The following is a 70,531-nucleotide window of genomic DNA, read 5'->3' as shown; positions in this document are numbered from 1 at the left end:
TAACTTAAGCTGAAGTCGTTAGTTGTTAAATACGTCAGCAATAGGTTTTAAGGGGTGGCTAAGTCTAAGGCAGCAGTCTTGGCCGAAATTTTAGCTCGAGGCGATATTGGGTATCTTTAGCCGATTCCCAAATTTAGGCCCCGAGGGCCCAGAACTAGGCACCCCTTGCGTGCTTAGGGCGTGCTTAGGGCTACTTACCCTCGGCTTAGGTTAAAGCGGCGGCTGCTTAGGTCTAAAGACGGAAATAGATCTTAGTGAGGGGAGTTTTTGTTAAAGACTATAGCGGTAAGAAGGAGTGCATTTGATATAGACTTTGTAGAAGAATCTAAAGAGGATACCTCCGCTACTAAAGGTCTAAAAGGGAAAAGGAAAAGCTTACCTTATAGCCGAAAAAGGGCAGGGACAAATTTAATTAAAGAAGAGACGTCTTTTTCTAAAAGATCGAAGAACCTTAAATGCCTGGCATACAATATAAGGGGGCATACTCTTCCTAACTGTTAGTACCTATTTGAGTGTAAAAGGCCTAAGGGATTTAAAGCCGTAGGTATATATATAAAAAGGGTACTTATAAAGGTAAAGCAGGATAAGAATCTAGCTGCCTAAGTAAAATAACTTAAGCTTAAGGAAACTAATAAAGCTTAATAATAATAGGACGAAAGTTAGAAGACAGTTAAGATTAAAGGAGAAGCTAATGCAATATTCCTAAAATCGTACTACACCGGTTAACTCTATCCACTAAAGCTATTAACTATTCTTAACTTAGGAACTACTCTCTATATCTTTAATAACCTCTCTCATTTCTATAACTTTAGGAAAGCTTTAAGATACAAATACATTATCGCCGGTAGCTTAGAAGTGCCTATACTAGGCTATAGTAATATTACTATCTAAGTTACAAAACTAGATAAGAGTAAGGGAATCCTATATCTTAAGGACGTTGCCTTTTATACGGACTTTAATATAAACCTAGTATCGTTCCGTCTACTTTGAAAACAAAAATACTACTAAAACAATAAAGGAGACAACAATCTTCTGGTTTGGAAGAACGATACAATCCTATATTAAATGGAAGAACGTTACGGACAATAGACTATTAAATACGTTTAATTAGGAAGCTTAAAATCCGCATTTAATATTAGCCGTCTGCCGCGCCGTTAACGGAAGCGGATATCGTTAAGAGACGCTTATCCAGATTTAAAAGGTAATATATGTTTATAGTATCTGCGTCTAGGTCATCTAGGACCTATAAGCCTTTACTATTTAGGTCTTAACGCCCTAGGAGTTAAGCTTTAAGGCCTAAAGATAATAGAATATTAATACTATAGTCTTGCCAAAATCAAGCGTTAGGTCTTAAGAAGGTTCTTAAAACAGAAAATTAATAAACCCTATTTTAACCTCTATATCAACTAGACAGACCTTAAGGAAGCGTATACTGGTTTTGTACGAGTTATACTTATCTACAATACCTTCTTAGGAAGAACCTTCCTATATTTTATAATAACGCATAGTAAGGAGAAGGAGAACCCTTAAATGGCTACGGACTTAAGGGATTACATTTAAGCCTTCGGCGCCATATACCTAAGCTTAGAACGGTACCGCCGAACGCTTAAAAGGTGTAATTATTAAAAGAGTACAAGCAATAAGAATTGCTGCTAATCTACCTTATAACCTATAGAACGAGATAGTCAACTATATAGTCTACCTTTAAGATCAAACGCCACGGGAAAGCAACGGTTGGAAATCGCTATATAAGAGGTTCTATACCTTCCTAGCAAATAAGAGATTAAGAAAGCCATAACTGGCGTACCTAAAAGCCTACGGCTGTAGGGCGTACACGATAACGTTAGACGCTTAGCTAAAGAAGAAAAGGCTAAGCAAGTTAGATTTGTAAGCCCATATTAGCTACCTTATTGGATATAACTCTACCAATATTTACAGGATCTAGATCCCATATAAGGGTATTGTCATCTCTACTAGGGACGTTATCTTTGATAAAAAGACGTTCTTTAATAGTAAGCGAACGGATATCTTAAAGAACCTACACGCTGAATTAGACACGCTAATTAAGAAGATTTAACTCCCTAATACCCTAACCAAAAATAAGGTTCTTCTGGAAGATAATAAAGAAGTATTTAAACCGTTAATTTAAGAGGAAGATAACGTTAATAAGCTAGTTTAAGCCTTTAATAAGTTAGTAGATCTTAAGCTTGCAAGAGCTCTTAAAGATACGTATTATACGCCACCTCCAACAAAAGAAGACGAAGAATCTCTATGTGCCTTTTACGTCAAGTATCTTACGAAGTTAGATATATAAGATACTAATTAAGACGTTGCTTATCAAGCAGGAGATACGTTTATTACTTAGGGGGTATTTAATAACTCGGTTAAAGACTCGTTTGAGGAAGCCTGTAATCGTAGGTTTAAAGACTTTATTACTGAAAGGATTACTTCAGCCTATTATGGCGCCTTCTTAGCAGGAAGGAAGTTTAACCTTAATAGTCGACTTAATAACAATAAGCTAAAATTAGGCAGAATACGTAATGTTAGACTATATAGGAAGAACTTACCTCCGCCACCTCAGTCGATCCGCGACCTTAATACGCATCCTCTTCGAGATTAGTTCCAAGAGGCTTAACGAATCTATCTTTAATCTTATTATTAAATAAGGTCGTTTTAAGAAACAGATAAAAAGTACGTAAAGGGATAGCAGGTTCTTAGCTTAATGTAGATCTTCGTCTATAAGACGGACAAGCACGGATTCCTTCAGAAATGTAAGGCACGTGTAGTAGTATACGGAAATCAATAGGCCCCAGGAGACCTACCTATAAGAGCTACTATATTAGCTAGTACAACCTTCTAAACCCTTATGGCAATCACCGCAAAATTTGACCTAGAGACGATATAGATAGATGCAGTTAATGCATTTATTCATTGCAATCTTAACGAGGTTGTTTATATAAAGCTACCGCCAGGGTTTAATAAAGGAAAGATGGACAAAGTACTGCGCTTAAGAAAAGCCCTTTACGGACTACGACGATCCCCTCTATTATAGTAGAAGAATCTTACAAGCTCGTTAAACGAATTGGGTTTTAAAGAGGTCCCTTAAAAGCCGTGCGTTATGCTAAAAGGAGGAATAGTCGTCTTCTTCTACGTCGACGATATTGTCTTTTGCTACCAAAAGATAGATAAAAAGAAAGCTTAAGAAGCAATTAAGGAGCTAAGTAAGGAATACTAGATAAGTACCCTTAGCGAGCTAAAATGGTTTCTAGGAATTTATATACTACGTAATTATAGTTAGAGGCTTTTATAGCTATCCTAGAAAGTATATATTAAGAAGATAGCTAATTAGTATAAGATAGATCTTAAAGGGCGTCTTCTAGATACTCCTATGGCAGAATTAAAACTCCTCCCTACTAATTACCGATCAATCCGTCCGACGCTTTTATCCCTTAATATCCATCCTAAATCCCTACTAAAAGAAGAAGCAGCTTCTATAATATTATATCAGAAGAAAATGGGTTTAGTACTTTACGCAGCCACTATAACACATCCGGATATTGCTTTCGCAGTATTACGGCTAGTAAGGTTTAATTAAGACCCTAGCTAGGAGTATTATTAAGCGGTAGATAAAGTTATCTAATACCTATATAGTATGAGGGGCAGAGTAATCTGCTATGGAGGAGATACAGAAGGAATAAATAAAGGGAGAGATATAAGCGATAAAGGTTGAGATGACGGAGACGGTAGAGGTAAAGCGCAATCATTTATCTATGCTAGCGATATATTATTCGCGGACAACTCCGTTAATAGAAAGAGCTTATAAGAATATATTATAAAGCTATTTAGAGGACCGATTGTATGGAGAGCAAATAAGCAGGGTATGGTTATAATGTTAAGTATAGAGGCTAAGTTATTAGCCCTATTACAGATAGTAAAGGAAGCTATTTTTATCAGCAGGCTATTTAAAGTAATAACGTTAAGGCTAAATAAGCCCTTGATTATTAAATATAACAACACCTAAATGCTCCAACTAATTATAAAAAACACGGCAAAGCTGATTATAAAGCTCTAATACGTTAACATCTATTAACACTAGCTACGTTAGGAATACGCAATGAGACGAGTATAATTTTAATGGATAGCGACGAAGGAGATAATTGCTAATAGACTTACGAAGGCCCTGCCTAAGCAGAGGTTTTAAAGCTTTATTAATATAATCGGAATGGTGGATATTAAGGATATTAGCGACTTAGTTAATTAAGGCATGAGCACGGTATAAGGGACGTGCAAGCCTATATAATTAGATTGTCTATAAACGAGAATCTAAAGCTAGAGAAAGGAAAGGAGAAAAAAAGCAGCGCCGGTCGAAGTAGGGTTCTTTTATATAGTCCTCTAGTCACGTGACCTTAAAGTTCTACCAAGTTCTGCTAGTTAAGTTCTGCTAAGTTCTGCCAGTTAAGTTTTGTTAAGTTCTGCCAGTGCCGTAATAAGCTACCGCTTTCTGCCAGTGCCGTAATATTACCCCCCCCTCCGTAAAAGCCTGCCCTTAGGCTTTATATATCCGTATTATGCCTATAGGGCGTTTTTATCTTTATACTCTTCCGGTAGCTTATTATCTTTATTATATTAATATTCTATCCATTCGTCTAGGTACTTTAGCGGTTTTGGTTTATTAGGGTAACGGCTATAGAATTCTTAAAGCTTATAGGGACTGCCAATAAAGTTCTATATAGGGTACTAGGTAGGATCTAGGTTATAGCCTTTCCAACTAACGCGGTACTTTAGCGTTTTCCTTACTAGCTTATAGGCTAGTATCTCTTTAATTTCCCATTTATTATCGCTACTAACTTAAATTAGTAGGGGGGGTTCGTTCTTTTGTCTAGGTAATAGGTTATTCGTAGCCTTCTGTAGCTTATTTAGTAAAAAAAAATAAGGTAAACCTTAATTGAATCTGGGAGCTCTACTTTATATAAATTGCCTATTTTCTTAAGGACCTTATATGGTCCTGCTATCTAATAATCAAGCTTACGGCTAGGCCGTTCCGTTTTTTAGTTCTTTATTATAACCTAAACTATATTACCTACGGTAAAGTCGGGCTCGCGCCTATACTTGTTTACCTGCTGTTTTATTAATTTCTAGGCCTTTTCTAGGTTTATATGGGCTACCGTCCAGGCTTTCTCTAAGCGCTTGGCGTACTACTAGGCTTCCTTATAAGACAGTTTCTTGCGTACAGTCTATAGTCCTTTTGGCCTATCCCAGTCAAAGCTTATTTAGGGTAGATACCCTATTTCTAGTTAAATAGGTGTAAATCCCGTAGAGTTATAGGGTAGGGTCGCCTAGGCGTAGTTTATTAGAGGTAGTAGTTTGCCCTAGTTATCTTAGAAGTAGTTAATAAAGGGCTAGAGTCTCTAGTCTAAGTATTAATTTATAATCTCTATCTAACTATCTGTCTAGGGGTGGTACGCCGTAGAAAGCTTTAGCCTAATTCTTAGGATCCGGGTAAACTTGTTTTAGAAAGCCGATATAAACTATAGTCCGCGGTCTAATATAATAGTGTTTAGTGGTCTGTAAATTTGGTAGATATAATAGATATATAGTTAGGCCGCCTCTTTAGCATCGATATTCTTATAATAGGGGATTAAGAAAGGGCGTTTACTAAATTAGTTAACTAAGATTATAACCATATTATACCCGTTACGGTCTACTGGTAGTTTATAAAAGTCTATAGAGATATACTGCTAGGGGCGCTCTAGTATTGGGAGTGGCTTTAATAGTCCTAGGGTCTTATCTTGTAAAATTATAGACCTATAATAGTTGTTGCAGTTCCTTATATAACGGTTAATATCTATAACTATTTCGGGCTAGTAATAACGGTTACTAATAATCTTACAGGTCTTATTTTTTCTAGGGTAGGCCGTAAAGACCTAGGTATATGCTTTGGTAATAAGCCGGGTTTATAAATTCTTTTCTTTTACTACTACTAGCCGTTCCTAGTGCTTAAGTAGTCCATTTTTAAGGGACTATAGGCTAGTAACATCCTTTGCCTTTTCGCGGTATTTCTATAGAGAAGGGTCCGTACGGTTTATTTATAGTAGTTTATTAATAAGGTTGAATTCTATAGGGTTAATAAAACATATCTCAGCGCTTAAAGATTTAGTACTTAGTTCTTCCTATATCTAAGAGTTAAGGTGCTCTAGTTACAGTAGCGTCTGGGTCTGTAATAAGACCTTTACAGCTATCTAGTTATCTAGGTTCTATTCGCGCCTTATAAAAGCGTCCGTACGGTTAATAGCGCCTGGCCTATATATAATTAGGAAGTTAAACTAAGATAGGATATCTGCCTAGCGCGCCTACCGGGCCGTAAGGGCTTTTATTATTATAAAATATTCTAAGGCCTTATAATCTAAAACTACTTAGATAGGATTAGGGGTCTCTTCTAGCTATGCTTACTAGTGCTAAAAGCTATAGATAATAGCTAACATTTCTTTATTATAAATTGGGTAGTTTAGCTTAGTATTTACTATAGTCTTTAAGTAGTAAGCAATAGGGTGCTATTTCCTGTCCGTCTGCTTCTAGAAATAAACGCCAGCAATAATACTATTTAAGGCATCTGTTTTTAGCATTAAGGGCCATTTTAAGTTAAAATAGGTAAGTAAAGGAGCGGAGACTAGCCGTTTCTTAAGTTTATTAAAAGCCTGCCTATATACGGTGTTAAAGTAAAAGGGCTAATCCTTTATTATAAGGCGGCTAAGGGGCTAAGTAATTCTGCTATAGTTTTTAATAAAGCGTTAGTAGAAGTTACAGAAGCCTAGGAATAACTATATCCCTTTTATAGTCTATAGTGGTTCCCATTAATTAATTACGGCTATCTTTTTTAGGTCTACCTTAATTCCGTCTATACTAATAATAAACCCTAAGTACTTTATTTACTTTATACTAAACTCTAACTTCTTAATATTGGCCTAGAGGCTAGTATTATAGAGCTGTTATAGGACATTATAGACGTACTCCTTATATTCTAACTTATTTTTAAAGTAAATTATAATATTATCTAGGTAGGCTATATAGAAGTCGTTAAGGTAGTTAAAAAGTACATTATTTATATATTGTTGGTATATAGTAGGTCCGTTAATTAGTTTAAAGGGAAGTACTTTATATTTATATAATCCGTATTAAGTCCGAAATATAGTAAAGTCTATAGATCTAGGGTCTATTCTAATTTAGTAGAAGGCCTAGCGGATATTAAGCTTTATAAATACCTTAGCTCTATTTATTTAGGCCAGCGTCTTATCTAGTAAGGGTAGCGGATAACGGTCTTTACGGGTTATATTATTAAGCTTATAGTAGTTAATATAAAAACAAAGTCCTCTATTTAGCTTTTTTATAAAGAAAATAGGGGAGGTAAATAGGGCCTAACTAGGCTTAATAAACCCCTTTACTAGGTTATCCATAATATACTACTTAATAGCCTATAATTTGGTAATAGATTATTTATAAAGGGGGGTATAGCTAAGGACGTTTTCCTTATCTGGTTTAATTTTAATCTTATAGTTATACGGTTAGTGGGGTAGGAGTATATTAGATACTGCCTTAGAGAATACGTCCTTAAACTCTTAGTACTAATAAGGTAGTTTCCATTCTACTAGCTCCTTATCCGTAAGTTTATCCTCCTCTTAGGCTAGGGTTTTTTTTTCTTTAATTATTTAATTAATTTTATATAAGCTAGTTATAAAGGCAACGGTATTTAGCTAAACTAAGTTCTAGTAGAATTCTATAGCGCTAATATAGTAGATATTAACTAGTAGGAGGTCCGTAGGTTTCTTTACAGATATTTATTAGGCCGTATTTTATAGTATAGGGTTTATAGTCTTCCTTAGCTCGCGTTCCATTTTCCATAAGTTATCCTTTTAGTCTATTAGTTTAGTATACCGTCTAATGTTTTTAGCCTTCTATTATAGCTATATAGGGCCTAGGTTCTCTACTGGGGACTTAGGTAGGTTACTGTTGACTTCCTAAGTCTATAGTGCGGGTGGCGTAATATAGGTAGCCTAGGGGCAGCGTAGTATACGGATCCGTTGCGGGTTAAGCTATATATCCTTCTTAAAGGCCTAGTCTCTATATATAGTATTAGCCTAGTAAATAGTATTAATCTAGGGTTATACTAGGTTTTCTATTATAATGCTAATTTCTTTTATAAAAGAAGGGGTTAGGGGTAGGGTTTTAGGCTAGATAAGCCGTTTACTTTATATGTTAAGCTATAAGCCTAAATAGGCTAGCTATTTCCTCTTTAAGATTATATTATAGCTTTTAAGGTCTATAATTAGAAAGGGGATATTATACTACCTTCGCCTATTAATACAGAGGTATATTTACAAAATACTTATAATAGGTTGCCCTACCTATCCGTTATACCCGTAAATAGGAATTAGTTTAGGCAGGTCTTCTATAGGTACGTTAAAAAAGTTAGCTAGCTTTATAGCATACTAGGTATTAATTAGGGTAAAGGTATTTACTCTAAAGTTAGCTAAGGTAGAGGTTAAAACTTAATATATATTGCGGAATAAAGTATAAGGGATAGTATAGCTTCTTCTACTAACTAGCCAACCCAGATTAATATATAATATATTAATCTCTTTTAACCTTAAAGAGGAGTCTTTCTTTAGGGTTCCTCTTTTTTTAACTCTATACTATCCTCCTAGATTAATAAAACCTTATCCGCTTTTACCTTTATTAGGTAGTTCTTTATAGGGTAGCCCTTTTAACCATACAAAAAGCAAGCCCCTTAATCGCTAAGGGCCTATATATAGGGGTCGCTGTAGGTAGGCTAAGTAAGCACTTGGCCCGCGGTAGGGCTAGCTATACGGCTAGTCGCTAGGTTAGCGGCCGGCGTAGTAGGTATTATAGGTTGTACTAGGGTATTGCGGGCCGTTTTTACATTACTTATAGCTTAATTTAGGGGATTCCTAGCCTTTATCTAGTTAGCTTATGCCTTAATTTAATAAAGGCCTTAGTTAATAGCTAGGTAATAGTCTATAAGTTCTTTTAACGTCTATATAGTAGTAAAAGCTAGTAGTACAGCCCGCTATAGGTCTAGGGTAAGCTTATTAAAGAGGTTTAGAAGTAGGTCTTTTTGGGAAATCTAGGCTTATCCGGCTAGGTATAAAAAGCAGGTCTAGAAGGCTAAAAAGGTCTCCGTTATTTTTATATTTAGACTTTTATAGCTAAGGCGGGCGTTTTATACCCTAAAAGGGTCCTTATAAATAGAAGATAGGTAGTTAATTATTTCTTCTTTAGAGAGAAAGGGCTTTATTAAGTCCTAGGCGTATTACGGACGTAGATATATCTATACGTTTTCGCCGGTACGGCCGAAAATATAGGCTATTTTGGCTTAAGTAGTAGGGAAGTAGTCCGTATTAACTTTAAGCTTGTCCTATAATTAAAGCTTCTAATTATTAAATATAGGGTTGGCTCTGTCTGTAAGCAATAGGGGGTTTATAACCTTCGCGGACCGCGATAATCCTAATACTATACATTGGGCTAGGGCCTTAAGGACTATAGTAAGTCTGTTTAATAGGTCCTTATTAGATATAGGGGTGCTTCTAGTTTTAAGCAGTTCTTATAGCCGTTTAATTTTAGCATTAGTTGCTGCGAGCTCTACTTAAGGGGTTAAAATATTAATTATTTCTTTATCTAAGGCGTTTACGGGTTCTACAGCTGCTTTACCTACTACTGTATTTTGTGGTATAGTGCTAGGGTATTAGGTAATTCCGGGTAATTTCTTTAGGGGTTCTAGTCTGTGTATATCTTATAGGTCCTTTTCTTAGGGTTCTGTTCTTTTCCTTTAGGTTCTATCTTTGTAGTCCTAGTAATGTCCTTAGGGTCCTATTTTATATCCTTGTCCTATTTATAGTCCTATAAATATATTTAAGTTCCTTTTTAAGAAAAAAGGGTAGTTTAAGCTTTAGATATTAGCGACTTAGTCAATTAAGGCATAAGCACGGTATAAGGGACGTGCAAGCCTATATAATTAGATTGTCTATAAACAAGAATCTAAAGCTAAAGAAAGAAAAGGAGAAGAAGAGCAGCGCCGGTCGAAGTAGGGTTCTTTTATGCGGTCCTCTAGTCACGTGACCTTAAAGTTCTGCTAAGTTCTGCCAGTCAAGTTCTGCTAAGTTCTGCTAGTTAAGTTCTACCAAGTTCTGCCAGTGCTGTAATAAGCTGCCGCTTTCTGCCAGTGCCGTAATAAAGGAGCGGCTAAATAAGGAGAAGCAACTAGAGGACCTAAGGGACAGTATCAGAGCAAGACGGAAGGATTTAGACAAGATTACGGTTTAATTAACTCATTAACGGACACGAGAAGGTGGTTAGCTTTAACCTCAAAGAGCTCAAAGCTAAGGGGGTGTGTTAGATAATCCGTATTCTCTAAAGGCGTAGACCGTGCACAAGTTACGTGCACGAGTCACGTACATTGTAAACCTCTTTATTTAAGCCCGAGGGCCCTAGGTCACATAAGGACCAGATATTATCAATATCATCAATTAATCAACCCATTTTATTAATGAACTGCTTTATATGCACTTCGTAACAGATACACCTGCTTTGAGTAGGCAGCCCACAATCCTAGCTATTTAGCTCCAACTCCCCTACCCCAAGAGTGCTTTATAGATCGCAGTCCCTACATATCTAGCACTGGCGGATAAAGAAGTTCAATTATTTCAGTGCCCCCGTATCTTGCAGCCCGCTAGAGCACAGAATAAACGTCTTGGTCAGATGACCCTAAACGGTTTACTGTCGCCCCACTATCTCAATACCGGCTTGATCAACGGGAAAGTGTAGTGCGGAATCATTAGGTAATAAAGAATAAGGAATGAAATTTATATCTGCCCCAGTTTTAATGAGAATTCGAGCTAGCTAGACTCTACCGTTCTCTGAAGCGTATTGCAAGGCGGTATATACCTCGTGGAGGTGATAATAAGGACTATAGTCATTGGAGTCAAAGCCGGCATATAATAAACACTCCACAATGCGCACGTCATTAGCCACTACCGCGCAGCGAAATAATATATTTTCAGTTTAGGGATTCAAAGGTCGGACTTTCCATGGATAATCAACGAGCTGCGTATTCCCTTCACTTTGCAGCCATTTCAAGATTCTTTGCCGACGTTGGCTCTTGGCTTCAGAAAGGTATTCGATAAGAAGTAAATTGTAAGTTTGGCAAACTATATGTTTGAAAATCTAGCGGTCGATTCTAACGCTATATAAGCATCTTTAGGAATGATCTTAGGCATAATAGCCCACAGGACTTGACCTAGAGCCTTGCTGCTCCCAGTGGTCTTAAGAATATTTTTATTCATTTATAACGAATGATATGCATTAAATATTTTTTTTCCCTTATGAATATATATATAGCTTTTGTAAATATTGAGGTAGATTATATAGTATTAATGCTACGCCGGTCGTTCCTAAAAATACATAGGAACTTAATATTTTGGATTCCTACGTAGATACCCCTATCGTTTTCAAAGTTCTACTTAACCCCCCCCAACACCACCAGTATCGCAATACTATGGCTCCCCTATAGTTAGAGTTTATCACATATAGTTATAGTAGTAGTTCTAGTACTTGATCTGAACTATCTAAGCTTAATAGTAACTAATTTAATGACGCCGATACTGACGAAGACTATAACGCATCATCCTCTAACCAATCCTCCGGTTCTCTCCTACCTAGCTTAAAGAAATGAAAGATTCGCGTAAACATGCGGAACGTTAATCCCCCAACGTAAATTTTGACCCGAGTTTATAAGTAATAAGCCAATTAATTTTAGAGCTTTATTGTCACGGCACTGACCTATCGCGTACTGTCTCGTACTATTTCCTACCGTTGGCTGGCCCACCACTAGCGCCTTGGCGGCTGGCCCTACCATTTATGTACGATACCCCCTTTTCACCTTCTTCTCCTCTTTATACTATAACGTAGTTATTTAGTCTACTTTATTGTAGCACTGTGACAGTTTGTGGTATCTCCTCTTGCGCCCTGTCGCGATCTTTGTTTTTCCTAGCCTATTGCCCCGTCTTCCTAGTATAATCGCGATCCGGCGTAACTAATAACACCAAAATATAGTCCTAGACAACCTCAGCACAGTCCTAGTATAGCCTTAGTACCGACCTAGTATAGTCCTAGAACAATCCTTAGTTTTTACCTAGTGCCCAAATAGGCGATACTAACGACGCCGAAATGGCCGAAACCTAGAACCCCCGCGACGTTTTTATAGACCTCTTTACAGAAATATACCCCAATATCGCGTAGATAATCCGCCGCTCCCTACTATACCCTAAGGCCTTTAAGCCTAGCAAAGCTTACCTTACCCTTATTAACCATACTAATAAGTTCCTTAGTAACATTAAAGTAGGATTATAGTGTATGTATAATATAAACACTGCTAATAAGAAAGCTAACGAAAACCTTAGTGCCCTTATTGCTTCCTAGATAGGAACTATTAATTCCTAGGCAGAGACTATCGCCGTTTTAAAATAATTAACCCCTATAACAACGGTAGTAACCTAGCAGAAAAAACAGAGGTCTAAAGACCCGCCAGTGTTTAGCGGAAAAGGTAACCCATTAGAACGATAAGCCAATTTTAAGACCTAGCACATTAAAATTAAGGGAGTCTTTAACCGCGACTAGGACTACTTTAACACAACCCAATCCTAGATCCTTTATATCTCAGACATGCTAGAGAATAAGGCCTATAAGTTTATTAAGTAGGGCTTAGAGCTTATATATAAGAACCCAAACAATATGTCTATATAGAAATGGCCCGCTAAGGAAGATATGCTTAAAGACCTTGCTGCCTACTATAAGGTCCTTAATATAACCTAGGTCGCAAAGAATAAGCTTAACCATTTCCCCTAGGGTGAGCGTAATTACTAGTCCTGGAAGGGAGAGTTTAATAAGTTAATGGTCTGTGCTAAGAAGACAGATAAATAGAAGGTGGACCTACTCCGGAAGTTTATCTCTCTAAAGATGGAAGAGTTGGTACTTAGACTTGCCTATAAAATTAATAATAGTAACTATATAGGTTGGAGTAAGTAGATAGATGTGTTTGCTAAGAACCTCGTGAACTATATATACTAAGCCAACCTTAAAAAGAATACTAACTACCGCCTACCTGCTTAAGTCCCTGCCCCTATATTAACCTTAACTCTAGTAGTAACCGAAGAACCTATAGATCTTAATAGAATCTTAGACACGGAGCATAAGCGCCGCTTTAATAATAGATTGTGCCTTGCTTATGGCCTACCCGGCCACTAGAAGAACGCTTATAACCCTACTAAGATAGCAAACCTAGTCTTAATACTAGCCTGTTAAATAACACGAACTAATAACCGCGGACGTAGCGATTGCGGAGCCCACTATGGCCGCGGCAGATAACCCCCCCCCCTTTAACCCTACGGCCTAGTTACTCTAAATAATGCCCTATAGGGGAGCCCTAACCATTAATAGCGCCTAGTATTGGCGACTCCGCGCTAACGAATACGAACCTAGCTACGTTGTTAAACTTAGCAAATACGGCCACGTTGTTGGCGAGGTGTTGTCTTCCTATACCCTAACCGAGACTAACACTGTTAGCCAGATAGACACCGGACCGTCCTACTAAGACAGCCCTGTACCCTAGTCGTTAAAAGGCAGACCCTTAAACTAAGTTGCGCCTAAGGGTCCAAACCGTATAAGGAGGAAGACGAGAAGATTAGGTCCCTATTACTAGACTAATTAGTCCTTTCTATTAGTAAGCTACTACTTAATCTTAGATTAGCAAATAGTAATAAGAAATTAATCCTTATTTAAACCTAACTCTCCTTATTGCGTAATTTATACCCCTAAGTTTATATTAATATAGTAAGCCTAGTAGACTCTAGTAGTACTATAATGGCATTCACCGACGAAGAGTCTATCGTAAGAAAGTATAACGTCACGATTAAGAAGTTGTTAGCACTTAGGCCACTACACCTCGCAGATAGTATCCTAACTTCGCTTATTATAGACTACTTTACCGCCCAAATATCAATTGGCCTCTATACTAAAGCTATGCTCTTTTTTATTACTAAACTCTTATCTACTACCCCAATTATCCTAGGTATGCCTTGGCTTCAGAAGCATGAGCCCTACCCCAGCTTTAGGGAGCTTAAGATTTGCTTTAACTTAGATTACTGCTCTAGGTACTGCCTCCTATAGGGGATAACCGACGGTAGCAGGGACGCCCTATATGGATACTTGGCACTACTAAGCCTAGTGCCTAGGACTATATACAAAGCCCTAATAGTAGAAGACGTTCCTGATAAAGGGAAGCCTATATAGCTGCAAAGCAACAAGATAGCGGAAGACTGGACTACTCTAGCGCTTAAGACTAAAACGACGGGCTAGCTAGCCTTATTAAGACTAAGAAAGAAGGCCTACTTCGCGCCGCTACTACTAAGAGTCTAACACTAACCCAGACACCCTTTAAACCCTGGCCGCCTAGCCTAACACCTGGAACTAAGCTATATACTATATGCGCATACTACAGCTCGTGTTATAGTAAGGACTAGCTATGGAACCACTAAGACCCGGATAATAAAAACCGCGCCACTATAACGCCTAACCTTATACCTACTCCCTGCACGCCTTATATAAGGCCGCTGCCTAAGAACCGCTCCTAAGAGCTAACTAAGACAAGCTAGCCCTGCCGCAATATTGGGAGAAGACTAAACACGCCCTAATTTAGATAATATTATAAACGTATATGCCGTAAACTTTGCCTAGTTTTATAAATAAAAAAGCGTAAAGGTAATAAGGATCTATATAGCGGAGTTAGTAGAACTAGTTAAATAAGAAAAGTACTAATAGCTACTTAAAGAGCTACCTATAGGCTTAATAGAGGTGCCGAACCTATTAGAAGAATTCTTTCGCCGGCTAGTGGAAGGTAACTATATAATAAAAAAAGCCTATAAGGCGCTGCCCCCCCATTTCTATAACTTCCTTAAGATAAATCTAAAAACTAAGCCTAAGCTTTTACGCCAGAAGATAGTCGATACTAATGTTAAGAAATTCCTAAAAGGTAAACTAGGATTAACCTATAACGATATTTTACAACGCCTACTAAAGGAGTTTCGTAAATATATTAAGCACTTCCTCCCTAAGAATATAGATAAGCTACCCCCCTACCGACCATAGGACTATAAAATTAAGATTATCCCTAGAAATTAGACCCTATACTATAAAAATAGACCACTCTTACCTGCTAAACTTAGGTGTATAAAAAAGTGGATTAATAAGATACTAGATAAGGGTTTTATCCACGAATTAACCTTACTAGCTACTATATCACTCCTCCTTACTGCTAAGCCCGGCGGTAGTATACGAATCTACTATAACTACTAAGGCCTAAATACAGTTACTATTAAGAATTAGTACCCATTGCCACTAATCCACGAGATACTTAACACACTTTATGGTGCCAAGTACTTTACTAAACTTAACGTAATTACTGCGTTTAACTAGATCCGGATTATAGAGGGCTATAAGTGGCTTATAGCATTTATTACCCGGTTCGGACTCTATAAGATATTAGTTATACTATTTAGCCTCTATAACGCACCTGCCACGTTTTAGAACTATATTAACTATATTTTACATAACGCCCTTAATAACTACTGCACCGCCTACCTTAATGACGTCCTTATCTTTTCTAAAACACGCGCTAAATATACTAAGTATGTAAATAAAACTATCTAGAAACTTAGTAACGCTAGACTTTAGATTAATATTAATAAGTCTAAGTTCTATTCTACTAAAATAAAATACCTTAGCTTAATTATCTTAACTAATAGCATGACTATGGACCCTAAAAAGGTATAGGCCCTATAGAAATAGAAGGACCTAACATTAATTAAAGAACTATAACAATTTCTTGGCTTCGCGAACTTCTACTAACGATTTATCTAAGGCTACTCTGCCGTTGCTATACCTATAATAAAACTCCTAAAGAAGGACATTGGATAGCTATGGGGACTAGAATAAGTAAAATTATTTAAGGCCCTTAAGAGAGCCTTTACTTTAGCACTAGTACTAGCATATTATAACTATATAAAGAAAACAGTGGTAGAGATAGACGTATTAAATTAGGCTTCTGGCGGAGTCCTTTCCTAATATAATAATAACGGTAAATTAAGACTGGTCACATTCTTTTTTATAAAGTACTCTGCGCCGGAATATAACTATAAAATCTATAACAAAGAACTCTTAGCTATTATTAAGGCTTTAGAGGAATGGCGTCCTAAGCTATAAGGGACTAAGGAGCCGTTTAAAATTATTACTAACTATAAGAACCTATAAATATTTATAACTACTAAGCAGCTAAACTAACGCTAAGTCCAGTAGACAGAGTTTCTCTTATAATTTAACTTCGTGATTATATATAGACCTGGCAGCAAAGCTACGCTCCCTAACGCCCTAAGCTAGCTACTAGGAATGAAACCTAAGGATGCTAATAATAAACGCCTCCGCTACCGAGCCTAAGTTATTATACCGCCACGGAAAGTTAACCCCGCGATCTTAGAAGAATTACTATATAAGTCCCGTAACTTTAATAATACGGAGTTTATAGCCGCTTTAGACCCTAAAATAGCTAAAAAGTTACTAGATAAGCTAATTTAGTTAGAATACTAGGAGAACAAACTAGTAAGAGATATAGTAGCGGCCCTATATAATTAAAAAGCTCGCCGTTAGCTAAAGAAGATTAGGAAATTACTTTGTTGCGATAAATTAGAATATAATATTATTAATAGACAGATCTATTTCCGCTAACGCCTCTTCGTCCCTAACGCCTTAGATCTCCGCCTAGAGGTTATCTATCACTCTTATAGTAGCGGCCCCGCTAGCTACCCTAGCCGGGTTAAAATATTTAACCTCTTAAACTAAATATACTGGTAGCCGGGAATCTCCAAGTTTATAGCTACCTTTGTTAAAGACTATGCCCTATATTTTTGCACTAAGACCCCCTACTCCGCTTTGCCCAGTTTTTTAAAGCTATTAGAATTACCCGCTCGCCTATAGACTAATATTTTAATTAACTATATTATAATACTGCTAGTATACTAATACTACGGTAAGATATATGAATATATCCTTATTATTATAGACCGCCTAATTAAGATGTAATACCTTGTTCTAGTAATAGGACTCTTAATAGAGGAGCTAGTTAATAGCTTTATTAATAATATATATAAGCTCTACGGCGCACTAAGTATAATTATCTCTAATCGCGGTATATAATTTATTAGCAACTTCTGGCAATAATTAAGTAAACGCCTTAAGATAACCTTATAACTAAGCTTAGCCTAGCACCTAGAAACGGATGGCTAAACTAAAATTATTAATGCTGCCGTAAATAAGTACCTCTACGCCTTTGTTAGCTTTATATAAGATAACTAGGTTAACTACCTACCGCTTACTAAGTTTACCATAAATAACTAAGTTAACAAGAGCATAGGTATCTCCCCATTTTTTGCAAACTATAGCTTTAACTTCCGCCTTAAAATTAAGCCTGCCGGCCCCTGCCTACTAACACTATTAGCATAAGTAAAGAAGGAGTTCTTTTGCGTAGACTTTATAGCTAACCGCTTTAAGCGGATATTAACTTAGCTTAAGGCCCTAGCCTAGATTTTATAGTAACGCTATAAAGATAATACTAATACCCATAGGGATAAGAGCGCGTTATTCTATAAAGGCGATATAGTTATAGTTAGCTTAGAAAATATAAAGATAAACAGACTTAAGAAAAAATGGGATAATAAATGGGATGGCTTATACCCCGTACTTGCAGTATACTAAGGGGTAGTTATAGTAGACCTCCTAGACTATATCTGAGTAAATAAATCCTTTTATATATCTAAAGTCCGCCTTTAGGCTTCTAAAGAGATCCCTAGCTAAGTAAATATTAATACTATAGAGCGCCGTAATATATAAGAATAAATAATAAAGAGAGATAATAATGGTAATATAGAAGACAAATGGGAGTTTAAGAAAATCCTTAATGTATATAACGAAGACCCCTAAGGCCTAACTTATAAGATTAAATGGAAATATTATAAGAATATAACCTAGTAGCTAGAAGAGGACCTAAAGGGTTATAAATAAGCTGTATAGCGCTTTTATAAGTAACACCCTAAGAAGCTAGGACCCCTAGACTGGGTATAAGATAAGGGAGAGTTGTTACGCTAAGGCCGTGGCTAATTATATAATGGTTAAGATGTTATAGAACTTTAACCGCTAGTTAAAGTTGTTTAATTAGTTAGATTCTTGCTAAAGGTGTGGCACTAGATTAATTCAAGTGGCGGTGTGGAATTCTGCTAACCCTATTTACTAAGCTGACTAATTAGGATTTTCTATCCCTGGGATAAAAAATCGCCATTAGCTTAATAAAGGGCGGTAAGCGGAACTAATATCTTCGCGGCAAAAAATAGCCCCCGCGTATTACCTGTTTTTAGAGTTACTTATTTAGTATAGAGTTAGTTGTTTGGTTTAGGGACCAAACCTTTTAGGGAGGGGAATACTGTCACGGCACTGACCTATTGCGTACTGTCTCGTACTGTTTCCTACCGTTGGCTAGCCTAATACTAGCGCCTTGGCGGCTGGCCCTACCATTTATATACAATACCCCCTTTTTACCTTCTTCTCCTCTTTATACTATAACGTAGTTATTTAGTCTACTTTATTGTAGCACTGTGACATTTATTATATAGACTTTAATTAATATATATAGAGATAAGGTTTTCTAGGGGGAGACCCCCTAGGACCCCCCTATATAGAGCTTTTGCTTAATTTAGAAGTAGTAGTAAGATTAAGGCGCCTTAGTTACTACTAAGTAAGGATCTACTATAGTAACTAAGGCGCCCTACTTAAGCTGGGCTTAAGGATTATATTAGTTACGAATTTAGTATATATTTAGACTGCAGAGCTTTAATATAGAGCCCTCTATGTAGGATCTAATATAGTAGATTATAATTCCAATTTAAAGCTTTATATACTAAATATTTTAATGCCTAATAACTAAATCGCCGCATAACTGGAATTAAAGTAAGTCTACTACCCTAACTCGATTAAATACGCGTGTAGAAAGAGATATAACTATATATAGAGACGTCTAATATAATTAAGTAACCACATTATTACCTACCCAGTTCGGACGTACGACGACGCGATAGCTCGGCGATAATATAATAGCTTAGCGCCGAGTAATGGGAGGGGGGAGAAGGGGGAGGAGATTAGGGGTGGCTTAGCCACTGTAAGAAGGTCGTAATATTAGTGTGGTATTAAACTTTAAAAATTGTATCCTAGGAGCTTAATCGACGACCCCTATATAAGATATTAATAACGTTTAATTATAGAGCTTTAAACCGGCAGATCTCTTAGGAATGCCTATTATAAGTAGCTCTAAATACGAAATCTAGAATATTTAGTAGTGGTATAAGTATAGGATGGGGGTACATATTTGCGTTCCCAAATATCGTTATATAACGCAATTTTGGGTAATAAAAACCGCCATTAATATTGCTTAACTGACACCTACCAGAGGTTCCTCCGTCCTTTCTATCTCCTCTCTTACCTATCTCCTTGTCTAATGCTATCCATATCGCTATATTAACTAATAGATCCCTTAGTAGAGACTAGGGAGGAGTATTAGAGCGCCTCTAGCTCTTATAAGGAAGAAGAAAAGAAGAGAGGAAGGTATAGAGAAGGGAGTATTTATAAACGGGAGGAGGCCCTATAAGTACGTAATTTGGTAAGTACTAATAAGCACAAGATTCTTATACAAGATGGGCTTAATTACTTACTAAAATATAGGGTGTCTCTGTTACTATAGTGGCTACTATAGTAGTAGAGACGCCTTAAATATTTAATATAACTAACTACTAAGGCTATTAATAAGTGAAAGGTAGGCTACTAATATAGTGCGAACAATATAGTTATTAATATTGTTTATAGCCTATTTTTACTTCTAGTATACGCGTAGATCGTCCTTATATTCGGCGTAGAGCTAGTTATAAGCAGTAAGCTAATTTAGGTCTAGCTTTACTATTAATATAGCCGTAGGTAGTATATCCCTTAGTGTAGGCCAACTTAGTAGTTCTAGCTTTAGAAGATTATCTTTCTTTTTAAATAGTGCCATATCTTATTAGTTTTGGCTATATCTTAGATAATAAAGAACTATTAAATCTAATTAAATAGCTTATTAAGAATAAGGTTAATTTTTAATTTAATAGAGGTTATTATTTTTAGAATTTAATAGGTTAGGAAGGGTCTAGGTTAGGGTTTAGCTAGCGTCTTAGTAGAACCTTATTTAGACTATTAGCGACTCGGTCAATTAAGGCATAGATACGGTAAGAGAGACGCATAAGCCTATATAATTGGATTGTCTATAAACGAGGATCTAAAGCTAGAGAAAGGAAAGAAGAAGAATAGTAGCACCGTGCAAAGTTTTATGCGGTCCTCTAGTTATATAGGCTTACGTAACTCTGCGTCTACCATAACGTCTACTATAATGCACCGTTTTCCACCAGCGCTATAATATTACCCCCCCCTCTAAAAAAGCCTGCCCTTAGGCTTTATATATCCGTATTATAACCATAGGGTATTCTTATCTTTATGCTTAATAGGCAGCTTATCGTCTTCGCTATACCTGCACTCTATTTACTTATTAAGGTACTTTAGGGGTCTGGGTTTATTAGGGTATTAGTTATAAAACTCTTTAAGCTTCTAGAGGTAGCCTATAAAGTTCTAGGCGGGGTACTAGGTTGGGTTTAGATTATAGCCTTTTTATTAGATATAGTATTTTAGCGTTCCTTATACTAGTTTATAGGCTAGTATTTTATTAACTTCCTATTCGTCATCGCTATTAACTTAAATCGGTAGTGGAGGCTTATTCTTTTATCTAGGTAGGGGGTTATTTATAGCTTTCCGTAGCTTATCTGGTGAGAAAATAGGGTAGATTTTAATTAAGTCTGGGAGTTTAACCTTATATAAGTTGCCTTCTTTATTAAGGATCTTATACGGTCTTACTATCTTATAGTCTAGCTTACGGCTAGGCCGTTCTATCTTTTAGTTCTTTATTATAACCTAGACCTTATCGCCTATAGTAAAGTTAGGCTCACACCTATACTTATTTACCTACTATTTTATTAATTTCTAGGCCTTCTCTAGGTTCTTATAGGCTATTATTTATACTTCTTCTAAGCGTCTAGCATACTGCTATGCTTCCTTATAAGATAGTTTTTCGCGTATAGTCTATAGTCCTTCCGGTCTCTCCTAGTCGAAGCTTATATAGAGTAAGTATCCTATTTTTAGCTAAATAGGTGCAAACCCCGTAGGGTTATAGAGTAGGGTTGCCTGGGCGTAGTCTATTATAGGTAGTAGTTTACTCTAGTTATCCTAAAAGTAGTTAATAAAGGGCTGGAGTCTCTAGTCTAAGTATTAATTTATAATCTCCGTCTAACTATCTATCTAGGGGTAGTATACCGTAAAGAGCTTTAGCCTAATACCTAGGATCCAGGTGAACTCGTTCTAGAAGGCTAATATAAACTACGGCCTATAGTCGGATATAATAGTATCTAGTAGTCCGTAAATTCGGTAGATATAGTAGATATATAGTTAGGCCGCCTCTTTAGTATTAATATTTTTATAACAGGGGATTAAGAACGGGCGCTTACTAAAGCGGTTAACTAGGATTATAACTATATTATATCCGCCACGGTCCGTAAGTAACTTATAAAAGTCTATAAAGATATGCTACTAGGGGCGTTTTAGTATCAGGAGTAGCTTTAATAGTTCTAGGGTTTTATCTCGTGGAATTATAAACCTACGGCAGTTATCGCAGTTCTATATATAGCGGTTAATATCCACAACTATTCTAGGCTAGTAGTAGCGGTCGCCAATAATTTTACAGGTCTTATTTTTTCTAGGGTAGGCTATAAAAACCTAAGTATATACTTCGGCGATAAGCTAAGTCCGTAAATTCTGTTCCTCTACTACTACTAGCCGTTCCCAGTGCTTAAGCAGTCTATTTTTAAGGGACTATAGGCTAGTAGTATCCTTTACCTTTTTACGGTACTCCTATAGAGAAGGGGCCGTACGGTTTACCTATAGTAGTTTATTAATAAGGTTAAGTTCCGTAGAGTTAATAGGATATATCTTAGCGTCTAAAGGGTCCGTATTTTATTCTACCTATATTTAGGGGTTAAGGTACTTTAGTTATAGTAGTATCTAGGTCTATAATAAGATCTTTATAGCTACCTAGTTACCTAGGTCCTATTTACGCCTTATAAGAGTATCCGCCCGGTTTATAGCGCCTGGTCTATATATAATTAGGAAGTTAAACTAAGATAGGATATCCGCCTAGCGTGCCTGCCGGGCCGTAAGGGCCTTAGTTATTATAAAGTATTTTAGGGCCTTATAGTCTAAAACTACCTTAATAGGCTTAGGGGTCCCCTCTAGCTATATACGCTAGTGCTAAAGGCTAGAGATAATAGCTAGCATTTCTTTATTATAGATGTGGTAGTTTAGCTTAGTATTTATTATAGTCTTTAAATAGTATATAATAGGGTGCTATTCTCTGTCTAGTTGCTTCTGGAAGAAAATACCAGCTATCGCGCCGTCTAAGGCATTAGTTTCTAGCATTAAGGGTCGTTTTAGGTCAAAGTAAGTAAGTAGAGGAGCCAATACTAGCCGTTTTTTAAGCTTATTAAAGGCCTGTATATATATAGCGTTAAAGTAGAATAGCTGGTCTTTCCTAGTAAGGCGGTTAAGAGGCTAGGCAATTCTGCTATAGTTCTTAATAAAGTATTAGTAGAAGTTATAGAAACCTAAAAATAATTGCACTCCCTTTATGGTCCGTGGGGGTGTTTACTGGTTAATTATAGCCGTTTTCTCTGGGTTGGCCTTAATTCTATTTATACTGATAATAAAACCTAGGTACTTTATACGCTTAATACTAAATTTTAATTTCCTAATATCGGCCTAGAGGCCGGCCTTGCGGAGCCGTTATAGGACTTTATAGATATATTCCTTATATTCTAACTTATTCTTAGAGTAGATTATAATATTATCCAGGTAGGCTATATAGAAGTCATTAAGGTAGTTAAAGAGTATATTATTTATATATCGCTAGTACGTAGCCGGTCCGTTAGTTAGTCTAAAAGGAAGTACTTTATATTTATATATTCCGTAATAGGTCCAAAATATAGTAAAATCTTTTAATTTAGGGTTTATCCTAATCCGGTAAAAGGCCTAATGGATATTAAGCTTAGTAAAGACCTTAGCTCTACTTATTTAGGTTAAAGTCTTATTAAGTAAGGGCAGTAGGTAGCGGTCCTTGCGGGTTATATTATTTAGTTTATAGTAATTAATATAAAAGCGGAGTCCTTTATTTAGTTTTTTAATAAAGAGAATAGGCGAGTTAAAAGGGGCTTAGTTAGGCTTAATAAAGCCCTTACCTAGGTTATTAATAAGGTACTACTTTATAGCCTATAATTTAGCAGTAGACTGCTAATAAAGGGGGCTATAGCTAAGGGTGTTTTCCTTATTTGGCTCGATCTCGATTTTGTAGTTATACGGTTAGTAAGGCGGAAGTATATTAGACGCTGCCTTAAAGAATACGTCCTTAAATTTCCGGTGTTAATAGGGTAGTTTTTAATTTACTAGTTCCTTGTCTATAAGCTCGCTTTCCTATCTACTAAGCTTACTTTTCTTTTCCTTAATTATTTAATTAATTTCGTAAAGGCTAGTTATAAAGGTAATAGTATTAGGCTAAACTAAGTTCTAATAGAACCCTATAGCGCCAATATAGTAAATATTAACTGGTGGGAGGTCTGTAGGTTTCTTTACTAATATTTATTAGGCCGTATTTTATGGTATAGGGTTTATAGTCTTCCTTAGCTTACGTTCTATTTTCCATAAGTTATCCTTCCTATTTATTAGTTTAGTGTAGCGTTTAATATCCCTGGCTTTCCTTTATAGCTTTATAGGATTCTCTATAGGGGGCTTAGCTAGGTTATTACTAACTTCCTAAGTTTTTAGTGCAGGTGGCGTAATATAGGTAGTCTAGGGGCGGCGTAGTATATAGATCCGTTATGGGTTAAGCTGTATATCCTTCTTAAAGGCCTAGTTTCTGCGCATAGCATCGGCTTAGTAAATGGTATTAATTTAGGGCCATATAAGGTTTTCTATTATAATACTAATTTCTTTTATAAAGGAAGGGGTTAGGGGTAGGGTTTTAGGCTAGATAAGCCGTTTATTCTATATGTTAAGCTATAAGCCTAAATAGGCTAGCCATTTTCTCCCTAAGATTATATTATGGCTTCCTAAGTCCGTAATAAGAAAGGGGACGTTATATTGCCTTCGTCCGTTAATGTGGAGGTAAACCTATAAGATAGTCTTAATAGGTAGCCCTATCCGTCCGTTATACTCACGAATAGGAATTGGTTTAGGTAATTCTTTAAGGGGTATATTTAAAAAGTTAGCTAGCTTTACGGCATACTAGGTATCTATTAAGGTAAAGATATTTACTTTAGAGTTAGCTAACGCAGAGGTTAAAACTTAATATCTATTACGGAATAAAGTGTAAGGGATAGTGTAGCTTTTTTTACTAACTAGCTAACCTAGATTAATATATAATATATTAATCCCTTTTAACCCTAGAGAGGAGTTTTTCTCTAGGGTTTCTTTTTTTCTAACTCCGCGCTATCCTCCTAGATTAATAGGACCTCGCCCACTTTTACGTTTATTAGGTAATCCTTAGCAAAGTAGTCCTTTTAGCCACATAAAAAGTAAGCTCCTTAATTGCTAAGGGCCTATTTATAGGGGTTACTATACGTTGGCTGGGTATGCTCTAGACCTATAGTAGGACTAAATACGCGGCTAGCTACTAGGTTAACGGCGGGCTATATAACTAGTGCTATAGGGGTGGCCAATTGTACTAGGGCACTACGTGTTATTCTTATAGTGCTTATAGTCTGGTTAGAAGGGTTTCTAGCTTTATACCTTTTAGCACGTGCCTTAATTTGCTAGAGATCTTGGTTAATGGCTAAGCACTAATCTATAAGTTCCTTTAGCGTCTTTACGGTAGTAAAGACTAGTAGTACTGCTTATTATAGGTCTAGGGTAAGCTTATTAAATAGGTCTAGTAGTAGATTTTTTTAGGGAATTTAGGCCTAGCTAGCTAGGTATAGGAAGCGGGTCTAAAAGGTTAAGAAAGTTTTAGTTATTTTTATATTTAGACCCTTATAATTAAGGCAGGCATTTTATACCTTAAAGGGGTCCTTATAAATAGACGATAAGTAATTAATTATTTTATCTCTAGAGAGGAAGAGATCTATTAAGTCTAGGGCGTATTATAGACATAAGTACGTCTATGCGTCTTCGCCGGTACGGCCAAAGACATAGGCTATCTTAGCTTAAGTAGTGGGGAAGTAGTCCGCATTAACTTTAAGCTTGTCCTATAATTAAAGCTTCCAGTTATTAAATATAGGGTTAGTTCCGTCTGTAAGTAATAGGGAGTCCGTAACCTTCGCTAACCGTAATAATATAGATACTATACGCTAGGCTAGGGCCTTAAGGACTATAGCAAGTCTCTAGGTGTCTGATAACTTATTACTAGGCGTAGGGGTATTAGTATCTCTAGTTTTAAGCAACTCTTAAAGCTATTTAATTTTAGTATTAGCTGCTATAAACTCTTCCTAGGGGGTTAAGACGGCGACTATTTTACTATTAGAGGTATTTACAGGTCCTATAGCGGCTTTACTAGCTACTGTGTTTCTTAGCATAGTAGTAGGGGTATTAGGTAATTTCTAGTTGTTTATTTATTTTCTAGGGGTTCTGGTTTATATATATCCTATTTTTAGGTTTCGCGTTCTATTTATATTCTTTTGGTTTTATCGTATTCTTAGGGTCCTATTCTATGGCCTAGTAAATAAATATATTTAAGTTCCTTCTTAGGAAGAAGAGTAGATGAGCTTTAGATAATATTAGCGACTTAGTTAATTAAGGCACGGATACGGCAAGAGAGACGCGTAAGCCTATATAATTAGATTGTCTATAAACGAGGATCCAAAGCTAAAGAAAGGAAAGAAGAAGAATAGTAGCGCCGTGCGAAGTTTTATACGGTCCTCTAGTTATATAGGCTCACGTAACTCTACGTCTACCATAACGTCTACTATAATGCACCGTTTTCCACCAGCGCCGTAATATAGACGTTCCGAACTTTTAATTTAATTTATTAGTTCATTTATTAGTCGGATTTTATTATAGGGAGCGCGATTAATAACCCCTATTAATAGCTCTAACTACGTCTAATTTTTAATTTATAAATCGGCAAATCTATAGGTAATAGTTATTTTAAACAGCTCTAGGTGCGGTATATATAAAATCTTAACTATAGTATAAAGAAGTCGTGGCTGCTAATATACGGTCCTAAGTAGCATATATTCTTAAAGGTCACGTAACTCCTTATATAAGCAACATTTCCACCCTTTAAAAAAAATTCTAAAAATTCTAAAAATCGATTAACGCTATAGATAGCAGTAATATTAATCCGGTAATACTGCTAATTCTCCCTATATACCATTATATGTATATCTAACAGCTCTAAAAGTGGTAAGAAGGTAAGACAGATAGGGGGGTTAAAATTTAGAAAATTAGATTTCGCGGTTAAGCTATTTAAAAGTCAGAAAACTAAGATAAATGCTATATTCTCCGCTTACCTCTAAGCCAGTATATGATTTCCTAATTAGGAAAAGTCGTTTATAAGTAGTTACTACTACCTCTATACAAAATCTTTTTATTATACCTCTTTAGTCTTACTTATAGATAACTAAAATCATTCTATATTAAACCTACGTTTAAATATAAGCCCTAAAAGCTTCTTAACTCGTAAGATTACTATATAGGTTAGCCTAGCTATCTTATTCTTTTCCTTAATATCTAGAACTACCTAGTTAAGTGTTAGGCCCTAGCTTTTATATACAATAAGAGTAAAAGCTAGAGTAATTAGAAATTAACGCCGTAAGTAAGAGCCTCTTATACCCTCCTACTTATAAAGTACGGAAAATATAGGGACGACTTTCTTACTATCCTACTAAGTAAATAGGGAAGGTCCGTTATACCTATCTACCGTAATTAGTAGTAACTAAGGCTAATCCTTTTTAATATCCGCGTGTCCCTTCCATATAATATCTTTAACTGTACTAGTAGTACTGTTTACTAAGCCTAGTTTAACCTAGATATTTTATATTAGCATTACTTTCGCGCCAATATATAGGGCTAAATTCTCTATAGTATCGCACTAATTAAGAGTAACTTTCCGCACACCTACACCAGTGTTAACTAACTTAATAGCCACTACTGGCTATAAAAGGTCGTAAAGCTAAATAGCGTTATACTTACCTATAGCAGCGCGTGTGCTATATAGCCAAATTATATTATTAAAGCCCGCAACCTTATTAGTAGATAGGCCCTGCTTATACCTAGTTAAAAGAAACTTTTAGGTTAAATTACTTATAGAATTACTACGTAGCTTCGTAAGGGCGGTCCTAAATATAAAGCTCTTAGCGTTATTACCGCCCTACTGTATAACTTAATCTAGGATAGCTGTTCGGTTAATCGCCTTATAGGCTCCCTTTTTATAGCTAGCAAGCTCTAACGGCCTAGCGGGTAGATTACTATATAAGGCCGCCTAACCTATAGGGGGAAGCTAATAGAAATCGCCTATTAGTAAGATATTTAAGCCTCTAAAGTAGTTATTATTACGCGTAGGGTAAATTTAACGGAGGCGGTAATTAATCTAGGCTAGATGTACTTACCTAATTATAGATTTCTCGTTAAGGATAAGATAGTAAATATTCTTAAAAGCTTATTATAGAGGCGTAAAACTAGCAGTAGGTAATTTCTTAAATAAATGATTTACCGGCAACCTTAATAGATCGTATATAGTTCTGCCGTTAATACTAAAGGCAGCTACCCTAGTAGGGGCAGCTTAAGCTAATGGCGACGGCTTATTATTAGCCCTTGCTATATTATAGAGCGTAGTAGAGAGGACAGCAATAAGATACAATTTACCGGTTCCTATCTCTCTATTAACATTAATCCGTAGTAGGGGGGGGCCAAGGCCTACTTAGATCTACCTATAGTAATTAACTACGACATTATAGATATAACGCTAACCTAGTTATAAGGAGGATAGAGTTGCTGTTTAGAATAGGCGGCTTTATAGTAAAGGCTATAGCTATACTTCCTACCAATAAGTCCTCTTATTAAGCTGCGGGTATGTACCCTAATACGTACTCCAGTCGTAGTTATAATTAAGCTCCCTATTACCAAGCCTATTAGGATCCTTAATTTTACCTCCGTTAGTATTTTAAACGCGGGCATATAGGGCCTTAAAGGACTAGTATAGCTCTAAGTCGTCTGCGAAATCACCCTTAAACTTATTAATATTATTAGTAGTTTTATAACCTTCCTCTAGTTTCTAATTACAGAAGTAGTTAGGCGGGTGCTAATAAGAGTTAATATAAGCCTAATAGGAAGCCATATAATTAGGGGCCCCGAATTTATTAGTATAAGTAGCCACTTCCTTATACTCCCTCTACGGGTGATAAAGAATAAGCTTTATATAGCAGAACTTAGGATACTACAGATAAAAACGATCGCCGTTATATTACGGAAAGTACGATATAACTTAAGGCCTTGCTCTTAGCCGACGCTTATAAGTAGAGTAATTAAAATAGAGTAGAAAATTAAGGAAAGTAACGTCCTCTACCCCATCTAGGCGGCGCTTATATTTCTTATAGTTAGACAGTCCGCACCCTCTTAGTTGCCCATTATTAAGCTTATACATAACGCTTTAATTGTCCTCCTAGTAGTAGTCTAAAGTTATTATATTTCTAGAGCCTTTATAAAGGGGAATATTAAGAAGTAAATAGTATACCTCCTACGCTAACTAATCGCGTTTAGTAATAAGCTTATTTATAAACCTAGCTATAACCAAACTAAAGGTATAAAGGCTATTGGCGTACGGCTATACTAATTAAAGTAACTCCTAGTAGGAAGTCGACTTCTTCTCTTCCTTGCCTATATAGTTAACTATTACTAATACGCTTATAGCGGGTAACGTATTAATATTCGCCATCTACGCTAATATTATAGCTACATTATAACCATTAAAAAGCTTATTATTACGCTACAAACAGAACGTCTAGTGATATGGATTTTAATCCTTTAATACAGCGGCCTTATTATAGAGAGACCGTGGAAAATAGAAGCGGCACTCCTTTACTCCAGTAGAGCCTTTCTTTAATCTTAAGCAGTAAGATTCGGTGTAATTACGGTGCCGATAAAATCGATTAAGGTAGGCAGTAAGAAGCTCACTAGTATTAAGCTATTCTTTATAGCTAAGAGCAGAAGGATATTAGAAATTAGAAGGCCTAAATTAATTAGGATTAATTACGGATATAAAAGTAGCCTAGTATTTAGCAAAAGCCGCTCTTAATTTAATAGCTAACGGATCTAGCTTTGGGGCTGTTAAACTCTATAAGAAGCTATATATATAGCCGCTACCTTATACCTACCACTTATATTAAGACTAAAAGTTAGTGCTATTAAATAGGCCTATAAGTACGTGCTTTCTAAATAAATTAAAGCGGCGATGTAGCCAGTAAGCAGTAATATGCGGATTATTATTAAGATTCTAAGAAGTAATCTAGTAGCGCTAAGCCTTATTAGTAGCCTTATATTCGTTAAATAGAGGTATATAAGAGTATAGATTATGCTAATATAGATTAGCAGCGCTAAGTGTAAAGAATAGAGACCCGCTCTTAATATTCTTAGTATAAGTTATAAGCTTATTTCTCTTCTGCCTCTAGTAAGGTCTAATGCCCTTAAGGTTCCGTGCATACTATATAATCTTATTTAGTAACTAGCTACCCCTATTGCTATTTATAAGATTACTAAGCTTATCTAAAGATAGACTATTTTTATTTAATCGGCTGTAGAGGAAGCGGGTGGCGTTAAGGGCTTACTCTCTTATAATCCAATTAAACACGTAGTAGCGAAATAAGGGGTGGCGGCCAAACTGACCGTCCTAATACTTAAGCATATACTTGGCGTACGTAACTAGGGTAACCGTACGGCTTTATGGTATGTTAAAATCGGCTTTGCCATAAGGAAACAGAGTAGGAAAGGCGCTACGCATAATAAAACTAGCTGATCGCTTAAAGAGAGGTGTTTATCGCATAGTAGGAACCTCTAGGCCCGCTTATAGGTCTTATTAGTATTAAACCTTACGACCCAAAAGCTCCAATTTATTAAGGTTAGGCACTAGATTAGGAACCAAAGTATCTAGTATATTATTATTAAATTCGCCATCCAGTATATTACTACTAAGCTTGGTAGGTAGAGGATTAACAGCAGGACGTTATATAGGAGCAGTAGGGTAAGCCGTTGGGCCACTAGAATTAGACTCTAACTTATTAATATAAGGTAGCTAATCTAATATAGAGCCATTTTTAGGTAAGCTAGTAAGCCAGGTGCTATATATTTCAACGTCGCAATAATTAGGATAATTAATCTTTAGAAAGTAAAGCTACTATGCTATAGTAGAGCGCCTTACGGTATACCGCTTAGTAAACCACTAACTTAGGTATTTGCCACCCTCTACTGCCGTAGGCCTTACGACTAGTATATTAAGTTCAGTAGGTAGCTATGGCAGCTACCTTTAGGTCTTTAGTATGTTTTGGCTAAAGCAGCAGATATAGCCAGTATAGTAATATTACTGGCCGCGTATACGCACGACTTGCAGATAAACGTATACACGCGTAATTAGAAGCTCCTCCACCGCAGTAAGTATAGGTAGGAAGCCAGAAACAGGCCCCGGATTGAGCCCGTTACTATCACCAAATAGGGGAAAAAGGGTTAGATCTTTAAGGCTATTAGCGTCCTTAATATAGGCTTTACATATACCTATATTATTACCCTCCGTAGCTAGGCCTATTTAGAACCACTACTCCTTATAACGACTGTACGTCTCTATACATTTAGCCTGTAATATACTCCTAAACTTCTTAATTCGCTCCCAATTAACAGCTAAAATGGGTAGTGGTATGGCTATAGCCGGAGTTTGCTATAAGGGAGCTTGCCATAAGGGAGCTTGCTACAAGGGAGCTTACTACAAGGGAGCTTACTGCAAAGGAGCTTACTATAAGGGAGCTTGCCGTAAGGAAGGTAATATTAGTAGTAAAGTAGGTATTGGTGGTAGAGTAGGTATTAGCGGTAGAGTAGGTATAGAAGCTAGTTCCGGCAGGGACGTATTTAGGCTATCTAAAGTGCCTCTTCTACTGTATGGAGCTTTATCTATGGTATATAGCGGAGGAGTAGGCAAGTAAGCTTTACCCCGCCAATTAAGAATACGGTGTTCCTATTATATTACCCTAATTATCTTCCGCCGTTGAGCTATTTTAGGGGTATTTTGGCTATTCTAGCCACGAGGTAGGAAGGCGTTCTTAGTATCATTTTTAGGTGGAGCAGTTCGCTAGCGCCTTATAGGACGATTCTTAGTAGTAGAACCTAACTCTATAAGAGCTCTCCGCTTATTTAAATTATATTTGGAGATCTAGAAAAGTAAGTAAAAGTAGAAGTAGTATATAGGGAAGACGTGCCTTTAACTAATATAACTAATATAGCTTTAAAAGCTTTTTTAAAGGGCCGTCTTTAACAAAGTTAAGGCGGGGCTTATGGATATAGCACTTGCTACACTTAATTATAGTAAGATCTGCTATATTTACTGTATATATAGTAGTATTAATCGAGGTTAATAAAAAGGAACGTGCTAAGATATTTTAATGTTTATAATATTTTAATATTCGTTACGTAAATTCTACCGTAACTTACCGCGCGCGCTTTTTTTTCTAACTAATTAGAAGTCTACTTTCTAACCAATTAGAAGCTAGCTTGGCGGGGTTTAAATTTTAGAACCCCTAACCTAAAAATATAGACCACTTATACCTTGGGTCAATAAATACTTAGTTTTATACACGGGAGCCTTATAAGGGCGAGCTAGTTAAAAATAAGAACGGCAGGCGATATTGGTACTGTGCTAAGTATATATCTTAACAAGAGGTAATTATTACTAATATTCGTACGCATCTATATAAAAAGCACGGTATTACCGTTAAGGAGCAGGACTTGGTAATTAAGAAAGTTATAAAGTAGAGACTTAAGGGCCTATTTTAAAAGTAGGGTAAACCCCAAGTTTAAAAGGTTAAGGAGCAGAAGGAATATATACTGAGGGAGTTTATTAATTAACCGGTTATTCGAGAGGCTTTAGCGCAGTTAATCGTCGTTTAAAATCTACTGTATAAGGCAGTAACTTGGCCAGAGCTTTAAGTGCTTCTTTTGGTAGTAAACTATACCTGCAATAAAGTTCTGGTTGACTCTAGCGCAACTATACTAAAGCTAATTAAGGAGTCGTTTCTACTAGATAAAGCTATCCTAAAATAAAAGCTCTATACCTCTCTTACCCCTATATACCTCTCGCTTAACGCGTAGAGCTTACTAAATTAGAAGACTTTTATCGCAATCTGCGCCCACTTTGTTAATAGTACCGGCGTACTATACAAAGCTTTACTTGCTCTCCCTTTTCTACCTAGCAGACATAGAGGCGATGAGTAGGTAGAGGTTCTTTGGTAAGTCCTCTAAGACTACCAAATACTTAATAAGATTGGGTATTGTGTCGGCGATAATTACGGAAGTAACAATAAGCTTCTTAAACGACTCTCTACACAGCTTAAGGATGCGGAAATAGAAGCTTAATTTAACGCTAAGTAATACCGCATTCGCTGCTATGGCTATATACTTAATATTGCCGCGCAGGCCTTCTTCTTCTCTAAGGATAAGGAAGCCGTTAATGCCGCCTTCTAGGAGGCTCGCGTAAAGCTTAAATAAGACTTAGATCTTAATAAGGATCAAATTAAGGAACTTCTAGCTTAAAGATTTAAGAAAGGGAAAGCTAGTAAGTATACTTATCGAATAATTGGCCCTCTAGGAAAGGTGCATAATGTTATTACGCATATTTAAAGCTCTAACGCCCACTATAACCACTTTATTGCTATTGCCCTATAAATAGTCCCTATAGGTAATAAGACGCGTTAGAACTCGTAGTATAAGATGATACTAGTAGCTCTAGAATTAAGGGCGGTAATTGGTAAATATTAGGAAGAGTATATCGACGAGTTTAATAAGGAAGATATTCTTAACGCTACTAACTAGAAGGCTTTAGAAAATATTAGAGATTTCCTATAGCCCTTTAAGCGCGTTATAAAGGAGACGGAAGGTGATTATATAACGCTTAATAAGGTCTTATATATAATGGACTTTATAGTAAAATATTTTAAAACGTCTCTTAAAAAGTACGCCACAAATCTAAAGCTCTACGACTGTATATGTACTAGTTAGCACGCCTTTAATAAATACTACCTTAAGACGGACGAAGTTACCGCCTACGGCGTAGCTCTACTACTAGTACCTTACTGGCGGAAGAACTATATTACTCGCAATTGGAAGGTCTCCTAGAGGAAGCCAGTAATTAATACAGCTTAAAAGCTCTGGGTAACTTAATACAAGGATATATATAAGGGTGAGGTAGCTATATAGAAAGCTTCTGAACACGTTTAAGAACCCAACGCGTATAATATTTGGAATAAAAAATAATCGGTCCTTAACGCAATCAACGACGAATTCGATTACTTTATTAACGCCTCCCCTATAAGCCTTCCTCCAGGCATAACTGCTCTTAATTGATAGCTTACTCCAAGCAATTGCGCCAGCTACCTATGCCTCTACCGTATAGCAATTAATATTCTCTCTATACCTCCTATGTCGGCTGAACCAGAACATATTTTCTTAGGAGCTCGGCGGACGATATCCTGGCAGCAAATGAGGCTTAGACCAGGGAATATTGAGAAAACGGAGTGCTTAAAGTCATGGATAAGAACAGGGCTTGTGGCAGGATGGAGGAAGGAGCTTATATTGGGTATAGATATTATGGCTGAGAATCAGGGAGGGGTGCAGGAAGGCGTCGGCGACGGCGACGATTGATTATAACACTATACCAAGACTGGCGATAGAGCTTACCTGAGCTATATTCAATATATGCATTCAAACGATGAATATTCTTGGCGCGCTTATGAATTAAATGAATATTTGGCCAAAATATGCATGCATTCATTACTAAGACCACTGGCTGCTCCCTGCGGAATTCTTATTGAGCTTTTTTGGGATAAGCTCTAAAATTTCTGAACTTGTTTCATTCAACACGTTCATTATCGCTTGTAGAGGATCCGTTAAAAGCCTAGGCCCGAACGAGAATTGATCAGACATTCCACCTTCGTCAAGAGAAGCCCCAAGCATCCCGATAGGTGTTGGTCGTGGATGCGGGCTGACTGTGAGATGGTCAGAGACTGTCTATAAGTCTTATTCATATTGTCATACCCAAACCATCGAGGAATAACTCGAACTTGAAATAAGGAAGATTGTGTAATTGGAAAATACGCAAATCTGATGCTTCTGGTGTGCAAACCTCAACGCCAGTTGGAACTCGCGGAGTTTGTCCTATGAATATCATAATGAGATTCGTTCAGTACTAAACGCTCAAGATTGTTTGCCTGGAATATACTGTTCAAGACTGAGCCCAGAAAGCATTACGTGATGTTTCTTTTTGAACCTTGAATGGGCTCATCCAGTGCTCTTATCAGTAACGCAGGTGATGGTCGTCATAGTTATGACGGTTTGGAACATCAAAACTGCGCACAGACGAAATTTGTTAGGAACCGTCATAACCATGGCGACCGTCATAACCCTATCACCTATGTCAATTGAAGATTTTTAAAGTTGAGGTGGCAAAAATGAGGTAAATGTATCAGTAAATGACTCTCGGGCCTCCTTACAATACGTGCGAATTTCATATTACCAAACATCAAATTAGATCTACAACATCGCCAATTTTCACGATTGTTACCCCCCGTACACTCTACCCTTGATCAACGCCATGCCTCCCTCACCTACCAACGTAATTGAGGACGACAATACATCCCCCTCTGCTATTTCTAAGCTTGATTCTGATTGGTTTACTCACTCTGGCGGCGACGACGACGCGTCGAGCGACTCTACACTAAATATACCAACTATAACCACCCCAAAGTCGCCTCTTAAAAGGCGCCAGGTGGCTGACTGCATATCACTAGGGGGTACCAATATTGAACATACGGAGTACTTGAAGAGCCTGCTACTAGGTAGTATCACCGCCGGAGGTCTTGTCTTCAAACAAGTACAATTGCTCGATTGTTTCCTTTTGAAATTCCCAGCCAGCCTCAGCGCTGATCATCGTAGATGAATCATACGCCATGACAAAGATAGTTAAATTCAAATCCTGATTTTGGAAGAAAGAGCGGTAAATACGAGAATTTGAAGTGGAAAAGAATCTTGTGCCTATTCTTGCAGTGCGGGAACGAAACATAAACCAGGCTTTCTCAGCTAGAGTACTTCTAGACTAAGAAAACAAAAAATCCTAATAGCCTTACTAGAAAGTTACCCTATAAGGATTAGAAGGGAGCACTGGCGTTTTGCAGGGATCCAAAATCTTGGTGGCTTCTTTGTTACCGCGCATTCGACCATGCCAAAATCTTGCTGCGTGTTTCAGCATAGCCTCCTGCCACTCACTGATCGGACTCCACAACCATCCTGCTCCCTCCGCCAGACTGGCGAATCCCAGGCCACAAAGCGAACCGATTGCTGATTTCCCTAAATCTTTATGCAGCATACCATTACTTACCAGGCTGTCCCTATCAATGGCTACTGGACGTAACGTAACCCAACGACAGATTTGCAGGTCCTGAATCCTGTGGAAACATCTCTTAACGGGGTTTCCCTTCCCATGCCGTCTAAGCCGCAAATTCCAAAATCTCAGCAATGGCAAGTATATAGCGGTACAAGACTGCAAGATCTTACTATGGAAAACAACCTCTATTCTCTATTGTAGTTCCTCACTGTCTCTGCTTCAGCCAATACTAGCCATCATGCCATTATCTACTGAGGCGATGATTGGCCTTATCACCTTACTCGTCACGTGCTTGCCTTCATTGTTCTGCCTCCACAGATTCATGAAGCACAGAAGTCTGCGAAATGGAAATTTCCGTAGGATCACAACACCCTCGGTCTCTCCCCAGACCAAGAGCCTCTAATCTGACGAAATTTTATCCCAGATTCCGCTCAACAGCGTCCAATTCTGCCCACTACCACGGCGGACTGTCAGATCATGTATACATTCCGGGCTGAGTCCGTGGTAGAGACAAGGTTGATTCGCTCCGATTGTACGTAAATTTATTTCAACAGTATAATTGCCCAAGAAGAAACATAGTTGACTCTGAACATAGTTATTCCGCTGGGTGCACCCATAGCCTAATCCACAGAGATTCGATCGCATCCCAGTAATTGGCGCCTTACCTGACTTCTAAACTCACACAAGGCATCGAGACAATTACCATGTCATAGTCAGAAGAGGGACAACCACATTCTGTCAAAGATGTAGCATAAGTGAGCGTATGCTTGAATGATGGTATCAGGCCTCCATAGCTATGCCCAGAGGATTCTTAGACGGTTAAGTTATACTAGAGGAAAGCTTAAAAGGGGTTTCGTCTTCCTCATTACACGCAAAAACTTATCCCGGGTATCCTGAACATTATCTTATTTGACAATCCCTTCAGTTGATATGGTGTGCTGCCCGTGAAGTTTCTACTTGCTCCCATCGCCCTGGTTCTTCGACAGTGGTCACACACTTGAACGACTTGATAAAATGGATACGTATATCTCTCTAAATATCTTTAGATTATACATACTGAACCACATACCATATTAGCAGTTACTGGGCCGCAAAGACTTCATTCCGGCACCGCAGCTCCATCCCCTCTCAAGTCGCTTCCGGCACTCCACACATTAATCCCATCCTCCACATGCAACCTGATAATCTGCCCACGCCCAAAGATCCTCCGCCCAAACCCACTGATAACCTGAACATCGTGGCCCATCCTCTTCAACTCCTGAACCACTTTAGGCTTGATTCCTTCCTCGAGATATACCGTTCGGTCGGCCATCTCTCCGTCCCGACTGGGCATACCACCTCCGATGCACACCCGCGGCGCATCTAGTGCGGCTTGCGGGTTCAGCTTGAAGACAAGCTGGTTCAGAAATACCTGCACATGGCCCTGTGGCTGCATGAATCCGCCCATGACGCCGTAGACGCTGTGCAGACTTTGGTCTTTTACGTTGGTGATTAGAGCCGGAATAATGGTATGGTACGGACGCTTGCGGGGTTCGAGCACGTTGGGATGGCCTGCGGTAAGCGAGAAGTTTGCTCCGCGGTTCTGGAGGGTGAAGCCGCAGCCACGGGGAATGATGCTAGTGCCGAAGCCGTCATAGATGCTGTTGATGAAGGAGATAGCGTTTCCGTAGGAGTCTGAGCAGCAGAAATAGACGGTATCGCTGTGAGAGTGGGCTGGAGAACCGTGAGATGGTATTGATGAAGCCTTAGATGGGTCGAATAGTTTGGCTCGTTCGGCGAGGTAGGGAGCTGATATAAGTTCGGTGGTGGGCACTTTGAAGACATTGGGATCTGCAACCCACCAATTTGCGTCGGCAAAGGCTATGCGGAGGACTTCAATAACCGCATGAAGGTGTCTGATATCCCACGTCAGCTTATTGTGCAAGATAATATCTGTGTATCAACTCAGAACTTACACAGCAGAATTGTGCTCGGCCTCCCTCCATGTCTCGATTTTTCCAGTTTTTTCTAGCTCTTGCAGCATTCCTAGAGCCATTAAAGCTACAATACCCTGGCCGTTCGGTGGATGTTCCCATACTTCAACACCACCCTCGTGACTCTGGCCTACACCCTGACCTGAAAATTTCAATGATATAGCGTCCACTTCTTCACTTCCAAATTCAGCGTGATGCTTGAGATCATCCAGCGTTAGATGTCCACCAAGATCCGATACTACCTTAATCAGAGCTTCAGCTACAACTCCTTCATAAAACCCTTTTTTGCCATGCTTGGCAAGGAGGCGGAACGTGTTAGCGAGGGTTGGATTCTTCATAAGCTCTCCTACTTTAGGAGCACGACATCCGTCTTGGGCATTGGGATCTTTCTTGAGCATCTCAGCACCATTTGGGGATGCTTTCCGAAGAGCTTCCTCACCAGCGGCCCACTGTAATCTGGCATATTAAAAATCTGCCCAGGTTTAGTGTTCGTTTTACTTACAAAAGTGGCCGCAAATTCCGATACAGGAAACCCTTTTTCTCCAAGCTCAATAGCGGGGGCCAAGATTTCTTCCATTGAAACCTTACCGCTGCCAAACTTTTCAACGCAATCCACCCAGCCAGCAGCGGTGCCAGGCACAGTAACAGCATGAACACTGTCCATAGGAATCTTGGCAGATTTGCCGTCGGGAATGCCAAGGTCTTTCCTGATGCGCTCCAAAGTAACTTGCGAACCGGATCGCCCTGAGCCATTCATTGCGTGAACCTTTTTTGTTTTAGAGTCATAGAAGAGACAAAACATGTCTCCACCTATACCTGTTGAACTTGGCTCGGTCATGTTTAGGCCTGCCGCGACTGCTACAGCAGCATCCTTTGGGCAAATGATTAGTAATTGATTTTTCTCCAATAACTATTTCCTAAATCTTAACTGTGCAAACGACATATCCAACAAAAGGAGGTTATAGTTCTTACTGCAGCATTTCCACCTTTCCTCAAGATTTCAAGTCCAGCCTGGGTTGCAAGTGGTTGAGTAGAGGAAACAATTCCTTTAGTGCTGTGGACCACACTTCGACGGCTCGGAAAGGAGATGAACTGTGGGTTCGTGGTCGAGTATATGTGGGCTGCGCTGGGAGTCATACTCAACTCAAGTGAAGTCGCCATTGTAGAATGTAAATGGTCTCGATGTATGACAACGGTATTATTTTAACTTCGGCAAAGTAAAGAAAATAATAATCAAGATCAGGCTTATAAGAAAAAAAATTTGACGAAAGAAAAGCTTTCGGTTAGGAGTCATCAACAAAGGTCGACATACGAGTCTCTAAGCGCTCACCACGTGTCAATAGATGTTCGGATAGCTGGAGCTAAGTGCTGTATGTAAGTTTCTATTATCAATGCGGGGGTGAAAACCCTAACATGCGACTATCGGAGCATCTAGCAAACGAATGACGCGAACGACCTTTTCTCATTCCGTGCTGGACCCATTGCTGAGCCGCCTGAGAACATCTGCCAGCAAGCCGAAGTAGTGTCCATTGCAACCCTCTTACCATAAGAGAATGATTGACCTCGGTCAGAGCTTTGGCATGAAGGACCGGAAATGAATGTTGGAAGCCCGCAGTGTACGGAGACGTCATGCTTGCCAAGACTGAGCGGAGCGGAAACGGCCCGCCCCTCCGACTTTTCCTGCAAGGAGTCTCATTGACAGCCCGATGTTAAAATAGATATGCCCGGTGCGTCTTGGATATGTCGGCCATGTCTTATACGTGCTTTGAGGCCGTTAAACAGGTGGCACACTCGGTTCCAAAGTAACGGTGGGCGAATTGTCCTTGTAAAGTGACTTGGATTGAGACTGACCTTCACTAAGCTGCTGCAACCTCCGGGCCAATCTCGCCAGCACTCCTATCTAGAGCACGCGCTGTAGCTGCTGAACACAGCCAGCTAGCACAAAAACTCACCAATGGCTTCGACGCTCGTGCTGCAAAGAAACTGGGTGAAATTACCGCAGTTGTTAACGCGCTGAAAGAGTGGGAGAAAGCCAATGAGGTAACAGAAGCATCTTACTGCCATTCATGCACCATTCTAACTACAACTAGTCTCTAACCGAGCTCAGAACTCTCATACATGATCCTTCTACCGATGATGAGTTGCGGTCTCTTGCCTCGGATGACATGGCCTCGAGTTCCGAGCACTTGAACCAGGCCTCTCAAGCTCTTACCACCTCCCTCGTCCCAAAGCATCCCTTTACCAACCTTCCATGCTTAATAGAAATACGGCCTGGGGCGGGAGGCTCCGAGGCAGCGATATTTGCAGGAGACCTTCTACGGATGTATCAAGCGTATTGTTCAAGACAAGGACTTCGGACGGCATTGTTGAAATACGAGAACGCGGAGGGTGTGCCGGAATCAGATTCTCCACTCTCAGAAGCAGTCCTGGAGGTTGAGTCCGAAGGGGCGTACGGCGTGTTCCGCTGTGAAGCGGGTATTCACCGTGTGCAACGGGTTCCCGCTACGGAAAGCAAAGGGCGAACACACACAAGTGCAGCCAGTGTCCTGGTTCTACCATCTTTTCCGAGCGGAGGGAGTGCGGAAACAGAAGATTTCGACGATCCCGAGAGTGATTACTACGTCGATCCCAAGGAGGTGCGAACGGACATCATGAGAGCTAGAGGTGCAGGGGGCCAACACGTCAACACTACCGATTCTGCGGTGCGACTAACCCATCTTCCCACCAATACCGTTGTGTCTATACAGGACACTCGTTCTCAAATAAAAAACCGGGAGAAGGCATGGCAGCTCCTACGATCCCGAATAGCTCAAGCTAGAAGGGAGAAAAGGGAAGAAGAGATGGTGGCTATGAGGCGAAGCGTTGTGGGCGTCGCGAAAATGGGGAGAGGGGACAAAGTTAGGACATATAACTGGGGTCAACAAAGAGTCACAGATCACCGCAGTGGGCTAACTGTGCACGATCTGACCGATGTGATGGAAGGAGGCCACACTTTAGAAAAGGTAATGGAAAGTGTAAGAACTTGGCTTATGGAGCGAGACGTAGAAGCCCTGATTGCGGGGGATGAGACAGATGGTGGTAAATAGAATAGACATGTACTCTTCTCATGCTCCAGTGGCAGGTCACTATATGTACTTGCTCGGGGTCATCTTAAGACGTCTCAAAGTAAAGATCTACGTTGTAAAAATAGTTAAAACGAAAGCACTTGACAAATTATTCGTTTCTATCAAGCTCATGAATTTGGATCTTTGATATAATGAGACAATTAGTTTAGTCCATGATGCGCCTCTGAAGACCTTCAAAATACCCTCATCGACTCAACAGGGAACCTCAATCTGAGTAGTGGTTATTAAAACCACAGTTGAATGCTAAGAGCCTAGAAAAGGCTACAGTGGAAGGTTTCTACATTTCAAAATTCCCAAATTCTAAATCTAGAGAATTGCAGAAATAAGAATCCCCTAAAGAGAGTAGAAACAGGTATTGTAGGAATCGTAGAAGCGAAAGGGCATGAAGGGTGATTCTTTTTGTTGCTATTACAAAAGGCGGACTTTCAAAACTCACTAGCCCCGACACATAACCTTGACCAATTGTATAAAAGTATTTAGATGGATGAACTTTTACTCTTCGCTGCAGAGTGCTACGTATAAAAAATCTCACTCATCTGTACCGTTGGAATGACTTGTAGCGTCTTCAAATAACTGAATTGAGGTTTTCCCTGACACTTCTTCCGCCTCCCACTCACCTCCGCCGCCTCTTCGATCCTTTATCCACTCCCTCATCTCCAAAAATAAACTTATAGCCTCCGGGCTCCTTAGCACTCACTTCATTAACACTGTGCTTCTTCGCTTCCCGAGACCGATCGGGAACTTCAACATTCCTCTCACTACTCTCCCCGTGGTTCCTCACTTCCGGAAACGTCGGCAGCAGCTCCCTATCTGCGGCCCTGGGGCTCTCCCTCCACCAATCCACAGCATCAGCCGTGGCCCGACTCCTACTCTTCCCTAGCGCCTCACTCGCGGTCCACCTCTCCCTCGGATACCACCTCAGCAGCCCCGCCAGGAACCTCACCGTCCCCTCCGAGCTCACACCACGGAACCTTCGCTCCAAGTTATCGGCCCGCCCGCTCGGCATGGCCTCCCGTTGCCAGCGTACTAGCTCGGGACACCCCATGTCTGCCAGTGCAGTGATATCATCGCGTGCAGGCGTCCCGATAAGTTTCACTATGAGCGCGAGCTGCTGGATTGGTGTCTCGCCGGGTAGGACCGGCTCGTTGAGCAGCAGCTCGCCGATTATAAGGCCAGCGGACCAGAGGTCGACGGAGGGCGTGTAGTGCCGTGTTCCCAGAAGGAGCTCCGGGGAACGGTACCAGATTGTGACGACGCCGGGGGTGAGGGGACGGCGGGAGTAGGGGCGGGACATGCCGAAGTCGGCTTGTGGTAGGTTAGTAGGTGCGTGGTAAAACGGGAGAAGAAGGTAGGGGGCAAGGAGATAGTGTAGAGAGGAAGGATAAGTACCAAGCTTGAGAACACCTTTCGCCGTCAAGAGAATATTCTGGAGCTTGACATCTCTATTGGCTTGGTCAGAATGTATATTTTGGTACGACTATCGGAACGACATGCCTGTGAATTATATCGTTACGGTGGAGATATTCAAGCCCTTCAAGTAGCTGTTGTGCAAGGCATTTGACTATATCCAAAGCAATCAGTATTGCTCTGAAAAGAAAAATGGAATGCTTGTGAGCACTCACCTTGGCTCAATGTAAACCGCACTTTCAATTCATCCATCAAATTGGCCATATCCTATGCAATGCCGGCCTAACCACCTCTACCTATCGGCAGAGGCACACATAAGCCAGCCAGAATAGTTCCGAAGTCCTCTAAACTCATCACTCCCCCTCTTCTTTGTATATAAAACCGCATTCCTCCTCCATAGGGCCGGGGCTACCAACCTGCTCGCAGTACTCCATGACCATGTATACATCCTCCAATGCCTCCTCCCCAACTGCTACATCCAGCACGTTGACAATGTTCTGGTGCTTTAGCGAGCGGAGAATCGAGATCTCCCGTAGTGCGGTTATGGGTATGCCATTGTGGCGTTTGGAGGGGAGGATCAGGAGTTGTTTTACGGCGACGATGTCGGAGGTACGCGTGTCGAGAGAGCGGGTGACGAAGCCGTATGCTATGCATTAACACACAGAATTAGCCAAACCTGGCTGACACCGGAATAACAGCTTGTGGAGCGATACCTCCTTCCCCTAAGCTATTGAGTGTCTTATAAGTATTGATAGATGTACAATTGCCTGTCTGAGGTTAGCTCTGCTATTTTCAAGTAAGCTTTAACTAGGGGGTGCGCACCTAGAAACCCGCCGTCACTGCTAAGATTGAGAGGCTGCCCAGTAATTGACATCCACTGATTAGATGGGTCCATAGTTGCTGTATAGTCGAAGGTAGATGCCCGAGGCTGGAATATTTCAAAGGTGGCAGAACTGAGCACGGTGCGTAATTCACAAATTAGGCTCTGAATGCATGGTTAGCCATGCCTGATTCTGCTTTCACTGATACGAGTTTCCGTTATCATTAATGAATCTTCCCGAGGTCATTTGTAAGGATCATATCATGCCACAGGACCCTGCAGACAGGGTCATCGTATGGCATTATTCAAAATAGGCTGACGCAAATCTGATGATAAGACAATTATATCTTGAAACCACCTCCCTTTGAAATGAATAACGAAATTATGCATCTCGCTCCTCTACAAAGGGGCATCCGCATGCTCCAAGAAGATTTCGAGAATGGAGCAAGGGTTCTAGCTACGAAAGCGGCTGAAGCGCTGAAGGGTGTCATCGTTGATGAGGAGAAAGTGGCTCAAACGGCTGAAGAACTGTGGAATGCATCACGTCTAGCAGGATTGAAACTGAAGAATGCTCGTCCATCTATGGGTGCGGCAATTGGGAGCGCGCTCACGCAAGCTCTAATTGCGGTTAAAGAGGCCTGGGAGAAAGAGCTCGGAAGCAACTGGATGGAGGTTGAAGACGCTGAGGCAGTTAAAAGGATGGCTGAGATTGGAGCAAAGCAGGTGCAAGTCATAATCACTCAAAGAAATAAAAGCGCCGACCGACTCGCAGACGCTTTCACCGCCTGGCTGAGGAAGAAGAGTTGCAGCCTAGCCGGATCACGCCCTATAAGAATTCTAACGCTCTCCTACTCTTCGTCGCTCAAGGCCTGCATTATAAAAGCACTCACAGAAACTCCTGAGCTTTTGCTCGATATCCGGATCATCGAGTCTCGTCCCAGATTTGAAGGTGCTAATTTTGGTATTGCGCTGTGTAACGAGTTTTACGGCGAACGCGCACCGAATGACCGACTGTCCATCCAAATAGCCACCGATTCTGGTGTTGCGATGCTTGCTAAAAGCGTGGATGTCGTGCTCCTTGGTGCAGATCGTATCTCTAGCTCTGGAGACGTCAGTAACAAAATGGGCTCTTTGGCAGTGACGCTTTGTGCCAAAGCGTTATCGCCTGCCGTGGAAGTAGCTGTGGTATCCGAATCTGATAAAATAGCAACTCCTGGCACAATGGATGAATATGCAGAAGAAGATAATGACCCTCATGAAATCACAGATACGTGGGATCTTCTAGGCCTGAAGAGAAACGACGAATCACTAAAGCACTGTACGATTAGGAATGTCTATTTCGAGTGGGTGCCCAGCAAATGGATCGATGCTTATATTTGTGAACGGGGCATTTTGACTAGGGAGGACGTTATGAACATCTCAAGAAAGACTGAGGAAATGGAAAGGGGGGTCTTCGGGTCTTTAGAGGCCTCAAACCATAAGTGAGAACACACTAGAGCCTCAACACAGCCTATGACTGGAGAGAAAATCTCCACTTCTCTGCTTGAAACCCCTGGTCAACCTGAGAATATTATCACTCATCTCAATCGCCAACAGCACTCACGGAAATAACCCGAGCACTCCGCCATTCTTCCATGCCCACCAAAAAACATCCGGCTTCTCGGAAAAGGAGGGTGCCGTAGCTCTTCGGCATCGCCACTCTCACTTTCCTACCATCACACAAGCACCCGACAAACGTTGCCAGCAGCACGCCAAGCAAGGAGAACAAGATACCCGTGAAGACTCGGCTCTTCACGAACTGATCCAACGGATCCAGTTCGTGCCCGTCACGCGCTGTTATGTCGGATTTCTTCGGGACGCTGGATCTGGCAGGCATCTTGGATCCGGCAATGGTGTTGTATTTGTTGCGGACCCTACGAATGATTAGCTGGATGACCGGTTCGTCGTCGAGGCAGATGAGTGGTTCTTCCGTAACGCTCGTTTCGTCTGGGACGCTCTGTGTGTTTGTCATTTTTATTGCTTCGTTGAGGCGAATGGCCGGCTCGCTGAGGCGGAAACTCAGCTTGGATGGCGTTGTAGGCGTCAGGAGGGAGGGAGAGGCGATGCTGCTGGATTTGGATACCAGCTTGGGGTGTGGCTTAGACGGGTTCTTGGTCATTGATGATTGGATAGAGAGTCTGGTGGTGCTGATAATGGTTAAAGGTTCTGTTAAAAGTGGAATATAGTTTGGACTCATGTGATGGAAATGACAAGGCGGAAGAAAATAGGAAACTCTTATAAACGTGGCTGTCGATGAATCTGTAGAAATTGCAATATGAATCAACAGTATACTTGAGTAATCAACAGTTATGCAAGCTGTTGTTAGTACATACTTTCACAGCTTCTGGTAAGATTATCTATACCCACTTTCGATAGACCCAAAATTCAATGTGAAGCCTAAAACTATCCAGCGCCAAGAAATTTGTCGGAAGTCTATACGATTACCTCTATCCCAAACATTAATTCATTTGAAGGCTGCAATTTCTCACCAGATATAGTGTCCTCAGTTTCTACTCCCGCCTGTTTCATATCTCCTTTACTCACTCACACACACATCTCCTACTTTCCCGCTCCCTCATCCCGTCCCTTCTCTCTCTACATCATCCCATCAGTTTCCTCCCACGGTAGCTTACCAACCTCCCTTTCCCACCTCCCACCTCCTTCCTCTCCTCCATCCCACCTCAATAACGCCCTCACACTTCCTTCCAATCCCTCCTCAAGTTCTTCCAAAACCCGCTCATCCCACCCCCTCTTCATCCTCTTTCCTCTCAACACCTCCCCCATCCCAAACCGATCCCGCCCCCACGGTAAAAACCCGTGCCTCTCCTCCGCCTCCTCCGTCTCCCTCCTCTCATCAACCGACATGACAGGATCAAGTCCCACAACCCTAATCCCGCTCCCCGGCCACCGCAGCGCCGCCGCATGCAGCTCCAGGAACCTGCGCGCCTTGAACGCATACGTGACGATACGGACCTGCGCCGGATAGCGCCCGGTCGCGCGGCGGAACGCCAGGACGCCAAACAGCAGGTTCTGGAACGAGTCGGTCGCGTGCTCTTCGAGAAGTAGGAGCCCGCGCGTGAAGGCGTGTCTGGCCCGCCGCTCGCCCGACACAAGTTCCTGTGCCAGCGCCGCGTGCCAGTAGCTGCGGGCCTCGCTGGTCGCGGTGGTGCGGCGCTGCGTCGCGCCGCCGCTGAGGACCAGCAGGCTGGTGCCGGCCCAGGCGCCCGTTGTGAGGGTGGAGAGGCCCGTGGAGAGGTGTTGGAGGAAGATTTCGTGCTCGCCTGGTTTGTAGGTGGCGGGGTTGGAGCGCTGGAAGGGGGCTAGGTGCCAGTTTGATTCGTTGTGGGGAGTTGAGAGGGGGAAGGTGGGAGAGGAGGGGCAGGGGAGGTAGATGGCATGGCAGCATATGAGAATTAGGTTGGTAACGGAAGCATAATGGGAAGGAGAAAAGCGAGGAGGTACGAGAAGGTTTGAGGAATGGGATTGGTCAGTGGTAGTGGTGGAAACGATAGATCCGGAGGAATCGTCGTCCGCGTTCGGGATCTCATCCTGTGGCTGGTTTGTAGTAGCAGTAGAGTAGGGCTCGGGCTCCACATCCGCAGTTTGAAATTGCGGCCGACATGGAGACGGTTGAGTGACTGGGACTGCGGCCATTGAATTGTTGTTAGGATGTGATGCAGTAAGAGGCGTGGCTGAGATTGTGGCGGAATGGCTGTCACTGCAGAGAATGCTTGATCGTAGGAGCTGCAGGACTTTCCGAAGTACTATTATAGTTGTGAGACATTAGAACATTTACGTAAGATGGATAAGTAAATAAAAGATTTTTGATCTGATGAGCCATAGGGGAATGCTCTTGATCCGGCTAGTAATTTCATAGCAAAAAAAGGAGCCAAGAGTGACGAAGAGAAGAAAAATCTCATAAGAATTTGGTTCAGCCGGGCCATTACATGATGTATATTGATGGTTTTTACGGCTGGNATACACGCGATGTATGGCAGCAAGGTGAAAAGTTTCTCGAAGTAAATTTTCAGCAGCCGGCCACTTGGCATTATTGTTGATTTGGGCTAAAATGCTCGGGTTATGGTGTTTTTCCAAGACTTAGTATGTATCTTTCCAGCGACTGGCATTCCCGGAAAATATTGAAGGACGCCCAGTTTCTGGGTCGGGAGATTTTCCCAGGGATCAAGAGATTTAATCTGGCAATAATCTCGCAACGGCTAGCGCCCTCAGCAAGTCTTGCAAGTTACAAGATTTACAGACGTGATTCTGGGTGATTTTAAGATGATCTGGGTGCAAAAAGAAAGTGGCGAAATGAGAAGAGGAGGCAGCATCCAATTTGAAAGGGAAATATGGGTACCTTTTTGATGCTGTGAGACAGGGGAAAACCACGAATCGCAAAAACCACCAGGATGTCGGGACCAGTGAAGGCTGTCTGCAGCAGCAGACAAGCATTGCAGCAGCACAAGCGAAGGTTGTCCAGTCCGGGAGAGGCTCTGGGTGGAGCTGGAGAGAATTTAGTGAGGCTGAGCACAGCAGCGTCAGCAGAGCAGGAATTAGGTGCTCACGACGTAGTCGCCTGCAGTTTAGCGTGCAGCTGAACAAATCAGTCGCTATTTTTGGCGCCTCCTGTATAGACGCCACAAGCAGACAGCGAAAGTCAATGGCGAAAGCTGGGGAGAGTCTAGGTCGTGGCGATCGGCGTCAAACAACAAGATTCTAGAGGACAACGACGGTTGAGATAGGAAGGTCGTAAACAGCCTGTATGCCGCGTATTAATATAGATGAAGGACTGATGGTGTACGAATGCGAAACGGGGTTGGACCAACGAGAAAGCACCAGCGTTAGACAGTCGCCTCGCGCATGCCCCAGCCGGCCAAACCCTGCGCCATACCCTAACGGGCTTGAGGCGTTGTGAACTCCTCCTCAGCTGTGAGAAAACAACCTCCCTGAACTTTTTCTTTTGTCCTCATTTATCCCTCCGCTCCCCTACACCACTGAGTTGTATTCTTTCAGCATCTCCCCTACCGTCATATTCTTTGGGTAGTTCGTCCTCGCTCCACTGCGCACCATGGCCTACCAAGGGCCAGGAGGATACAGCGACCCTCACTCAGGAGTCTGTTTTTCATCCACCTACCACACTGCTTTGTTTACTGACTTTAAAACCAGCATTATGATAACCCTACCCATCGACATGATGGCTCAGACGACGAGGAAGTCGAGCGCTCACTCCTCCACCCGAATCCAACTGGCGCCAATCCTGGTCCCTTTGATGATCCTGGCTATCAGGGAATTCCAGAGGTTCGGCCAGCCTCTACCTACAGTTTGACTGAGACGTACGCCGATAGCTCCACCACCCGGGGCCCACCATATCACGCTGGCTACCACGAGGGTCCCGGGGTCTACTCTGGCCCTCTCGACAACCCCACCCAAGCTTACGACACCCCCGGAAGAGCACCATCACCATATCAGAGGAGCGAGACAAGCTCAACAGAGGCGTGGAGACAAAGGCAACAGCCAGGAGGTATGGGCGGAGCGGGCGGCCTCAAACGTGCTCAGACGCGTAAGGTCAAGCTCGTGCAAGGCTCAGTCCTTAGCGCCGATTACCCAGTTCCCAGTGCTATCCAGAATGCAATTCAGGCAAAGTATCGTAATGACCTCGAGAGCGGGAGTGAGGAATTCACACACTTGAGATGTACGTTCCGATCTGTTAGAGGAACTACTGCTAGAACTCAAGTTGACTAGAACTAGACACTGCGGCTACCTGCGACCCCAATGATTTCACGCTCAAGAACGGCTATAATCTTCGGCCAGCTATGTACAACCGACACACTGAGCTGCTCATCGCCATCACATACTACAACGAAGATAAAGTTTTAACGGCGAGAACTCTCCACGGTGTTATGCAGAACATCCGCGATATCGTGAACTTGAAGAAATCTGAGTTTTGGAACAAGGGTGGCCCGGCTTGGCAAAAAATTGTCGTTTGCTTAGTTTTCGACGGTATCGACCCTTGCGACAAGGGCACGCTTGATCTCCTCGCAACCGTCGGTATCTACCAGGACGGTGTCATGAAGAAGGATATTGACGGAAAAGAAACAGTTGCTCACATCGTAAGCTGACAAACTTGGAATCCAAGAGGATTCAATTCTGACACAACCTAGTTCGAGTACACTACCCAGCTTTCCGTGACCGCCAATCAGCAATTGATCCGGCCGCACGATGACAGTGCCAGTACTCTTCCTCCAGTGCAGATGATGTTCTGCTTAAAGCAAAAGAACAGCAAAAAGATTAACTCCCATCGATGGCTGTTTACCGCTTTTGGCCGCATTCTAAACCCTGAGATCTGTATCTTGCTTGACGCTGGTACCAAGCCTGGCCCGAAGTCACTGCTCTCCCTCTGGGAAGCCTTCTACAATGACAAGGATCTCGGTGGTTCTTGCGGTGAAATCCATGCCATGTTGGGTAAGGGCTGGAAAAATCTGCTAAATCCGCTCGTTGCTGCTCAGAACTTCGAGTACAAGATCAGTAACATTCTAGACAAGCCACTGGAATCGTCCTTTGGATACGTCAGTGTGTTGCCTGGTGCTTTCTCTGCTTACCGCTTCCGAGCCATTATGGGCAGGCCGCTAGAACAGTATTTTCACGGTGATCACACCCTGTCCAAGATTCTTGGTAAGAAGGGTATTGAAGGCATGAACATTTTCAAAAAGAACATGTTCTTGGCCGAGGATCGTATTCTTTGCTTCGAACTGGTTGCCAAGGCGGGCTCTAAGTGGCATTTGACCTACGTCAAAGCCTCAAAGGGTGAAACCGATGTGCCCGAAGGTGCTCCAGAATTCATTGGTCAGCGTCGTCGTTGGTTGAACGGTTCTTTCGCTGCCAGTATCTACTCATTGATGCATTTCGGACGGATGTACAAGAGCGGTCACAACATTATTCGCATGTTCTTCTTCCACATCCAAATGTTTTATAATGTCTTCACGGTCTTCCTCTCCTGGTTCGCTCTCGGTAAGTCATCATTTCCGAGCTATCAAAGATCCTGCTAATAGCAACTTTCAAGCTTCTTTCTGGTTGACAACGTCGGTTATTATGGATCTCGTGGGCAATCCTGACGAAGCATCGAATCACCATGCTTGGCCATTTGGTGACACCGCAACCCCTATCTTTAACACTGTCCTAAAATACCTCTATCTCGGCTTCCTGCTGCTCCAGTTCATTCTCGCTCTAGGTAACAGACCAAAAGGTTCTCGATGGACTTACATAACGTCATTCTGCGTCTTCGGCTTCATCCAGCTCTACATTATCATTCTTTCGATCTACCTTGTGATAAAAGCCTTCACAAGTCCCACAGAAGCTAAACTCAACGATGATAGTGCCAAAGACTTTATCCGCTCCTTCTTCGCATCTGATGGTGTTGGTATCATTATAATCGCTCTGGCTGCTACCTTCGGTCTTTACTTTGTCGCCTCATTCCTTTACCTTGACCCCTGGCACATGTTCACTTCCTTCCCCCAGTACCTGCTCATTATGTCGTCCTACATCAACATTCTCAACGTCTACGCGTTCAGCAATTGGCACGATGTCTCCTGGGGTACCAAGGGCTCCGACAAAGCCGACGTCTTGCCCTCAGCAAAGACAGAAAAGGCTTCGGACGGCAAAACCACTGTCATCGAGGAGCCTGATCTGCCACAAGCCGACATTGACAGCCAGTTCGAGGCTACGGTTAAGCGTGCTCTATCACCTTACATCGCACCGGTCGAGAGCACAGAGAAGACGCTTGAGGATTCGTACAAGTCTTTCAGAACACATTTGACGACGGCCTGGATTTTCTCGAACGCCACGCTCGCGGTTGTTATCACCAGTGACAGTTTCGACAAATTTGGTTTCTCTGTAAGCACTGCAAACAAACCCTTCTGAATACCCAAGATGCTAACGATTCTCATTAGTCCGGCGCCTCGGCCCGTACGGCTCGCTTCTTCCAGGCCCTCCTGTGGGCCACTGCATTCCTCTCCATTATCCGCTTCATAGGCTGTTTGTGGTTCCTCGGCCGCAGCGGTCTGTTCTTCTGCGTCAGGAAGAGGTAGAAGCCTCATAACCATCCACCCTCTATCCCTCTTTTCCCCAAACCCCCCCCCCCCCAGAAAGAAGGATCCTAGGTGCCTGCGTCGTTGTTATTGTTCCTTTATCGGCGTTGGAGCGTGTGCGATACCAGCTGGCTGGCTGAGTTTCCCATCCCGGGTTGTTTTTCCATTTGGAATGTCGTAGCGGCGGGGAAGGAAAGAGGCAAGCTCAAGAAAGCAAGCAAAACATAAGCATAAAAATTCATCAATGGAGAAGGAAAGGGGGTAATGGGGAAACCTGTGTATTATCCAGCCGGCACGCTACTCTCTTTTTGAATCAAGGAGCTGAGGTGATGCGTGAGTTATGCGAAAGCAAATCTGCGAATCTTGTTGTTTCTTTTTGGGCTGCTTTCCTAGCTGAGGTCTTTTCTCCTTTGGGTGAGGAAAGGGTGGGCGGAGATTTGTGGGTGGCTGAGTGGGGCGGGAGAGCTCGGCATAAAATCTGTAATTTTTTGTCTATGAGAATTGAATTAGAATGGATCATCTACTCGATATCAGATGTTTCTGCTTGAGTGAGGACGTGAGTGGTGTGTTGGTCTGCTGTGAGAGATGTAGAAACGGTAGTTTGGGAGTTGCAATAGACGGTTGGTGAGGCGCTAAGAGTTGAATTTACCGGCCAAGACTCGAGGTACGCGCTGGAAAAGAGATGGAAGATTGACTATTAGGCTATAAAGAAATGAGTGGCTTCCTATATTGGCTCCAACAGCTCACGCTCCTCGCCTAACAGTAACTTAAAAACCAAAACCTGACTGCGCCCATACACCCATGACCCCCAACTATACAATCGAAACGAAATTAGAATTCCGTATTCAAACTTCGTATAGATTGGTGAAAATGATAGCTGAGATTTACCCCAGACCCTGAATTTTCACGCTACTTTTGAATGGGTGGTCAGCATTCACATCCCTGGGAATGGACGTCGCAGCCTCTGACCGGGCCGGCCCGCTGCCGTTGGATCCATGCTTGTATGCGGTAAGGCGAGGCTGGGATGGTTACCCGTAGAAGGAGAGGCGGGGTCCTCTAGCATACTCTCTCGGTGGGTATAATACCGCATCAGTGAACAAAGGTGTTTGCAGAGAATAGTCGGAGTAGGGTAACACTTGAGTGGAGTATTCGGTTGTTACACGGGTTCCAACTACCTTAGTGATGGAAATGGAAGAAGTATTTGTGTTGTCGCCAAGTCCAGTTGGCGCTATTCGGAGTGAGATAGATCGAGAAATTTTTCATGGACTCGCTTAGAGATGTGGGAAGTATTAAGACTGGTTGTACATTTCTAAGGGTAATCGGCGGAGGCTAATGAAAGTTTCGATAACAATAGTATATCCACAGGTACATTTGTATTTGTCTCGTTCCCAGACCTTCTTGCCAAGGCTTACTTGCCAAGCCGCTAGCCGCTTTTGGCAAGACCTTCGTTAGAAGGTCTGGTACACGGTTCGGATTTTTGTTAGTCCCGCGCGGGGTATTTAGGCCTATATACACCTACTTTAAGCCAAATTGTCTCAACTTCTATAGCTCCCTAAGCTATTCCTAGTAGCCAGAATTACCAAATCAAACCTGGCGAAGAAGACTACGTTGCCCGATTTGCCCGATTCCAATTCGTTATCTCGTTATCGCGCCCGACGACCCTAAGTCGTATTAGCCGTATCCCTCCCACAACTACCACCGCCCTCTTCTTACTGTAGCTAGAGTACCTAGACTAATAAGCTAGCTTTAAATAATAATTAAGGACTGCTAGTAGGTATAGATTTGCTTCGCAGAAGGGGGTAATCTTTAGGTAGAGCCTTGTGCAGAGCTTTAATAGAGCATTATGTAGAGCTTTGGTAGAGGCTCTGCAGAGCTTCGTGCAGAGCTTCGTGCAAAGCTTCGTGCAGAGCTTCGTGCAGAGCTTCGTGCAAAGCTTCGTGCAGAGCTTCGTGCAGAGCTTCGTGCAGAGCTTCGTGCAGAGCTTCGTGCAGAGCTTTATAAGAGCGTCGTGCAGAGCTTCGTAAGAGCGTCGTGTAGAGCTTCGTAAGAGCGTCGTGCAGAGCTTCGTAAGAGCGTCGTGCAGAGCTTCGTGCAGAGCCTTATGCAGACGTGTAGGTATATAGACGTGCACGTTTATACTAGCAATTAATTATAAATATCTATATAATTGCCTATATAAATGCCTATATAAATAATTATAAAGTCTATATAGAGTTATTTATAAAGGCGTTTAATTAATTAATTATATAGGCATTTATATAGGCAATTCTATAGATATTTATAATATAACGTCCTCTTAAAAATACTTTCTAAAAGCCGCTATAATAGCAGAATATATCTACTAATTATTTAATAAAGAAATAACTACTCCTAATTAAGTCTATGGTATATTCTACTATAGAACTAATATATATAATATAGTTAGAAACCTTACGCGATATAGGAGGATTATAGTAGGCTTAAAGGGTAGATATTATATAGAAAAACGCGATACTATAATAACTAAAGAATAATAACTGGAAATAGTAGAAATTAGTAAACCGCCTAAAAGATATTTAAAAAATTTAAGGAAGGAAGAAGATAGATAACTAAATATAGAAGTAGTATATATAGTATAATAAGCAAGCTAAATCACCTAAGTGCTTTAGATAAAGTATAATAAGAACTAAAATATAGTAGAGGGCAAATTTAGATATATTAAAGATGTTATAAATTTATAGAAAATACTAATAGTATATATAATAAAGCTATTATAGGCTAATATTGCCATAAGCGCCTAACTGGCGGCCCCCTAGCGTATACCTAGTATAGTACTAATTAAACTATAGTTAGGGTCTAAATACTAAAGATAGTAAAAGCGGAGCTAGAATAGATCCTTATATTAATTAAAGTATATATACTAAAGGTAGTAGCGGTAAGGGTCCTATATAGTAGTAATATAGAGGTTATACTTCCTAATTAGTAAGTAAAGGGCTAAACTATTTGTCTGTACAAGTAGAGGTTGTAAATCGTATTACGCGCAGAGCGTATGCGGNAGGGGTCGCATGGCGTAGCGTAGGTAGTCAGGTGACCTACGCTACGCCATGCGACCCCTGCCGCATACGCTCTGCGCGTAATACGATTTACAACCTCTACTTGTACAGACACTATTACTTAAGAAGATGTCCCTAAATATAAAATCCTCTACTAGGACTACCTAATTAAAGTAATTAAAGTACCCTTTAATATATAAGTAGAAAGTAGGTAAGATATTATAAATATATAACTTATTTAAAAGATTATAGAGGGTACTAAGAAACTAGCCCTAGAAATTACTATAACTAGAGATATATAGCTTTATAAAGAACGTATAATATATATAAAGGAATTATTAAGGTTCTAAATAGTTAAAACGCGTAATACCCTAATAATTAGCTTACTAACCTAAGAGATATAGGCGGTAGTAGCCTATAAAGGAGTAATTATAGATAGCCTTTAGTATAAAGCCTAACTATACTACTATAGAGTTTAAGTCTAATAATACTTTAAATACTACTAGTAGGGATATACCTAAAGCGTATACCAGAGATAGAAAAGGTATAGATAGTACGCCAATATATATTAGATAAAGAATATAGAGTATAGTAAAGGACGGTATATAAAACATTTTAAGTATATTTAGAATCTATTAAAATAAGACTTGCCTAATTATACTAGGTTATAGTTACGTTATAGGGAAACGTATATAAGGAGAAGGGGATATATAATGTAAATAATAGTAGCTATACAATTATATAGCGAAAGAAACCTAAGGTACCTACTCTAATAGAGGCAGCCTCTATTTAGCTAGTAGTAAAGTAGAGCGTAAAACGCCTATAAGGTAGTACTAATGCTACTAGAGATCTATTCTAATAGAAAATTCTAATTATAATAGCTATAAGCTCTGTAGTATATAAGAATTAAATAAGTAACTTAATTATAAATATAGCTCTAAAGCATTTATATATATATAAGAAAGGTAGGGTAATAAAATAAGAAGGGAAAACTAATATATAGCTAAAATAGGGCAATATATAGGTAAGATAGGGTAATATATAGAGTACTAGTAGTTAGTTACAATAGCCTTAAATAAGACGCCCTAAATATAAACAAAAGATATCTATAAGTTACTAGACTAGTTAATACCATAAAAGGGCTAATAATAGTATAATATAACCACGGATACTTAAACTATAGAGTAATATGTCCTCTATTTAATAGCCTAAATCTAGAAGAATACTAGATAATAACCCTATAGAAATCGGTATATAATAAATAAATCCATAAAATATACAAACTAAAGGATATTACCTCCTATACGAATTAGACCTAACTACCTATATATACTTTCTAGTAAGCTAAGGTATTAATATATAAGTATAGAGCTACTATACTATTAGCCCTAATATAGCTAAACTATAAGTAGCTACCGATAAGGGCTAAATTAGTAGAATTAACGTCTATAATATAAGAGACCCTAGATTATTATATAGGAACTACTCTAATAGGCTATTAATATAGCGGAAGGTATGGTAATAGTCCTAGAGGACTTTAATATATACTATATATTATAGAGAGGATAGTAGGATATAGTTAAAGTATAGGCAACTTACCTACTTAATAAGCTAGAAACGCGAGGCCTTATCCTAACTACCCTAATTAGTAAACCTACTTAGAAAAAAGGAGAACCTAAGAGAGTATAATCGACCTTATATTTATATAAGAAATACTTATAAACCGAGTAGTGTTATATGGGCTAAAAAATATATAGGTAATAGCTATAAACTATATATCTATACGGATAACGCTTAATATCGCTATACTAGTGTAATAAACCCGCTAATAATACGCTAATAAAAAACTTAACTAGAAAAGGTACTCCTAAGAAGTTACTAATAGGCTTATAGTTATATTTTAGGTAACGCTAAAGAATATCTAGAGGATTATAAGTAACTACTTAAAAGAATACTATCTAAAGGCCTAGCTTAGTAAATATACTCGTTAAAAATAGCTATTAAAGGCAGCCTAGTTACTTATAAGTATAAGGAGGGCGAGGCGATAGTATAGTATAATAGGCTTAAAAAGATAATATAGAAAGAGGGTAGAAATAGCTAGCGCTGGTTTCTAAAAGAAGTTACCTTAGACCTTACTAAACTATATAACTAGAGACTTTAACGTATATTAAGTAGAGTAAGTAAGCTACTAAGGAGATGCTAGAGGACCCCTATTTATCTATACTTCGCTAAATAAAATAAAACCAGTATATAAATAATAATAAGGAAAAAATAGAAATATTAGTAAAGAGGTTTTCCCTAAGCGAAGGCTAAGTAGACTTATAGGATATTAATAGCTAAACCTACCCCCTATCTCTAGAAATAAGTTAGTAAAAGAAATAAAGGTTATTATATAAAAGCTCCCTATTAGTAAAGCGCTAAGGCTAAATAGGATTCTAAATAAGGTAATTAAAGCCGCGTTAGAAGCGGTAGTAATACTACTTATTAATACCGTAACTATCTACCTTTAAGGAGACAAACTACCTAACTACTTTAGAGTAATAACTGTAGTTGTCTTACTAAAGGTAAAGGAAAAGGCTACTCCCTTTTAGAAAGCTATTAACTAATTACTCTAGAAAACACCCTAAAAAAGCTTTTAGAAAAAATAGTTATAGAATGTATATAAGAGGTAGTAGAGGTATATAAGCTACTATAGTAGACGTAAATAGGCGTAAGAAAGAAATTATTAACCCTTTTAGCCCTCTTCTTAATTACCTCTAGTATTTAAGTCTTATAGTAAGCTTACCTAGGATATACTATATCTATACTAAGCCTAGACCTAAGCGGGGCCTTTAATAATATATTATATAAGAGGCTTTTATAAATCTTAAGGAATAAGGGCCTATTAGACTAAATAATTAAGTTTATCTAAGCCTTTCTAATAAGGCGTACTTCTAAAATAGCAATTAAGGGCTATAAAAGCGAATTAATACTAATACCTATAGATATCCTATAGGGAATACCTCTATCGCTAATCCTAATCCTATTCTTTATATCTGAGCTATTAGAGATATTTAACTATAACTAAAATATATTAGCCTTAGGATTTATAGATAATATAAACCTAATTATATAGGGAAATATAATGGTAGAAATTATACTAGGCTAAACTAAGTATATAATAGGTATATTATATAAGAAAAACAATATAGCGCCAAATTTATACTAGATTAATACTAACTTATTAATTTTATAAGAAAAAGGAGGATAAATAGTAACTTAGCCTTAATAGTAAATGTCTAAGGCTGTAAAGCAAAACTAGAAGCTACTATTAAGGTCCTAAGGTGTTACGGAGCGAGGGCAATGGCTACAAGACGTATGTATTCGTAGAGTCTACAAGATATTACGCGATCGATTGTAAGGGTCAAGGGCGTAAGGAGGTGATATACCTACGCGTAGCTGATATAAGCTATACGCGAGGTATATGTAAAAGCATGGGGCTCTCCTATGGAGGCCCCTATAGTCGGGTTCCGTAACACTACCCCCCCTCCTATTAAGGCGGAGCTCCGGCGACGCTATGGTTACTATATATATATAAGGGGGACGCTTAGGGTATAGAGAAGAAGAAGAAATATTATTATAGGTATAACGGGCTTATATAAATGCTTCTGACTTAAAGCTTATAGGTTGCTACTATGCGGAGGTACTAAGCTATAGAGGGGAAGGAGGCTGTTAGAGACTTAGTAAGATACGGGGGGGTTACTAAGGCGCTAGTAGTAAGCGAGCTAATAGCGATTTTCTATACCAGGCATGGAAAATCCTAATTGGCTAGCTTCTCCTTAGCGTCTAGAATCTAACTAATTAGATAACTTTAACTGGCGGTTAAAGTTCCTAGACATCTTATTAGAGTAGTTGCGTGACAGTAATATATAACAATTTAGCTGTAACGGTTCCTATAGGGGATTAGGTATGAAATCTCTGCTTAGGCCTAGTTTCTATAGGTTTACGTAGTAAAAATTACTAATTAGATCCTTTGCATTTTTAAAGTCTTCCTATAGTTGCCATTCTGGCTAATCTATGTTGAATCCTATATAAATAGCTCTATAGTAGAGCCGTCGTCCTCTGCCTTTGCTAAAGTATTTAGAGTTAATGATTTGTTTAATGGTCCACTTCTTATAGTTCTTGTCTTTGTTCTCGTCTTGGATTAGTACTAGTAGGGGTTTAGGCTATATCTATCCTGGTAAGGGGTTAGGCTAGTAAAGGTATAGTAGCTATAGGTAAAATATAGGCTATATCCTATAGGTGGCTAGGGCAGGCGGGAGCTCTAGCTTATATATAGCTCCCCTATTAATAACTCGTTTAATCTAATAGGGGCCGAGATTTTTATAATTAAGTAACTTTATAGGCCTCTGCGTAGAGATATTATATATATCTAGCCATACCCAGTCGCCAACACGCATCTCTAGTGGTGGCGTTCTATAATAGTCGGCGAAGTAGGCCTGCTTTGCTTAGGCCCAGGCCATTTCTCCCTTATAGTAGTTAAGTAGATTTTTTATACGGTCTGCATACTAGTTGGTAAGTAGTATCTTAAGGCGTTTTCTATATAGCAGTTTCTTATTAACAGGTTCTGGTGGCTCTATGCCGGATTAGGGGTAATATCCCTTATTTGCGAAGAACAGGGTAAATCCTATAGTGGTTAAAATATAGTTATTTACTGCAAATTTACCTAGTAGAAGGTGGTTTACCTAGTTATCTTAACTATAGGCGACTACCTGTCGTAGGTACGCTTTTATACTAGCATTAGCGTTTTCTGGTTGCCTAGTAGTTTTATAATAAAAGGATATAAACATCTTAACGAAGATGCTAAGGCGTTAGTAGATTCATCTCTATATATTGGAGTTAAACTATATGCCTTAGTCGGACGTAATTAAGTTAGGTATCTTATGTAATTAGTAAACTTTGCGAAAAAAGGCGTTAGTAACGTTGCTAACAGCTATACCTTTAGTTAGGACGTAGTGGCGTTCTTTTATAAGTTAGTATATTATTATAAGAATATTCTTATAAGTACAACCATGTTGTTTATAGGGTAGTAGGTTAATAATAAAGTCTATAGCGATATCTGCCCATTGTTATATAGGTACTAGTAGAGGGTATAGTAGTCCTTAGTACTTTATATTGAAGGCCTTAACGCGCTTATAACTATAGTAGGCACCTATAAAGCGTTTAACTAAGTCTATTATCTTAGGCTAGAAGTAGTATCGGCTGAGAAGCTTATAGGTTCCTTTTTTACCTAGGTGGCCGCTTAACTAGAGGTTGTGGGCCATTTAGATTAGTTGCCGTTATAGGTTTTTTAAGTTAGGGATAAATAGGCGGCCTTTATAATAGAGCTTGTTCTCTTTTACTTCTAAGGCTGCTATATTAATCTAGCCCAAGCTTTAGAAGTTAATAGGCAGCGTATAGGTACTAACGGTCTTTGCGGAGATAAGTTAATATAGTAGTAGGTTAATAGAAGTATTATATACTGCGGTAATAAGCTCGTTAATTTTAGGGGGTAATTTTAGTTCTATAGTATAAAGCTAGGGTGCAGTTAGCTCTATTATAGGTAGTATACCTAGGGCTAAATTCCGTACTTTTAGGATTATCTATTATTAGAACTAATTGCAGGGGTTATTTTCTAACTAAGGAAGGTCTTACGAGCGGCGTATTAGGCTATTAGGCTTAGTGCCTTATACTCCTAGCCTATATATAATTTTAAAGTTAAAACTAGAGAGAAACTCGTTCTAATGTACTTAGTATTAGTTTAGCTACTTTATGGTTATAAAGTACTTAAGGTTACAATAGTCCGTAAGAACTTTAGTTAGCTAGTTAGGTTTTACTAAAAAGAGTTCTAATTAGAACTCTTTAAACGCTTATATAATTGCAAGGAGTTCTTTATTATAGATCTTATAGTTACACTCTTATAGCGTAAGCTTAGCCAAGTAAAATACGACTAGGTAGAGGAGGCCATTATTACCTATCTAAGAGAGGACGTGTAAGGCAGTATTGCTAGGGTGTACGGTAGGGAGCAGGCAAGCCGAGCATGAGTCACATAGGGAGTCGATGGAAGAGGACGATATGGTAATGAGGGTAGGCAATAGCCTGAGTACAGAGAGAGACGAACCGATGGGGGAGGAAGGAGGCTGCAAGCCCGAGGAGCTTATAAGGGGTGGCCAAGGCCTAGCCGAAGGCTAGCCTTGGCAGCCCCTAAGAGCTCCCGGGATGTAGCCGAGTAAGGGACCAAAAGTACCCTTACAGGACGCCTGCGTTAACGTAGTTTAAGAAGTTGGTTTTAAGATAGAGTTATTGTTTTAGTGTAAAGTAAGCTAAGATAGGTGCTTTAGTAAAGGCATTTTTAAGGTCTTAGAACGCCTTCTCGTATTTAAGTATCTAGGTAAAGTATAAATATATTTTTCTTCCTTTTATAAAAAGGCCCTTCGTTCGTATTATTGCTATAAGTAGTACTACTACGCCTAAGAAGTTATATATAAATTTCCAATAGAAGTTAGTAAAACTAAGGAAGGCTTATACGTCCTTAATGCAGTTAGGGGCTTACCATTTAGTAATTATACGTACCTTTTCGGGGTCTATACGGACGCCCTTAGTAGTAATAATTAGTTTAAGGTATTTTACTTCTATAACTAAGAATTCGCACTTCTTTAAGTTAATATAAAGTCCTGCGTCCCTAAGGCGCTATAGGACCTTTTAAACGTGCTTAGTATACTTAGAAGGGTCATTACTATAAATAAGTATGTCGTCTATGTACGCAGAGCAGAAGTCGTCGAGGTAGTCCTATAGGGCGTTATTAATATAGCTTTAGAAGGTGCCTAGGCCGTTATATACGCCAAAGGGCAGAATAGTGTATTTAAATTGACCAAAGCGTAATGCGAATGCGGTTTTCTATTCGTCACCTTCTCGTATTTAGAGATAGTTAAAGGCGGCAATAATATTAAGCTTAGTATAGATTTTAGCTTAACTAAGCCGCTTAAGGGTCTTACATATAAGCGGTATTAGGTATTAGTTCTTAATTGTAATAGCGTTAAGTCCTCTATAGTTAACATAGAATCGAATACCTCCTTCTAGCTTCTTAGTAAGAAAGATAGGGGCGGCTGCTAGTAATATACTGGGACGAATAAACCCTTTATTAAGGTACTCGTTAATATACTTTTTTATAACTAGAAGTTCGTCTTTTAATATTAGGTAGGGTCTCTTATATAGTAGCATTTTTCCTTATTTAATGTTAATGGTATAGTCGTTAGGTTAATATAGGGGGAGTATATCTACGCTCTTTTATAAGCATATATTAATAAAGTCATAGTACCTTTTAGGGAGGAGCTTACGGAGTTCCTTATTAGTAAGTCCTTTTTTAAGCTTTATAAACTTCTTAAAGTCTAAAGATAAAAGTCCGTAGAGTTTGGCCGGGGCGTCGTCTTCTAGAAGGTTAACTATGTTTATCCTATTACTATAGAGGACGTAGTCCTGTTCTTTATTAAGCTTATATAGTTATAATTAGGAGACTATAGCAACAGTCTAGCCTTTCCTACGTGCTATGCGGTAGAAGGCCGCGGCACTTACATAGTAGCAGTTGGTCGTAGGTGGGATAATAAGGGGTTTCTTAAGTTAATATCCTAGGGAGTAAATAGAGGCGGCTAGGCCATGCCTAAGGTAAGTCTCTTTATAGTATTTAGAGTTAAAGGTTACTTCTCTCTTTTTCTAATTAATGGTGGGGTTATGTTGTTTGAGCTAGCTTATTCTAAGGATAATAGGGTAGTTAGTAAGTAGTATAATATAGGCCTAGAGCTCTTCCTAGTGCCCATTTATATCTAGGTGGAGTTATGCCATATAGGTAATCTTCTATGCGGTATAACTACTATCAGCGAGTTATAGGGCGCGGGCTTTAGTAAGGGGTAAGGTAGGTAGGTTATAGGTGCGCATAAATTAGGTATTTATAAATTTATTAATAGCTCCGCAATTAATTATAGAATGACTTTTATATTATTTTTTAGCAGTAGTTCCTATTATAAGTAAAACTATCTATTTCCGTCCGTTTATCTTTACTATATTATCTATTAAGTAGGCTAATATATAGATCCTTTTATCGTTAGGGCGTCCTAACCCGCGACTTAGGGCTAGAACTTAGCGTTTTCCATTTCCGTATCTAACCCTACTACTATTACTACGTCTTCGTCTTGTATGGTAGCGGCGCGTAGTAATATATTTAGTATTTAAGGTATTAGGTTAGGTATTAGGCGGCGGTTACTAAACCTAGCTATTAGGCAGTTTAGGTTTTTGTAATAACAGCCTTCTTAACAGTATCTATAGCAGTATCCTAGTTTCTAGAGTAGCTTACACTTTCCGTCTAGGAGTTTTTTTAGAAAGGTTAGTATAGCGAGGTCAATATTAGCTCTGGTGGGATTTAAGATAGTAGGCGTTGGTAGCTTAGTATATATAGGTTTAGTAGGCCCGGAGGGCTTCTATAGGAAGGTCTTTAGGTAAGAGTTAGCAGTAGCAATTTAATTTAGTCGTTGTTTAATCTTCTATAGGGCTGCTACTATATCGTAGATATTGTTATAGTTATAGCTAGCGGCTGCGTGACTAAGGCAATAAGTGACTTTTTTAAGGAGATCTTCTTAGTCTTTAGTATCGTCTTAGGTAAGGACTCTAGTGTATTCCTAGAATTTAATATAGAACTCGTTAAATAATTTAGTAGGGCTTATCTTTAGGGCATATAGTTTAGCTCGGCTAGTAGCCACTAGGTTATAGTCACGGTATATTAGGTTAAGATTATTAAGGACTTTTTAATAGGACTGCTACTTCTAGGGGCCGTTAGTCTCCCATTAGGCGAAAAGTCTATTAAATGGTATACCCTTTATTTATCTAATAATATAGCCGATCTTAGTGTCTTCCGTAGGAAAAAGGTAGGCGCTCTAAGTTAGTTTCTTGCGGATTTGTATCTTCTAGTGGCTATATTCCTTACGGTCTCCCTAAAAGACTAGGGGATTAAGATAACATGCATTAGACCCTACGGTAGCAGCTTAGGTCCTATTATTATAGCTTTTATTATCGCTGCTTTAGTGCTAACCCTCCGTTAAGCGTTAAGTAGGTAAAGTTGCCGGGGGCGTAGAGACTTAGGTGGCGTTATATACAGTAGAGAGATATCTAGCGTTATTACAAATATGCTCGTTAAGCTAAGATTATAGGTATTTAATTATACCTTCTCTTTTAGTAACTGTAGTAATAAGAGCGATCTTAGCCTTCTTTAACTATTAGACGTCGCGTTTAGACACGCGGAGGTTATCTTTAGTTTCTTAACGCGTATTATCGGCGAGCGCCTTACGAGCTTATAGGTCTTAGATGATATTATAATCTTAGGCAGTACGTATCTCAGCTCGTATAAGCTTTAGGTAGTAGTTCTATAAAAGGCGGTAGTATTTATTAGGTTCTCGTGCTACCATTTTTATAAACGTCTCGGCGTCTCATATTTTAATTTTAATAGGTAGTAGCCCTTCCGCTTGCTTGTCCGTAGTTATATAGTTAATAAAAGATAAGACATTATTAGTGTCTATCTCCTTAGGGGTTAAGGCTAGGGCTAATAAATCGAATTCTCCTGGGATTAATTAGCGTCGTAGGTTAAGTGTAGGTATTGGATTATTCTTTGGGTTTAATATAGTAGCTAATAAGGAATATCGTCTTACTATCGTGGGTTCCTTAGAAGTATAAAGTAAGGTAATTCGTAGACACGCTGCTTTTAGCAGCGCCTACAGTATTACAAAGATATAGAATTGGTCGTAGGCTAAGCGTTAGTAGTAAAAAGGCGCAACGTAATGTCATGGAGCGGGGGCAATGGCTACAAGACATATGTATTCGTGGAGTCTACAAGACGTTGCGCGATCGATCGTAAGGGTCGAGGGCGTAAGGAGGTGATATACCTACGCGTAGCTGATGTAAGCTGTACGCGAGGTGTACGCGAGAGCACGGGGCTCTCCTATGGAGGCCCCTGCGGTCGGGTTCCGTGACAACTCTAAATTAAACTAGAATACGTATATTATATAGACGACTTATAAAAGAGCAGTAGTATTTATAGTAATATTACGAATTACAGCCTTAATATAAGGTCTCTCTTTTAGACGTATATATCTACTATATATAGTAATAGTAAGGCTAATAATATTATATAACGCCTAGATCTAGGGCCTAGAACTAAATAGTAAGCTATAAAACTAATACTTATATAGAACTATAGGGGCCTATAAAAGAATACTATATACTATACTAGAACGTAAAGTGGTAATAGTATTACTAGATCTATATATTAATATAATTGCTATATAGAGAGCGGTTATAGTATAAGGCTACCTAGTAGAGGAAAATATATACTAAATACTAAAACGTATACGAGAAGTAAAGGCCCTTTAAAAAGGCGGCGTATCTAAGTATACTAACTAAGAAGCCCTCTACTTATAGGTAATAGAGAGAGAAAAGAAAATATAGGAGCTATTAGTATACTAGACAGAGACCTAGCGCTATACTAGTAAAGTATTATTATAGCGATAGAGAATAGGAGGCTATTAGTATAAATAGAGATTTACTATATTTATTATAAAATAGGTAAATCTTAGATAGAAGTAATATTAGAAGAAGGTAGTAAAGATATAAGATATAGCTATATAGAATACCCTATAGATAATACTAATACTCTCTTTATATAAAGGACTAATAAAAGTAGAATTTATAGCTGCCTTCCTACTATATATAGAGGTCCTATTACGGCATTGACCTATCTTATACTGTTTCCTACTGTTGGCTGGCCCACTACTAGCGCCTTAGCGGCTGGCCCTACTATCTATATACGATACCCCTTTCGCCTCTTCTCCTCTTTATACCACAACGTAGTTATTTAGTCTACTTCACTGCAGCACTATAATAGTTTGTAGTATCTCCTCTTGCGCCCCGTCGCGATCTTTATCTTCCTAGTTTACCGCCTCCGTCTATAGTCTTTATTTTTCCTAGTATAATCGCAACCTGGCGTGACTAACAACACCATACTATAGTCTTAGCATAGCCTTAGTATAGCCTTAGTATAGTCCTAGACAGTCCTGATAACCTTAGTATTATAGTTAGCCTTATAAGATTTTAATTGCCCTACCTAGATCCCTCGGAATGGGCGACTAAAATATAGATAATACCCTGTTAACGAATACACGCGAAGCACTCGCCTACCTCTTTAATACTACCTATACTAATATCACCTAGGCAATTAGGAACGGTCCTAAGTACCCTAAGGACCTTAATGTGGCAAAAACCTTCTAGCACTTCTCTATATGTATAACCTTTTTAACTAGCGTTAAGAGCGGTCTCTAAACGGTCTATAATAAAGGTTAAACTATAAAGTCCTAACTTAAAGAAGCTTAGCATAGAATTAACTCCCTTATAACGCCTAAACTATATATATAATAATATAAATAGTAAGCTTTTATATATATTAAGACCATATAAAGTTTAAGCTCTTAGATCGCTATACTTATTTAAGCTATTACCAATAAGAATATAAACCCTATAACTAGCTCCCCTCTTCTAGCTAAGCCCTATAGGAAAAAGCGTAAAGTAAAAGATTTAACCCTATTTAACGGTAAGGGATCACCAATTAAAAAGTAAGAAAAATTTAAAATATGGGAAATAAAGATCTAAGGTGTTTTTTGGAGGGATGTAAAGTGCTTTAAGACCCTAATGGACGAAGTTTTCTATATGTTAGATATGCTAATAGATAAGGCCTATAACTATGTTAAATATAGCCTTAATATGCTACGCATATACCCAAACAATCTAAGTAAATGGACCTTTTTTGACTGAGAATCTATGTTTATATATATGAGAAGACACTATAAGACTATGGATATAACCTAAGCGGCTAAAAATAAGTTGGATACTTTATATTAAGGTAAGCGTAACTACTAGTCCTAGAAAGTAGAGCTTAATAAGTTAATAATTAAAGCAAATAAGACTAAGGAATAAAAGGTGGATTTATTTAGGAAGAATATTTCCCCTAAAATAAAGGACCTAGCCTTTACCCTTAGCTGTAAGATTAATAATGCCAATTATAAGGGCTGGAGTAAGTAAATAGATGTGTTTACTTATAACCTATAGAACTATACTCACTATACTAAACTAAATGCCGCTAAGCTAAATACCGCTAGCGGATATTAACCTGCATTACCTAATAATAATACCTTAGCACTGGCACTATAGAATGACCTAATAGACCTTAACGCCGTTAAATTTAGTGGTAGTAGTAGTAGCCTTTCTAACGACGTCTAAAGATATCGTATAGATAATAAACTTTATATAGCATGTGGCTAATCTGGCTACTAGAAAGATGCTTATAACCCCTAGATAAACCTAAATCCCCTTTTAATACTACCGCGCTAACCCCCTCCTAGCCGCGGCGGATTCTTTAGTAGAGGGGATAGTAATTAAGGCGGTAACCGGGGACGAGGACGTAGGTTCGGATATAAAAACCCGCCCCTATAATTTCCCTCCCTAATATAGCCCTCCCTAATAGTCCCGTATATAAACTACGGATAAATGCTCCGTACTACTACTAATTATAAAACCGGCTATATTATTGGAGAAGTACCCCCTAGCATATATATACTATTAGAGACCGATACGTTAGGACATACTAGTTAAGACTATAGCTATTAGCTAAGCCCCACGATCTAGTTATTAAAAGGCCAACCCTTGGACTAAGTCGCCTCTAAGGGTTAGAACTATATAGGGAGGAGGATAAAAGGATTAGATTTATACTACTAGATTAGTTAGACCTTATTTTAAGCTAGCTGGTACTTAACCTTAAAATAGTAAATAATAATAAAAATGCTATCCTTATCTAGACTTACCTCTCCTTACCGCGCAACCTACTCCTAGAAGTCTTTATTAAAACATTAAGCCTTATTAATAGTGGTAGTATAGTACTAGTGTTTGCAGACAAAGACTCGCTTATAAAAAAGCACAATATTATAATAAAAAGACTCCTAGTTTTAAAACTACTCCGCCTTGCCAACAGACTCCCATCTAGCTTTATTACCTATTACTTTACAGTAAAAATAATAATTGGCTACTATATAGAATCTATGCTTTTCTATATTATAAAGTTATCACCTTTAATACTAGTAATTCTTGGAATGCTCTGGCTTAAAAAGTATAACCTAAGAATAGACTTCCCCGTTTTAGAGCTTAAGTTTAACTCTAATTACTGTGCCTATAACTGTCTCCTATGGTATATCCCTGACTGTAACTAAGTAGCACTATACGGATGTATTACACGGCTAATGCTTAGATACCGTTAGCTAATAGTAAAAGAGGTACCTAATACTAGCGAGCTAATATATACAGTAAACGAAGTGGAGATTCTGGAAGATTGGACTACTGCCCTGCCCCTAAAAATATAAATACCGCTAGAACTATAAGTCCCCCGTATATACCTACTTAACCTAGGCTAGCTAATAAGACACCGGACTCTAAGTTATTTACTATATATATACGCAACCGTACGTATAATAGCTAAAGGTGTTATATCTAAGACCGAAACCAGAGCAATTAAGACTTCCCCTTTATAACGCCTAACCTTATACCTGTCTCCCGCGCGTACTATATAGGGCCGCCGCCTTATTTTTGCCCCCCTAGGCTAACTAAGCCGCGCTAGCCTAGCTATAGTACTAGAGAACTAGACACGCCCTAACCTAGATAATATTAGATACACTTATGCCGTTAATTTTACCTAGTTCTGTAAATAAAAAGACGTAAAGGTAATGAGGATTTATATGGCGGAGCTAGTAGAACTAGTTAAATAAGAAGAGTATTAATAGCTGCTTAAAGAGCTGCCTATAGGCCTAATAGAAGTACTAAACCTATTAAAAAGGTCTTTCCGCTGGCTAGTAGAAGGCAACTATATAATAGAGGAAGCCCGTAAAGCGCTACCCCCTTATTTTTATAACTTTCTTAAGATAAACCTAAAAACTAAGTCTGAGTTCCTACACCGAAAGATAGTCGATACTGATGTTGAAAAATTCCTAAAAGGCAAACTAGGATTACCCGTGAAGATATTTTGCAACGCTTACTAAAAGAGTTCTATAAATATATTAAACACTTTCTTCTTAAGAATGTAGATAAGCTGCCCCCTTACCGACTATAGGACTATAAAATTAAAATTATACCCGGAAAGCAAGCCCTATATTATAAAAATAGACTACTTTTACCTACTAAACTTAGTTGTATAAAGAAGTGGATTGACAAGATGCTAGATAAGGGTTTTATCCGCAAATTAACGTTACCAGCCGCCGTACTATTCCTCCTTGCTGCGAAACCTGGCGGCGGTATATAAATCTACTATAACTACTAAGGCCTAAACATAGTTACTATTAAAAATTGGTACCTATTACTATTAATCCGCGAGATACTTAACGCACTCTATGGCGCTAAGTACTTTACTAAGCTTAATGTAATTGCTGTATTTAACTGGATCCGGATCGCGGAAGGCTATAAGTGGCTTATAGTATTTATTACCTAGTTTAGGCTCTATAAAACGTTAGTTATACTATTTAGTTTCTGTAACGCACCCGCTATATTCTAGAACTATATAAACTATGTTTTATATAACGCCCTTGACGACTACTGCACTACGTATCTTAATAATGTTCTTATCTTCTTAAAAACACGCGCTAAGTATACGAAATATATAAATAAAGTTATTTAGAGACTTGGTAATGCTGGGCTCTAGATTAATATTAATAAGTCTAAGTTTTATACCACTAAAATAAAATACCTTGGCTTAATTATCTTAACTAACGGCATAATTATAGACCCTAAGAAGGTGCAGGCCTTATAGGAATAGAAGGACCTAATATTAGTTAAGGAACTATAGTAATTTCTTGGCTTTGCGAACTTCTACTAATAATTTATCTAAGGCTTTTCTAAGGCAGTTGAGCCTATAACTAGGCTACTGAAGAAAAGTACTAGCTGGTTATAGGGCCCTAATTAAGCATAGGCGTTCTAGACCCTAAAAATAGCGTTTACTATAGCACCGGTTTTAATATACTACGACTATATAAAGAAGACTGTAGTAGAGATAGATGCCTTAAACTAGGCTTTAGGAGAAGTACTCTACTAAGCTAGTAAAGATAGCAAACTTAAGCTAGTCGCATTCTTCTTTGCTAAACACTCTGCCCCTAAATATAACTATAAGATATATAATAAGGAGCTCCTAGTAATTGTAAAAGTACTAGAAGAATAGTGCCCTAAACTATAAGGAACTAAATAACTATTTAAGATTATTACGGACTATAAGAACCTCTAGACTTTTATAATAATAAAACAACTAAACTAGCGCTAAGTCCGTTGGGCTGAGTTCCTCTCTTAGTTTAACTTTATTATTACTTATAGGCCTAGCACTAAAGCTACAATCCTAGACGCTCTTAGCCGCCTCCTAGGCGTAGCACCTACTAATACTAGTGATAAATGTCTACGATACTAAGACCGTATTGTCTTACCACTAAAAAAAGTTGACTCCGCTATCCTAAAAGAGCTGCTAAGTAAATCCCAAGACTAAAGCGTTGAAGACTTTATTGCAGTAATGGACCTAGAGCCTAAGAAAAAACCCCTTAAGGAGCTTATTAAGAATGCCTATAAGGAGAATAAACTTGCTAGGGATATATTAGCTACGTTACGCAAACGGGAAGGCCGTAAAGTATACTGTTGGCCTAAGTAGATTAGAAAGTTACTCCGCTATAATAAATCTGAATATTTAATTATTAACGGCCTAATCTACTATAGGAATTAAGTATTTATCCCTAATTTACCTAAACTCTAACTAGAAGTTGTATACCGTATATATAGTTTGGGTCCTGCGGGCCACCTAGGCCGCGTTAAGACACTAGACCTCCTTAATTAAACCTATTAGTGGCTAGGTATTTTATAGTTCATAACTACCTTTATAGAAGACTGCGCTCTCTGCTTCTATATAAAGACCCTACACTTAGCACTATCTGGTTTTCTAAAACTACTAAAACTACCAGTCCGCCCGTAGACTAATATCTCTATTAACCACGTTGTTAACCTACCTAAGTG

At 39.5% G+C, this 70,531-nt stretch overlaps 9 protein-coding genes across 9 annotated transcripts; 4 read left to right on the top strand and 5 right to left on the bottom strand.

The window, feature by feature from the left end:
* The first annotated feature begins 35,046 nt into the window (after positions 1-35,046).
* K441DRAFT_231596 (uncharacterized protein) lies at positions 35,047-35,547 on the top strand. Its single transcript, XM_067640644.1, has one exon. The coding sequence runs from the start codon at positions 35,126-35,128 to the stop codon at positions 35,468-35,470; it is 345 nt and encodes a 114-aa protein (XP_067500294.1). The 5' UTR covers positions 35,047-35,125; the 3' UTR covers positions 35,471-35,547.
* Positions 35,548-36,832: 1,285 nt separating this feature from the next.
* K441DRAFT_665541 (gamma-glutamyltranspeptidase) lies at positions 36,833-39,223 on the bottom strand. The gene is made up of 4 exons (XM_067649513.1): positions 38,860-39,223; positions 38,390-38,758; positions 37,870-38,336; positions 36,833-37,809 (listed from the first exon to the last, which is right to left on the bottom strand). Exons 1-4 carry the CDS (start codon positions 39,046-39,048, stop codon positions 37,014-37,016), a joined length of 1,821 nt encoding a protein of 606 aa, XP_067500293.1. The 5' UTR covers positions 39,049-39,223; the 3' UTR covers positions 36,833-37,013.
* A 166-nt stretch (positions 39,224-39,389) lies between these two features.
* Positions 39,390-41,018, top strand: K441DRAFT_642488 (release factor). Its single transcript, XM_067646693.1, has 3 exons — positions 39,390-39,695; positions 39,749-39,927; positions 39,978-41,018. Exons 1-3 carry the CDS (start codon positions 39,608-39,610, stop codon positions 40,971-40,973), a joined length of 1,263 nt encoding a protein of 420 aa, XP_067500292.1. The 5' UTR covers positions 39,390-39,607; the 3' UTR covers positions 40,974-41,018.
* A 463-nt stretch (positions 41,019-41,481) lies between these two features.
* On the bottom strand, positions 41,482-43,461 carry K441DRAFT_231507 (kinase-like protein). The gene is made up of 6 exons (XM_067640643.1): positions 43,242-43,461; positions 43,181-43,186; positions 42,836-43,065; positions 42,635-42,686; positions 42,507-42,573; positions 41,482-42,454 (listed from the first exon to the last, which is right to left on the bottom strand). Exons 1-6 carry the CDS (start codon positions 43,312-43,314, stop codon positions 41,626-41,628), a joined length of 1,257 nt encoding a protein of 418 aa, XP_067500291.1. The 5' UTR covers positions 43,315-43,461; the 3' UTR covers positions 41,482-41,625.
* Positions 43,241-44,773, top strand: K441DRAFT_231446 (nagb/rpia/CoA transferase-like protein). The gene is made up of 2 exons (XM_067640641.1): positions 43,241-43,488; positions 43,577-44,773. Exons 1-2 carry the CDS (start codon positions 43,467-43,469, stop codon positions 44,722-44,724), a joined length of 1,170 nt encoding a protein of 389 aa, XP_067500290.1. The 5' UTR covers positions 43,241-43,466; the 3' UTR covers positions 44,725-44,773.
* On the bottom strand, positions 44,773-45,604 carry K441DRAFT_231455 (uncharacterized protein). The gene has a single exon (XM_067640642.1). The coding sequence runs from the start codon at positions 45,473-45,475 to the stop codon at positions 44,822-44,824; it is 654 nt and encodes a 217-aa protein (XP_067500289.1). The 5' UTR covers positions 45,476-45,604; the 3' UTR covers positions 44,773-44,821.
* Positions 45,605-45,960: 356 nt separating this feature from the next.
* On the bottom strand, positions 45,961-46,716 carry K441DRAFT_483001 (uncharacterized protein; the record flags this gene model as incomplete). Its single annotated transcript, XM_067641906.1, has 1 exon — positions 45,961-46,716. A coding segment is annotated over one exon (756 nt), but the record flags the coding sequence as incomplete, so codon positions are not given.
* A 264-nt stretch (positions 46,717-46,980) lies between these two features.
* Positions 46,981-47,247, bottom strand: K441DRAFT_665536 (uncharacterized protein). The gene has a single exon (XM_067649512.1). It carries the CDS (start codon positions 47,220-47,222, stop codon positions 47,046-47,048), a length of 177 nt encoding a protein of 58 aa, XP_067500287.1. The 5' UTR covers positions 47,223-47,247; the 3' UTR covers positions 46,981-47,045.
* A 1,099-nt stretch (positions 47,248-48,346) lies between these two features.
* Positions 48,347-51,362, top strand: K441DRAFT_577774 (glycosyltransferase family 2 protein; the record flags this gene model as incomplete). Its single annotated transcript, XM_067644261.1, has 6 exons — positions 48,347-48,391; positions 48,445-48,970; positions 49,027-49,388; positions 49,440-50,286; positions 50,339-51,168; positions 51,225-51,362. The coding sequence occupies 6 exons, from the start codon at positions 48,347-48,349 to the stop codon at positions 51,360-51,362; spliced, it is 2,748 nt and encodes a 915-aa protein (XP_067500286.1).
* Positions 51,363-70,531: the final 19,169 nt, after the last annotated feature.

This window comes from Cenococcum geophilum, assembly GCF_001692895.1.
Source record: "Cenococcum geophilum 1.58 unplaced genomic scaffold K441scaffold_44, whole genome shotgun sequence".
Taxonomy (NCBI): Eukaryota; Fungi; Ascomycota; class Dothideomycetes; order Gloniales; family Gloniaceae; genus Cenococcum; species Cenococcum geophilum.
This window is presented reverse-complemented; position numbering and strand designations above follow the sequence as displayed.

Coding starts and splice junctions, on each gene's coding strand:
- K441DRAFT_231596 (XM_067640644.1), top strand. CDS start 35,126: ATGCCTCCCTCACCTACCAACGTAATTGAGGACGACAATACATCCCCC.
- K441DRAFT_665541 (XM_067649513.1), bottom strand. CDS start 39,048: ATGGCGACTTCACTTGAGTTGAGTATGACTCCCAGCGCAGCCCACATA. Junction 38,759..38,859: donor GGAAAGGTGGAAATGCTGCA/GTAAGAACTATA, acceptor ATTTGCCCAAAG/GATGCTGCTGTAGCAGTCGC. Junction 38,337..38,389: donor CGGAATTTGCGGCCACTTTT/GTAAGTAAAACG, acceptor GCCAGATTACAG/TGGGCCGCTGGTGAGGAAGC.
- K441DRAFT_642488 (XM_067646693.1), top strand. CDS start 39,608: ATGCCCGGTGCGTCTTGGATATGTCGGCCATGTCTTATACGTGCTTTG. Junction 39,696..39,748: donor CACTCGGTTCCAAAGTAACG/GTGGGCGAATTG, acceptor ACCTTCACTAAG/CTGCTGCAACCTCCGGGCCA. Junction 39,928..39,977: donor AGTGGGAGAAAGCCAATGAG/GTAACAGAAGCA, acceptor AACTACAACTAG/TCTCTAACCGAGCTCAGAAC.
- K441DRAFT_231507 (XM_067640643.1), bottom strand. CDS start 43,314: ATGGACCCATCTAATCAGTGGATGTCAATTACTGGGCAGCCTCTCAAT. Junction 42,687..42,835: donor TCATGGAGTACTGCGAGCAG/GTTGGTAGCCCC, acceptor GGCATTGCATAG/GATATGGCCAATTTGATGGA. Junction 42,455..42,506: donor CGTAACGATATAATTCACAG/GCATGTCGTTCC, acceptor CCAAGCCAATAG/AGATGTCAAGCTCCAGAATA.
- K441DRAFT_231446 (XM_067640641.1), top strand. CDS start 43,467: ATGAATCTTCCCGAGGTCATTT. Junction 43,489..43,576: donor GAATCTTCCCGAGGTCATTT/GTAAGGATCATA, acceptor TCTGATGATAAG/ACAATTATATCTTGAAACCA.
- K441DRAFT_231455 (XM_067640642.1), bottom strand. CDS start 45,475: ATGAGTCCAAACTATATTCCACTTTTAACAGAACCTTTAACCATTATC.
- K441DRAFT_665536 (XM_067649512.1), bottom strand. CDS start 47,222: ATGGCCCGGCTGAACCAAATTCTTATGAGATTTTTCTTCTCTTCGTCA.